Source organism: Acomys minous, assembly GCF_964271855.1.
Source record: "Acomys minous genome assembly, chromosome: 7".
NCBI lineage: Eukaryota > Metazoa > Chordata > Mammalia > Rodentia > Muridae > Acomys > Acomys minous.
The window spans coordinates 33163740-33235828 of NC_140488.1; the positions used below are offsets into that span (position 1 = coordinate 33163740).

The 72089-nt window shown below is 38.2% G+C and overlaps 1 pseudogene across 1 annotated transcript; it reads left to right on the plus strand.

Annotated features, from left to right (window-relative positions):
• The first annotated feature begins 26257 nt into the window (after positions 1-26257).
• Positions 26258-27208, plus strand: LOC311601816 (cysteine and histidine-rich domain-containing protein 1-like; annotated as a pseudogene). The gene has a single exon. The product of its transcript is annotated as a cysteine and histidine-rich domain-containing protein 1-like (transcript).
• The last annotated feature ends 44881 nt before the right edge of the window (positions 27209-72089 follow it).

The following is a 72089-nucleotide window of genomic DNA, read 5'->3' on the forward strand; positions in this document are numbered from 1 at the left end:
ATAGTCTATTCTGTGTGATTCATTTCTCTTTATCATCTGTGCCTCATTAATTTGGTTAGTAAAACATGTTGACACATCATTTTCTTTATCCTAATATAAGTCTTGAGGGACACACTGTTTAGGGATGCTTGTGTGATAAAAGAGCAGAGTGGGAAAGAGCTGGCTTAGCCTGTAATAAAAATGTAATCTACGGGATATTGAAATGTTCTCAAGCAAGAAGTTATTGTATACCTTCAGGAGTGATTTTTCAAATTGCTTAAAACCTCACTAGCTTCTAAACTGACACACCAATTGTGATCTCCTCTAGAATATTTCATTAATTTTCTTCTATCTATCACAGGAGACTAACGTTTGATACATTTTTCTTTCTTTTTATTAATTAATTTATTCATGTTTCAACTCAATTGTTCTCAATTGTATCCTCCTGTTCCTCCCTCCCTCCCACCCCCTCCCCTAGGTCCATGATTGTGGGGATTCTCCTTCCCCCACTTTATGGTCACAGGCTATCAAGTCTCATTTTGGTAGCCTGTCTTTTCTTTCTTTGAGTGCCACCAGTGCTCCCCATCAAGAAGAGGTCATCAAATATGGGGCACCAGAGTTCATGTCAGAGTTACAATACAAGTAGTAAACAACAATTTGATACATTTTAAAATTACCAAAATATTTGATACTTCCAGGAATGACAATATACAAAAAAATACTCAAACCTTAACTCTGTGTCAGTACTCTATGGAATAACATAATATTTTAAGACTTCTGACTGGAGCTTTGCTTTTTTCACAGAAACTGGAATTCATTTATTTATTCATACATTCTCTCTATTTAAATGGAATTCAACACTTTATTATTATTGTATACCAGTTTCACAAAATAATTGTCTTCATTGGAATACTTTCATATATATATACACATACATATTTACATATATGAAACATGCATGCATATATATGAAATGTACATAGCATGTGTATGTTATATATACTACACATAGTGTGTATAACATAGTCACATTCTTACAACTATTATTTTTAAGGATATTTTTATTTTCAATTATGTACAAATGCAAGAGGGGTAGGTATGTGCATTTGAGTGCATGTACTTGTGGAGGTTAGAAGAGGGTATCTGATTTCCTAGAGCAAGAATTAGAGGTGGTTGTGGCCTACCCAATCTTGGTGCTAGGAACTAAACTCAGATCCTCTACAAGAACAGTATGCTTTCTTCACAGTGAAGTCGTCTCTCCATCTTTATTGTGATTAAAGACTAGCATCCTTACTCTGTATTCAACAAGTTACATCTGTGTCATTTATCAACAGTTTACCATGATTCCCGTTCTCTTTGAGGCACTGTTTATCATCTCTGCTTTGATGACTCATTTACTTTCATAATAATCTTATAAATATTTTCATTATTGTTCAAATGTTACAGTTAAAATGAGAAATGAGCAGGATAAACTCTTTTTATTATTTCTTTTGATTTTGAGACTATAATGTAATTACATCATTTCCCCTTTCCCTTTTCTCCTTCCAAATCCTCCCATATAATCTTTGCTGTCTTTCAAATTCATGGTCTCATTTTCACTAATTGATTTTACATATATTCATATATACAAACACACACACATATATATATACATGCATCATATATATATATATGTATATATATGGTATATCACTAGAATAACCTTTTAAATCTGTATAATGTCATTTGTACATTTGTTTTCAGGGCTGATCATTTGGTATTTGATAAGCAATTGTTATGCTCTTCTCTGGGTAACTATTTCTCCTAATCTCAACATTCCGTGGTTGCCTGTAGTTCTTTGTATGAAATTGAGGCCTCTTAGGCTCGACTCTCATCCCCTAGTCATGTTAGGTTGCCTACTGTTGTCCTTGTTTAGGGAGTTATGTTGGGAAGATTTTGTGGTGCAGCTTTTGACAATCCTAGGAGACAAGATCTCACAATAAACTCCATGATCCTCTCCCTTTTACAACCTTTCAGACCCATCCTCTACAACGTTCCCTAAGCCTTATGTACAGTAGCTGTTTTATATGTATATTCATTTCGACAGGCACCACAATGCTGTATTTTCACTGGCTGTGGATTTTTGTAATAGTCTCTATCTCTTGTGAAACAAAGTTTCTTTGATGAAGGGTGAGAACTACACTTATATGTGAGTATAAGAACAAATGTTTAGAATGTTCTTAGGGATTATACTGGTTTAGTAAAGTGATAGTTATAACAACTTCTCCAACAAACAAGATTTCACTAGCCCCAAGTAGCTAGTTAGCTTTCCAGTATCAGGTATGCTTTCCGGTTTTGTTGTTGTTGTTGCTGCTGATGCTGATGCTGATGTTGATGCTGATGCTGCTGTTTTGAGCATATCTTAAGCCCAATTATAGAACTGTTAGTTACCATGAAGTCATGTATGCCACTATCAACCCATTAGGGCTATCAATGCCATGCTTGTCATTGTTGTAACACACAGGCCTCTTATTTGAGCAGGACTATTATTTACTCCCCTTTTTGCAAGTTTGCATGGCACCTTGTGGTACCATGAAAGCTAATCCTCAGTGAGGAGGTATTCATATCAGTCCTAGCTCTTGAAGAGAGAATTATCAAACTCAAATGAGAATTTTTCATTTAAACTATATGTGTATATTTATGCACAGACCTATGTACATTTTAGCTAAATAGTTAATACTATGTTTCCTTATAACTATTTCAGATGGCTTTAAAGCTGTCTTACCCTCTGGCCTACTTCTCCACTTATACTCCCCTCCCCTGTGTTCTCATTTTCTTGATCAGATTATTTATACCCTGCTATTTGGGAGAAGGGATGAAGTATATATGTTCCATTTAGGGTTAGATACTCTTTTCATTTTTCTGCCCCTTGGCCCACTGTAGGTCTCTGTGTTAATCACTATCTATCTATTGCAAATAAAAACTTCTCTGATGCGGTCTAAGAAAAGTATTAATCTAAGTTTATAATAACTCATTAGTAATGGATTGGGTTTAATATTATGTCCATCTAAGCAGCACAAGTTTCTCCACTAAGGGCTATGACATGTCTAGCCATAGATTCTTGGCCTGATAATAGTGTCAAGCATGGGTTTCATCTTGTGGAGCAAGACTTAAGTTCAATCAAAAGGTAGTTGTTTATTCTCATGATTTATCAATGGCCATATCTTGCCAGGCTAGTCATTTTTGTAGCTCACAGGGTTCAAGGTTCTGTAAGACTGATAATTACTTCCTTCCCCTGGCAGCATTGATAGCACCTTCTACCACTATACCTTCATAGTAGACCGAAGCTTCTGAGTCTATACCAGTTCTATCTGATAACTTCGGTAATGGGGTCTTATTGTCAAGTTCTGGGGGACAACCTAGAACAATGACAATAGCCGCCAATATTTGAGGGGTGTAGGATGCTCACTGGCCAACAATATCAAAAATAGTAATTCTTGCTCTAGACTTTTGTTAGTCTCTTGTATCTCATAAAGTCATTGCTTCCCTGTTATAGGACAGCTACATTCTCACCGTTTCCTCTCTCTCTGCTTCCTCCTTCATTCAGCAAGACACTAAATAATAGTAGACATGTGTGCAAATCACCTAGTAATTTTCAACATAAAAATACATAAGCAATATCCATATTATGAAACTATATACCTACTACTTTGCATTGCATTTTCAAAATAAACTTCACTTCCTGAGCACTGAAGAAAACACAGATGTGATAAGTAATTAAAGTGGAAATGACCTCCAGCCAGGCTTGCTGGTGCAGGGCTATAATAATTCTAGCTACTCTGGAGTGTGAAGCAAAACTAACAGAAGTTTAAGGCCAGTCTGAGCTATACAGAAAGCTCAAGATAAACCTGGGATCTGTCTCAAATTTTTAAAAAATTAATTCATGAAAAAAAAGAGTTGGAAGTGGTGATGTGGCTCCACGGTAGCGGGCTTGCCAAGGATGTGAGAGGACCTAAATTTTATTCCCACCACTGAAAAAAAAAGTAAAACAATTTTTAAAAAATGAATAGTAAGTCAGGCCAGGACATAAGCTCAAGCCCATAACTTCCCAGTGTCCAGCCTGATCACTTAAAACATTTAGCAGCATCTGCCAAATGCTTAAATTGTCCCTCTTCATATGTCTGTCTTTCTCACCCAAAAAAAAACGGAGCACTTGTAGCCAATGTCAGATGAAGATGAGACAGATTTCTCAAATGACAGGATGATCCTCTCACATCTTCTGGTGGAGATTGGTTCCTGCCAACCAACTGGCAGGGAGAGAAAGTGACAGCAAGCCACATAAGTACAAGTATCTGTAGGTGGGAAAATGTCAGAAACAAAGAAAACTCCTTAAAATATTAAATGCAAACTCATTTACTGGTGGCCACAGATAAAATGGAAGAGTTTACCATCAACAGGGACTGTGACAGTGATGAATGAAACCATTCTGGAACTGTAAATGCAAGTGGCCACTGGGAAGGGGGGCAGGCGGCTGAGGGGGGAGCAGGAAGATGATGTAGGCGGGGGAACAGGAAGAGAATGAGAACCAGTGATGTGTGGGCTGAGGCATTTTCAGTGGCAGAACAAAAAAAATATAGAACTAATGTTGCTGCTGGTACTTAAAAAGCCCAGGCAGGCATCAATTCCCACCCACCCTAGTCTCCCACACTCTAAAATCAGAGAAGCTGAGGTTTCAAAGGGAGCAGGTATAGATGGCTAAAATGTATTTTGACAAATGCAATTAAGCAGAGGTCTGTTATCAAATTCCCAAAGGATGAAAAGAATTCCAGCAGAGGACGGTATAATGAGTGATAGCATCAGTGGGCACACAGATGACTGGCAGTCAGTCCTTTGCAAAGACTGTAAGAAAATTGCTCAAGAAGTTCAAAAGCCACAATTCCAAGTTTTTTTTTTCACTTCCCAGTTAAAAGAATACAATGTGACAGAAATAAAAAGAGCCTGAGTCATGGCTGGATTGAAAGAATGTGTGGAAAATGAAAGATGAGTTATGAAAATGAGATATTTTTACATACATGAAAAAGAAATTTGGTACACAGCAATTCTCTAAAACTGTGGAGGTGGAAATTAAATACTACTGAGTTCTTGATTTTTAAGGGTTTAACTATTTTCGTGAATATAAGCACACATCTGTGTTCACTTCTTCACTCTCTTTCTCCATATAGTTTTAGTGTATCATGTCCTCCTCTGAAAATTTTCACAGACTCTGAAAGCACCTATTATGCTCCTACCAGGAGATAAACATGCTACTGAATGAAAGTATTAAAAGAAATATGACATAGTGTTCTATCACAAGGAATTTAGAAACTAGTTAGAGAGATGATACCAATAGATGTGATGCAAGGGAGGTCTGAGTCAAGTCATCCCATTAGGCAAGATGGTGTCTAAGGAGGTCCTAATGCTGAGTGATAAATGAAAGGAACAATGAAGTAGCAAAGGCAGCTCTGAATCCCAACCCCACCAAAAGCAAAACAACAACAGCAAAAACGCCTTCACTAACTGGCTGGAGCAGTTATGAAACTCATGAGAAGGGATGGTGACTGAGCATCATTGAAGAATAGTCAGTTTTATTCTAGGATTGTAAAAGGAATGTTCCAAAATTGAGCTCCACCACAAACTTCTCTTCTTTTGACATGAAAATTTCAAGCATACTAAATCAAAATACTGAAAAATCCAAGTTTTCGGTGTTTTAAAGGATTTTTATTATTTATTATGTATATATTCCCATGAGTTTATGTTCACCACAAGTACAAGTGCTTGCAGAGGCCAGAAGAGGGTGTCTGGTTCCCTGGAGCAGGAGTTATATGCGTTTGTAAGCTGCCTGTTATGAGTGTAAGGAAATGAACTAGTGTCTCTGCAGGAGTTAATCACTGAGGTATTTCTCTGGCCCCATAATTTATTTTTTAAAGGCTCGTTTTTATTAACTTTATGATCTACTGTCTTTCATCATATTTTTTAAAATCAAAAACTCTGTTTCTTGGATTTTACTCTTTTGCTACTTGAATGGTCCACAAGCCTGGGCATTTTATCTAAATTAATTGAAAATCCTATTAAATAAGCTTATCCTGGGTCTCTCCTCTCTATTCCTCTTCTCTCTCTCTCTCTCTCTCTCTCTCTCTCTCTCTCTCTCTCTCTCTCTCTCTCCTCTCCTCTCCTCTCCTCTCCTCTCCTCTCCTCTCTCCTTTCTTCTCTCTTCTCTCTTTCTATCTCTTTCTCTCTTTACCTCCATACCTCTCCCTCTCTCTTTCTGCCTTGTGCTTGTGGATCAGACATAAATTCCAGCACCATTTGTTCCTTCATGCTGAAATGCTTCCTGCTGGTCATGGACTAACCCTTGGAAACAATAAGCAATCCTCCATTAAATGCTTTCTTTTGTGAGTTGCCTTAGTCTATTCACAGCAATAGAAAATAACTAAAATATGTGATCAGAAAATCTGAATTGTATAGAAGAGAAAGCTACAAACATAATCACAAGGCATCTAATATGCTATGAAATAGGAAAGAGTAGAGAAAATGACTTAAAGACAGTTCTCTCCTAAAATTAAAAGATATCGTGTGTGTGTGCGTGTGCGTGTGCGTGTGCGTGTGCGTGTGTGTGTGTGTACATAAATATATACATATGCCAGGCATGGTGGCGTATGCCTTTAATCTTAGCATTCTGGGAGGCAGAGGCAGGTGGATCTCTGGGAGTTCAAAATCAGCCTGATCTATAAAGTGAGTCCAGTACATCCAAGGCTGCACAGAAAAACTATCCTGGAAAATATGTATGTATGTATGTATGCATATATGTGTGTATCAAGACAGCATTGAAAAGTTAGGCCAGATTTAACACAAATCCCACAAGGTTCACAGAGGTTCAAAATATAGAAGAAAAATGTACCCTTTCCTCCCAGCTAGGCTAGTTTTCTTGGCCTGAGCCATGACCTGAGGGCTATCAATCAAGTGGCAACCAATAAAAGAAAAATATAGCTCCAAGTCTGCAAAGCCCAATGCATTACATCTTGAGTAGCAGAAGCAATGGATCCATTTCTCCCTCCCCTGGGGTTAGAGAAAATAACTCAGCACTTAACCTATGCTGGCAAGGATGCTTCAAATATCCTTCTCAGACACCTACAAGCAAGATACTGACAACTTATTGTCTACTGGATAAAAGGAAAATTCTTAGCCCGATTATCTGACCATAAAATGTGTCCTTCATCTAGCTTTAAAACAATCTATCTGATATTCTTTTTCTATTTCCTCACCCTGTGTGCCTTTACAAGAGACTATTCTCATCTACAGACTACCCTGAACCTTCCTTACTGTATGATATTTAACATTAGTCCATATGTTCTGAATAACCACAATTTTCACCCTTTCCTCTTGCCTTCAGACACCCCAGGAGCATTTTCCTAACTCCTAGCCATGAGTAACCTCCATCTGACTGGTACTTCAACGGCAGCTGATAATTCTGATTTCTTTTGTACATGATCATGTATCTCTTGCCTCTACTATTAAAATTTAAGCCCCTTGAAGGCAGATATCCCTTCTTAAGTCCTTGATGAAGTGACCTACTAGATTAATCAGCAACTGTATTCTGGCACTGAGGGGTTAAACATAGACTGTTTTACTAACAGATGGTCTGAACAAAATTGTTCCATCAGTCTTCTTACCTGGCATTTCTCCAATAAGGATGTTGCTACTTGAAGCACATTTTTCTCTGGATGCTATATGATGTAATTCCTTCACTTTTTTCTTTTTTTTTTTTTCAGTAAGAATCATTTCAAATTTCTGAGAAATGATTGTGTAGTAAAAGTGACCAAATTAAATGGTCCAAGTTCTTCTTGGCATACACTTCACCTTGTTTGCATTAGCCTTAGTGTAAGAGTGTAAGCCTTAAATTTACACCTGAGACAATACCCTGGAATTTGAGGCCCAGGACCAATTTCTTAGGTGAATTGTATTAAAATGTTAGCCTTTACTCTGATTTAAGCAAAATGCCAAAAGAGAAACCTCTCATCAGTCATCACAACCGGTCCAGAGCTCCATCCCATTCCTGGGGTTTCTACAATTTTATAGTCTTCTTCAAACCACAGCTATGTTGGAAACAGTAAGTAGAGCCTGGGTATCAACACACCCACAAATACTAATTGAATGTTAACATAACTGTAGTCATAAGTGGGCAATGGATTATGAATTGAGCCTAGTTGAACAGTATGAGTGAAGAAACTATGTCTCTTGGGCAGTCCTGCTTTGACGCCTAAAATTCAATGTTCCCTAAAAGTAAAACAACATGGGCATGTATTCCAAATGCAAGTATTCCACAATGTCCTATGAAGGTATCAAAAAAAGGCTTCAAATGAAGTATTATCTGAGTAGTGTCTGGGAAATATGAACAGAAACTTGCAACCAGAGATAAAAAGGAAACAATATTCTGAGAAAAAGAGTTGTGTGAGCAAGGCCATGGAGAAGCCTTTTGTGTTTTTAAGAATGAAATATACATGAGTAAGGTTACTGAAGGGATGTGAAGATCTGTATGTCACTCAATATGACTATAGCACAAGGTGGGAGGTAAGAAGGAGGCAGTGAGACTCATGGCAAGGCATAGATCATTAGGACAGAGTGTGTGTAATTCACAGCAGTGTCAACAAGGGACTTTGAAGGGTTTTAAGAAGGAGATTTAGACAATCAGATTTATGAACAGAAAGGACAATGGTCGCTTTGTGAAGACAGGAGCAGGAAAAGACAGGACTAGAAGCAGAAAGTCCAATAAAAATGCTAGGTAGAGTCCAGCAAGATGACTTAGCACAAAAAGGCATTTAGCACAAAGTATGATGACTAATTTCAGTTTCAAGGGCCTACATGTTGGAAGAGAGAACTGATTAGCCATAAGCTGTCTTCTAACCTCCATATGCTGTATAAAAACAATGCAATAGATAATCAATAAGCATAGCCATTTTCAACTTTGCCTGTCTCCTTGTCTTTGCTTCTCTTCACAACCCATTTTTTGTTTGGCTTAGTTTTGTTGTTTGTTTGTTTGTCGTCTGAAATGGGGTTTTCTCCATGTAGCCCTGGCTGTCCTGGATTCGCTTTGAGACCAGGCTGACCTCAAACTCACAGCAATCCACCTGCTTTTGCCTCCCTGAGTGATGGGATTAAAGGTATGTGCTACCACACCTGGCTACAACCCACTTCTTCCTAAAGTTTCTTCTGCCTTTTTATTTTTTAATATATTTTACTAATTTATTCATATTACATCTCAATTGTTATCCCATCCTTTGTATCCTTCCACTCCTCCCTCCCTCCCATTTTCCCCTTACTCCCCTCCCCTATGACTGTGACTAAGGGGGACCTCGTCCCCCTGTATATGCTCATAGGGTATCAAGTCTCTTCTTGGTAGCCTGCTATCCTTCCTCTGTGTGCTACCAGGCCTCCCCCTCCAGGGGACATGGTCAAACATGGGGCACCAGAGTTCGTGTGAAAGTCAGACCCAACTCTCCACTCTACTGTGGAGAATGTCCTGTCCATTGGGTAGATCTGGGTAGGGGTTAGAAGTTTACTGCACATATTGTCCTTGGCTGGTGCCATAGTCTGAGCAGGACCTCTGGGCCCAGATCCACCTTTTTATTAAACAGTGTCTCTGATTCAGTACCTGCTAGAACTGCAGGTGGTTCTCCAGCTGAATGAAGAAGTTCCCAAGAGGTTGGCATATTTCTTTATAGAGGAAATTCAACCAACTTGGCACCTGGATGGCTTCCACAAGCAGCATTACAGGGAAGGCTCCAGAGAGTACAGAAAAATCACCCTCTCACCAGGATGTGCCACTAAGAGGTCCCTAAAAGCCCCTCCTCATGTGGCAAGATCATTTGAGTTCAAAGAAATGCTACTTGACTAGAAGGATAAAGAAATTTGGAACTGATGCAAATTCATGTTCTGTGTACACTACCCATAGAAGTCCTACTTACTTACTTACTTACTTACTTACTTACACACACACACACACACACACACACACACACACACACACACACACACACTGGCAAACAACTGTTGTTTTTTCTTAATTCCTTTTTGTCTTCCCTTCTGCTACAGTAGGGTCCCTGATAAGAGCGCACTAACTTAGGAATTTTTCCATTACTGGTTTTTCACCTTAGATATCATCTTTAATTGCAAAAAACTGATAAGAATCACCAAGATTTAAGCTTATAACCATTGAGTGTATTGCTATCTAGGACTTATTAATGGAGAATCTTAACATGAAGCTGACCTCGGCCCCAACTGCATGATGCCAGTGATAGCTCACACTCAAACGTGTCTCTGTCTGCCCTTGAGACTGGCAACCTAAACAGTGTTAATACCAAAGGAAATGACCTTTGGACAAAGGACCACTCAGAGGAGCCAAATCTTAGTTTGCATGAATTCTTTCATTTTCATCAATTCTCATAGAATCTATGAGATTGAGAACATTTGACATTATATTACTTTTGTCACTGTGATTAAATACCTCAAAGAAGGAAGAATCCCTTTTATTATGGTTTTGGTTTTTTTGGTGTTTTGTTTTGTTTTTGTCTCTCAGTAGACTTAAAGCAAACTACACTCTGGATAAAGTAGTCTACTTTTCACTCTCACAAGTATATTTAATTAGCATTTTCAGAGTACACAACATTGCATTAGGCAAGAGCTCACCAGGTCCCCCAGATTATAACAATCTAGCTGAAGACTGGTGTTCTAATAAAAGAAAGGTGCCAACAAATATGAAGTTGCATCAGGCAACACGAGGTGGGGTTGAAGATGTAGCCTCAAAGAGAGTGATCTAGTAGGAGAGATTGGTGAGATCTCAGTCAGGAAGGGACCACTTTCGTTGTTGCTGATTAAAATGGAGCCTCGCACTGCAGCCCAAAGGGGCTTTAAAGATACCATTTGCTGGCATCCCTGCCTCATCTACTCCAGCACTGGGATTACAGGTATGAGCCACTCTCCCTTACATGAGTTTCATAAGAGCTCTCAGTTAACTGCTTGCAATATTACAGGCACTATGCCACAGATGAACAAGCTCATCTATTCCCCACAATATTCCTTTGAAGCAAGACGCAGTAGTAGCCTCAGTTTTACAGATGAAGCTCAGAGTGTTTAAAACTCTGTTTGCTAGCCGGGAGTGGTGGCATGTACCTTTAATTCCTGCATTCATGGGGCCTTGCCAGTGGGGGCAGAGTCAGATGGAGCTCAAGGTCAGTCAGGACTACAACACAGTGAGAGCCTCTCTCTCAAAAAGAAAGAAAGAAAGAAAGAAAGAAAGAAAGAAAGAAAGAAAGAAAGAAAGAAAGAAAGAAAGAGAAACAAGAGAAAGAAAGAGAGACATAAAAGAAAATCTATTTGCCATACCTCACATAAACTCGTATGTGCAAAGCCAGAAATTAAACCCAAATCTATCTGTGTAGTACATACTTTTAAGTACTTTCATGCTTTGAAAATAGTTCTAAACCTAGGTCCAGATAGAATAAGAAGGATTGGGTGGGAAAGGGGGAATGGAAGGTATTTCCTGTGCCCAAATAACGCTTTCTTCACCAATGCCTAGTTAATGCATATCTGATACTAAACATCCCCATGTGCTCTGTTTTTACTCTGACTATACAGAATTAATAAATTTCCCAGTAGGACGGAAAGACAGGAAACTGTTTAGTTTTAGTAAAGTTAACACAAGTTTCTAGCAACATAAAAAAATGAAAGAAAATATATTTTTTTAATTCAACCTATATTTTGTTTCTATGGAAACAGTTAAAGCCAAACTGTAGGAAGCACAGCTCCAGTAAGAGTCACCTTTACCCCTTGAGCTGCTAAGCTCCTTTTCCCTTTCAAATAAAGAAATGCTGCGTAAACAAGCCATTAAGACTGGGGGGAGGGGGGGCTGGTGGGTTGTTGGAAAGAAGAGATTTAACAATAATGGAATTATAAGTGCAGCTTCAATTCTACAAAGTTCCTGGCCCTGTGAATTATTTTGTTAACTCGGGTACAAGTTTCCTTGGTGTATTAATATTAGCCTACTTAATCTCTAGCAACCAGCTACCATGAGGTGTGATTATTTGGCGGAAATTCAGAGGCTAATGTGCTTGAACTGAGTCATCTGCAACCTCCCTGTGAAAAAAAAGTCCAATTTCAATTAAACAGAACCCAATGGAGTGGAATCCTCGACTAATTGCATCCCCTTTTTCCTTAGAGTGCCCAATGATAAGAAAAATTTTTGAAAACCTATCAAGGAAATTTAGTACAGTGTGTCTGTGCAGTACTAATGCAGCATGAGTTTTGAAACTTTATATGCACTATTCTTCCAATTCCTTAACTGTAAAATGCTTATTAGGAGAATTAATTAAGATAACAGATGTGAGATTTTCACACAGTACCTGGAACTAACTAATTTTAACATATATTAATAATCTTTTACTTTATAATGTCTTCCAAAAACCATCTTTCAGAAATGTTCTAGTGTTGGCTTTCACCTATATCTCAGCATCTCGTTTTCTGTTACCAAGAATAGATTTGATTTCTGTTGTCTAAGTAATGCTCCAGATACCGGGCAAGGGCTTCACTTATCTCCAAGGAGTCTGTGGCAATACTTTCAAATGCTTTAAAAAGCCAAACAGTTCCAAATATTTGAACAATATTCAAGCCTCTCTTTTCTTGGCATATTTAATATCATTGTGCTTTATCTCCTCCATGAAAAGATATTTAACTATGTTTCATATAGCCCACATAGTCTAAGACACAGAGTGTCTTTGACTCAATGCAGAAACAGGCTAGGTCTATGGAGTTCTCTAAGTACAGCACCACGCCCAATTAGATGCTAAATTGGGCACTACTTCCTGATGATGATGATTATCATTATTATTCCCACCACCAGACTGAGGCAAAATTACTCAAAATGCAAGCTGTTTTCTCTAACACTCATTGCATATTTTCATGTCCTAGCATTGTCCTTTGTACACGCAGAATCCAGAACCTTCTCTCACGCTGATTTACTCTGAAGTATACAGAACCAATGGCAGTTTAAAAGGGATCTAGAGAGAGAGAGAGAAAGTAAGAGTTTCCAAGTGAGTTTCTAACAACATTAACAGTATCCTAGAAAATGATAAGATCTCCCAGAACTCCTGGCATACCACTTCAGAGCTCCTCCATAATAAAAGGAAACATGAACCTCACTCTTCAAGGGAGAAAAGTAATAGATGGGAGGCTCACAAATTCTTAGTCTGTCATTATTACGAAAATCTAGGGTAAACTAAACACAGTCAATAGAATGAAATGGCGCCTACAGATTGGGAAAAGATCTTCGCCAATCCTACATCCAACAAAGGGCTAATATCCAAAATATATAAGGAAATCAAAACATTAAACACCAACAAGCAAAATAACTCAATTTTAAAAATGGGACACAGAGCTAAACAGATAATTTTCAACAGAGGAATCTTGAATGGCCAAGAAACACCTAAAGGAATGCTCAACATCCTAGTCATCAGGGAAATGCAAATCAAAACAACTCTGAGATTCTGTCTTACACCTCTCGGAATGGCTAAAATCAAAAATTAAAGTGACAGCACATGTTGGAAAGGATGTAAAGAAAGGGGAACACTCCTCCATTGCTGGTTGGAATACACAGTTGCACAACTACTTTTGAAATCAATCTGGTGCTTTCTCAGAAAATTGGGAATAGTGCTAACTAAAGACCCAGCCTACTTCTGGCCATATACCTGAAAGATGTTGTACTATAAACAAGGACATTTGCTCAACAATGTTCATATCATTATTATTCATAATAGCCAGAATCTGGAAAGAGCCTAGATGTCCCTCAACCAAAGAACTGATAAAAAGAAACTGTGGTACATCTACACAATGAAATATTACTCAGCAATTAAAAGCAAGGAAATCATGAAATTCGCAGGCAAATGGATGTAACTAGAAAAGATCATCCTGAGTGAGGTAACTCAGACCCAAGAAAGCTAACTACATCCATAGACGCCTAGTAACAGTGGTTATAGAGACTGAAGAGGACACCCTATAACTACACAAGACTCTAGTAGAAGGAGAGGAACACCAAAACACTCACAAAAACTTCAACCCAAAATTTACCCTGCTTACAAGATGTGCAGGGACAAAGACAGAGCAAATAGAACAAAAGATTGAGGAGAATGTCCAACCAATGTCTGGCTCAACCAAGACCCATCCCATGTGAGAAAGCCAATACCTGACATGATTAACGATACTTTTGTTATGCTTGCAGACAGGAGACTAGCAGGTTGTCTTCTCAGAGGCTTCACACAGTAGCAGCTTGAAACACATGCTGAGACTCACCACCAAACATTGGGCAATGCATAGGACATAGAAGTGACAGGAGCTCCACAAGAAGACCAACAGAACCAACTAACCAGGGCCCAGAAGGGCTTGCTGAGACTGAAGCACTAACCAAGGACCACACATGGACTGGTCCTAGGCCTCCTACACAGATGTAGCTGATGGGTAGCTCTGGCTTCATGTGGGTCCTCTAGTAAGAGAAGCAGGGGCTGTGTCTGATAAGAATTCTGTTGACAGCTTTTGATCATTTCCCCTTGGTGGGATTGCCTTAAAAGGATACAAGGTAAGAAGACATGCTCAGCCTTGATGCGACTTCATGAGCTTGGGTGGATGGGAATGGGGTTTCCCCTCTTCTGAGGAATAGGAGAGGGGGAATGGGAAAGAGGGAGGGATGGTGGGACTGAGAGGAGGGGAGGGATGGGGCCACGACCAGGATGTAAAGTGAATTTTTAAAAAGTAGAAAAAAATAAAACAACCACAAACTAACAGAAATTTATTTTTCAAAGTTCTGAGGCCAAGGAAATCTAAGATCAAGGCATTAGTAGGTTGACAATCTGCTAAGAAATCTGCTCTCTCCTTACAAGGTGATAACTCCTTTATCTGTCCTATTGACTTGCAAACAGAGAGAACAGAAAGGCAAAACAGGGAGTGAGGGAGGTCTTAACCCAGATACCAATTACAAAATAAAAGGCTTTTTAAAAGGCATCCATGTATTCAGTGAAGGCAGAATCCTCATGATTTAATCAGTTCCCAGTAGATTCTACATCTTAACACTACTCCATATTTCAGGGCATATTTAAGAACATTCATACTACAGCAGAAAGTGAATCTGAAAGAATTGGAAGTTGTTGAAAGCATAGATTATATGGGAAAGAATAATCATGTTGACATTCTTTTCCTTTTCCTCCTTATTCCATCCTCCATTCATCATAGCAAGTGGGAAAATAGCACAAGAAGATAACAAAACAGTACAACTTTATAATCTGTTCCATATACCAGTTCTCTTCAAACTAATGGTCTGCCCACATGCTTTCTTTGTAAAGCCCTCCAAATACACTTAATGCTGTTAAAAATCTCCAGCTGAGTTTCTATCAGAACTCTCTGTGGAAAGAAGATACCAAGTGAAAGTGAAACTGCACACTTGGCCCCATGAAGGGCGAACTATTTGGATAACATATTGGACATTTCAAATACCTTCCATTTTCTGCTGAGGCAGCTGACTTGCTGAGAACATATTCTCTGAGAAGCAAAAAGTTAAGTGCTCTATTCCAAATCCTCAGTGGGGCAGTGAGCTTGACAGAACATCAACTAGAGGCAGCCAATTAATGTAGTTTTTACCATGACAACCAGTGCATCTTCCTAAAAAATCAGTGGGGTTCATGAATGCAAGGGGGAGAAGGGAGAAGTGTCAGAGAATGTGCTGACTTTGAAAGACTTCTTTTTGAAATGAGCCTATATTATTCATTTCCCAAAAATGTCTAGAAAAGGCAGAAGTATTCCTGTCAATGGCATGACATTCGTTTAGCTCATGCATGTGTAGTTTCTGGGTGGTGGAAAGCACCAGCAAGAGAAGGAATTTTAGAAAGTACCACAAGTATGTATACTGTTTGTAAATGAGCTGGAGTAGGGGAATATGAAAAAACTGATCCAAATACATCTCTACAAATATCACTCGAATGAGGAGGTGCAGACATTATTGAAATTTTCATCTGTGAATTAAAGGGGGTTGTCTCCCTTTCTTTGCTCATCAATGAGCAATTTTGCAGCTTTGTTATAGAGATTTCCACAACTCAAATGTTCGTTCTTCCCTCCCCTATGGCAATTCAAAACTGAACTGAGTTTCTATTTCTCTGTAAAGTCTTCTTTCCAAGAATCCTTTTTTTTCTCCAGCATTCTTATTAATGAGCTCTACAGTTGAATAATGTTTGACACATTGATTTCATTTTTGCAGTGTGACCATAATTTCTTGAGTACCACCCTATATTGACTTATAGTAGATACCTAGTATTAATCTACATAGTACTTAATTACTTGGTGAGTTCATGTTATTGGAGGTTGACTATATAATGTTGAAAATAATGCCTTTAATATCATAGCAGTCTGTAAAACTGCCTTTGTATGTTTTCCATTGCAAGCAGAGGGAAGTAGGTATCAATTAATAAGAATTAGTTTCCACCATGGACTTTCCCTCTACATATATTAAGTTGATTTTTAAAAAGATGTGCCATCATTTGTAGTCTAATACTGACAGATATTACAGCTTATTCCATAAATTATATTTTCATATAATGTCCTGATTTAATCCATCCTTCAAATTTCAGATATCTTTCTTTCCCTGTTTCTTCATATATAAAGACCTCCCCTATTTTTTGATCTATGAAAGCATTTTATCATTCCTCTTTTCACAACATGTCACCTTCTGCTTTATAAGTTATTTATGTCTTTGTTTTCACAGAGATAGTAGACATAGAGTGACACAATAGGTACATAACACTAGTAATAACTTATAACACTAGCCATGGTTTACACTTATTGAACATTAGAAGCTAAGATAGCACATCAATATAAGCTCACTAAAAAAAGTTGGAGTGACGGGCAGGCATGAAAATACATCTTGAAAAATTATAAAAGCTAATGTCAGAAGAGTCTATAATAAGTAGTACATCCTGAATATATTATTTGGCTTAATCTCCAAAACTATTCTGCTGATAAATATTGTTCACACATGGCAAATGTAAATATTGGAAACTAAGACCTTAAAAGTGTAAATAATTTTTATAGGATGATATGGTCAAAATAAGTACTATATAATGATAAAGTCAATAGTCTTAACAATTATATTCCACTAATTCTCTATAACCAATATAGAAAATAATGTAAGACATTAAACCTAAAGATTATGTTTTATTACAGGTTTTCTAGCCATCTATCTCCTTTAGACTATGCTATATAAAGGTCTAGGTGTTACTCACTCATAAAGAATAATCAAACGTAAGATTAAAAGAAAGCAACCAAATTGTAGGCTTCTGGTGTTAGGTCTATTTAGTCCAAATAACCCCAGCTTTATGTTTTCAGTTTACCCTTCATCTTCAAACAACTTAAAGTTCACATAGACTACTTATGCATAACCGTACACCAACAGTACACTAAAAGTTTGGAACTAACTTCATCTTCAGGCTGAGTGAATAAGTTCTGAGCAATGTGAATAACCACGATCACCTTGTTTTGTTTTGTTTTATTTTAGTATATTTGTCTTTAAGCACTCATTAGAAGCTAAGATAGCACATCAACATAAGTCCACTAAAAAAAAATTGGAGTAACAGACAAGCATGAAAACATATCTTGAAAAAAATGTAAACTCTTATGTCAGAAGAGTCTATAAGTAGTAAATATAGTATTAGAATAGATTTATAAACAAATTTCCAAGATTCTATTAAATAAGAAACCTTTACACAAAGACTGATATTTTTAGCATGTAGAAACTGTGACATTAAATAATATCATGTAGAGTAGTTTCTTTAAAAATATATTCATAGGAAATCCAAGGTGGTGGCACAATCAGACACCACTTCTGATCAGAAGGACAACCAGGACTTCACGGCGACCTAAAGACCAAACAGAGAGCTATAAAATACAAGTGCTGCTGATTCCCAGGTGAGAGAGATCCACATTGTGTGGAGCACAGGTGGGTCTGACCCCTGGCCACCCAGCTAAGCCATAGAAAAGTCCCATGGGACAGCCCACATTGGCTACCATCTTGAGAAAGACTGTGAGACACCCACACAGCTTTGGGCTCTCTCCATACATCTGCTGCTTACCTGATCTAGGACACAGAACAGAACAGATAGGCAGAACTGAGTCCCAGTGCCAGCCATGATCCACATTAACTGACTGACTGCGAGCAGTCTCGGCATCGGATCTCTCTCCAGCCACCATCTGCTTACTGTCCAAGCCCATCTGGGTCAGAGAGAAGATAGACAGAGCCCTGCCATCTTGACAATGCCTGGATAGCATCCGAGCAATTTTGAGTTCCTATCTCTCTCAGTCCCCTAACTGCTTACCAGCCTGGTCAATCTGTGATACAAAGCATACAGGCAGAGCTGAGCCCAGGTACTGGGCACAATCCATATTACCTGCCCTCCTGGGAGACGCTTTGGACTTGGATCTCTCTCTACCCACCTGAAGCCTACTGGCCTGACACAGCTAGGACACAGAGCAGACAAGCTGAGCAGAGACCTGCACAGGCCACATTCTACATTAGCTGCCATTCCTTGAGCAGCTTTAGGTTCTGATCTCTCTCTACCCACTAGCTGTTTACCAGCCTAGCCCATCTGGGACACAGAGCAGATAAGTGGAGCCATGCCATCTCAAGAAGGCCTGTGGATCACCCAGGCAGCTTTGGGCTCAGACCCAAGTCAGCACCCCAGCTGCCTACCAGCTTGGCCCATCTGGGAAATAGAGCAGATAGGCATAGCTGAGTCTGGCATGGGCCACCACTCACATTTGCTGCCATCTCAACTAGGTCTGTGGTGCACCCAAGCACCTCAGGCTCAGTTCTCTCACAGCCCACCAGCTGTTTACTGCCCAAGCCTATTTGGAACACAGAGCAGATAGACAAAGCCCTGCCATATCAAAAAGAATTATAGGGCACCTGAGCAGCTTTGAGCTTGGCATTCTATAAGCCTACTCTTTTCCTGCCTGACCCAACTTGGATACAGACAGGGAACCCAACAGAGCTGAGCTGGGTGCAGGCTACCACGTCAATTGTCCAACATCCTGTGGAGGCTTCTGGGGAGGCCTAGTAAACACCCTTCGAATTAGAGCTCTTTTTTCTTGCTCTCAAACAGCGTGGACCACTTGGTACACAGACAGTGACCCCATTGGAGGAACCTCTAGGTCTGGTAACACCAGAGCATACCAGATTCCTAAAGGCCAGTGCAAGAAGACTAGCAATAAAATTCAGAGCTACATAACACCACCTGAAATCAGTGATCCTACCACAGCAAGCCCTGGAGATATGAATACCCATGAAGCACAAAGAAAAGACTTTAAATCTGAGGTGATGAAAATGATACAAGCCTTGAAAAAGAAAATAAATAACTCAAATAAATATAGTAAAAAACATTAAAACAATGAAGGAATTGAATAATTCTGTAAAGAATTACAGGAAAATACATCCAAACAGATGAAGGAATTTAATAAATCCTATAAAGAATTACAGGAAAATTCAAACAGGAGAAAGAAATGAATAAAACAATTCAAGACATAAAGGGAATTAGAAGCAAGAAAGAAAACGCAAAATGAGGTAATCTTAGAGTTGGAAAGCATAGGGAAGAAAACAGAAACAGTGAACATAAGCAGTGCCAACAGTATACAAGAGATGGAAGAGAGAATCTCAAGTGTGGAAGATACAATTGAAGTTATAGATACATAAATCAAAGAAACAATTAAAACTAAAAAGTTCCTGACACAAAACACTCAAGAAATCTAGGACATTATAAAAAAGACCAAGTCTAAGAAGAGTAGGAATGGAAAAAGAAGACTCCAAGCTCCTAGTCCCAGAAAACATTTTCAACAAAATCAGAAAAGTCCCCCAACCCAAATAAAGAAATGCCCATAAACATATAAGAAGCCTACCAAACTCCAAACAGAGTGGACCAGAAAAGAAAATCCTCCTGCCACACAATAATCAAAACATTAAATGTACAAAACAAAGAAAGAATACTAAAAGCTGCGAGGGAAAAAGGTAAGTCATATATAAAAGCAAACCCATCAGAATTACACCTGACTTCTCAACAGAGACTATGAAAGTTAGAAAGGCCTGGACATATGTCATGAAAACATTAAGAAACCACAGATGCCAACACAGACTACTATACCAAACAAAACTTTCAATCACCATGGATGAAGAAAACAAGATATTCTATTACAAAACCAACTTTGGTCAATGCCTAGCCAAAAATCCAGCCCTACAGAAGGTACTAGAAGGAAAAGTCCAACAAAGGAGGCTAGTTACACCCAGGAAAACACAAGAAATAAATAACCCTACATTCACAAATCCAACAGAAAGGAAACACACACACATATACACACTACCAGTAACAACATCAGAATAAAAACCACTGCTCATTAATATCTCTCAACATCAATGGCCTCAACTTTCCAGTAAAAAGACAGAGGCTGACCGATTGGATGTACAAACAGGACCCATCATTCTGCTGCATACAAGAAACACATCTCAGCAATAAAGATAGACATTACCCCAGAGTAAAGGGTTGGAAAATTGTATCACAAGGAAATGTGTCACCGACCACTAGCTCAGTCAGGGATAGGGGGTTCTTGGGGCGTCAGTGAATAAGAATAAGGTGAAGTGGCACACAGACAAGTCTTCATTTGAGTGTATTTTGTAGCCAAGCAGTCTAGCATTATATACATTTTTTTTCTTTTGAAACAGTGGGGTTTATAGTGGTTACAGTTTTCACAGAGCAGTCACATGGAAATCAGTGAACAACCAAACATACACAGTACAGATACAGAATATGAGGTTATTGCGTTGTCATTTTTTGAATTATAGCTTTAAATGAAACAATACAAAGTACATAGCAGAAAGATGTTATCTCTCCTAAGTTACTAGCTTGATATCAATATGTATGTGCTTTCTTTGTCCAGGGCCAATGTTCTCTCCCTAACAAAACTTGTGCCCAACACCTGTGTGTCAGGATGTTTTTTTATTCTTTTTTTTTCCTCTTTTTTTTTCTTTTTTTCTTTTTTTTTCTTTATTAATTTATTCTTGTTACATCTCAATGGTTATCCCATCCCTTGTATCCTCCCATTCTTCCCTCCCTCCCATTTGTTTCTTTATTCTTTTCGTTCTTTCTACCTGGAGTCTTTTGAAATACTCCATTTCTTTTTAGGCCATAATGTAACTTATTAACTAATGATTAATCTCTAGTCATGTCTCTTTTAATAAGTGGAAGTGAAACAGAACTATTTCGGCCACGTGCAGTCCTGGCTGCAGTCCTATGTTAGCAATGTTTCATAGCAACGTGCATCCCTGAAAAAGGTCTTGAACTGGGAGTGAAGCTTTTAAAATGAAGCTTTAAGAAATGGGGTAGAGGGAAATAGCTCCCAGCAATGAGAGTTTTGAAACTGCAGTTTTTGCTGGCAGGAATATTGACCCCAGTCCAGGAGACTCTCCCCACTTTGGGGGTCTTAGTTCTCAGGCCTGTGTTATTTTGTCACACAGACTCCACTGGAGAAGAGTGACAGAAATGAACCAAAGAAAGCTGTAGTAGCCATTCTAATATCTAATAAAATAGACTTTCAACCAAAGCTAATCAAAAGAGATGGGGATAGACACTTCATTCTCATCAAAGGAAAAATATACCAAGATGATATCTCAATTCTGAATATCTATACCCAGAATGCAGTAACAACCACATTTGTAAAAGAAACATTACTAAAGCTTAAATCATACATCAAACCCCACACATTAATAGTGGGAGATGTCAAAACCCCTGTCACTCTAATAATATATAGATCATTAAGACAGAAACTAAATGGAGAAAGTAGGAAATGAATAGAAGTCATGAAACAAATGGACCTAACTGATATCTACAGAACATTTCACCCAAACACAAAAGAATACACCTTCTTTTCAGCACTTCACAGAACCTTCAACAGATACAAGAAAATCAAAAGAAAGCTGGAACTCAACATAAAAGAAACAACTGAAAGCCTACAAACTCATGGAAACCAAACAACTCTCTACTCAATGACATCTGGGTAAGGGACAAAATAAAAAGAGAAATTAAAAATGTGCTAGAATTCAATGAAACTGAAGACAGAACATACTGAAACTTATGGAACACAATAAAAGCAGTGCTAAGAGGAAATTTCATAGCACTAAGTGTTTTTATAAAGAAACCGGAAAGATCCCATACTAGCAGCATAACTGCACACCTGAAAGCTCTAGAACAAAAAATAAACAGACACATCCAAGAAGAGTAGATATCTAGAAACTATCAAACTTGGGACTGAAATAGATCAATTAGAAATAAAGAAAACAATTCAAAGAATCCACAAAACCAAGAGCTGGTTCTTTGAGAAAATCAACAAGTTAGACAAACTCTTAGCCAAACTAACTAAAAGGCAAAGGAAGAGTATTACAATCAACAAAATCAGATATGAAAAGAAAGACATAACAACAGACACCAAAGAAAACTAAAGAATCATCAGGTTTTACTTCAAAAGCCTATATGCCACAAAATTTGAAAACCTAAATGAAATGAACAACTTCCTTGTTAGCTACCAACTACCAAAACTGAATCAAGATCAGGTAAACAAATTGATTAGTCCTATAACACCTAAGGAAATAGAGGCAGTCATTAAAAGTCTCCTAACCAAAACAAGCCTGGGACCAGATGGATTTACCACAGAATTCTATCAAAACTTCAGAAGAGAGCTAATACCAATTCTCTTCAAACTATTCCACAAAAGAGAATCAGAAGGAACATTAACAAAGTCATTCTATAAGGTCACAGTCACTTAGATACGTAAACCACAGAAAGACTCAACAAAGAAAGAGAATTTCAGACAAATTTCTCTTAAGAATATTGATGGAAAAAGACTCAATAAAATACTCACAAACCGAATGCAAGAACACACCAAAAATATCATTCACCATGAAGAAGTAGGCTTCATCCCAGGAACGCAAGGAGTGGTTCAATATACATAAATCCAACAATGTAATTCATCATATAAACAAACAAAAAGGAAAAAACCACATGATCACCTCCTTGGATGCCAAAAAAAGCAATTGACAAAATCTAACACCCATTCACGTTAAAAGTCCGGGAGAATCCCAGATCTCAAACTATACTATAGAGCAACAGTAATAAAAACAAAATGGTTCTAGCATAGAAATAGGCTAGTTTATCAATAGAATAGAAATTGAAGACCTGGATATAAACCCACACACCTAGGGACACTTGATTTTTGACAAAGAAGCCAAATGTATACAATGGAAAAAGATAGCATCTTTAAAAATTGGTGCTGGTATAACTGGATGGCTACATGTAGAAAAATGAAAATAGATCCATATCTATCACCCTGCACAAAACTGAAGTCCAAATAGATTAAAGACCTCAACATAAAACCAGACACACTAAATCTATTAGAAGAAAAAGTGGGGAAGAACCTTGAGCTCATGTACACAGTTGACAATGTCTTGAACAGAACACCAGCACCTCAGGCCCTAAGATCAACCAATAATAAATGGGACCTAATGAAACTGAAAAACTTCTGTAAGGCAAAGGACACTCAACAAAACAAAACAACAGCCTACAGATTGGGAAAAGATCTCTACCAACCCTACATCTGACAAGGGGCTAATATCCAAAATATAAAAAGAATTCAAAAATTAAACATGACCATACCAAATAATCCAATTGAAAAATGAAGTACAGAACTAAACAGAGAATTTGCAACAGAATATCGAATAGCTGAGAAACACTTGAAGAAATGCTCAACATCCCTAGTTATCAGGGAAATGCAACTCAAAATGACTCTGAGATTCCATCTTACACCTATCTGAATGGCTAAGATAAAAAAACTCAGGTGACAGCACATGCTGATGAGGATGTGGGGGAAAAGGAACACTTCTCAACTGCTGGTGGGAGTGCCAAATTGTACTGTCACTTTGGAAATCAATCTGGTGCTTTCTCAATAAATTAGTAATAACTCTATATCAGGACCCAGCCATACCACTCCTGGGAATATACCCAAAAGATGCTCCACCATACAAGGACATTTGCTCAACTATGTTCATAACAGCTTTACTCATAATATCCAGAATCTGGGAACAACCTAGATGTCCCTCAACTGAAGAATGGATAAAGAAACTGTAGTACATTTATACAATGGAATACTACTCAGCTATTAAATATAAGGAAATCTTGAAATTTGCAGGCAAATGGATGGAACTAGAAAAGATCATCCTGAGTGAGATAAACCAGACCCAGAAAGAAATGCATGGTATATTATCACTCATAAGTGGATATTAGCCACATATTACAAGATAACTACACTACAACACAAAGACTGAAACATCAACCAAGGACCATGTGTGATGTGGACATAGACCCACTGCTCAGACATAGCAGCACAGTCTCCTTGTGAGTTCCAAAATATGAAGAGTAAGGACTACTTTGGACATGCACTTTGGCCACCAAATTTAGATCACTCCCCCTTGGCAGGACAGCCTTGCTAGGCTACAGAGGAAGAGGTTACAGGTAGTACAGATGAGACTTGATAGGCTTAGGACAGATGTTAGAGGAGGAGGGCTCCCCTTTCTGAGATCTAAGGGAGGGAGGGAGACAAGATGAGGGAGGAAATGAGGCAGGGGGAAAGGATCAAGATGTGAAATTTTAAACTGCAGAACAAGCAGGTAACTTATATTGTTAATTCCACTACATGAGAATAGCTCTGAGACTGGCTGAGACATGAATGTCTAGGCAAGGACAATGCTTCTTGTTGGCTACAGGACCCCTATGAAATACTATTAGATCACTCATATGATGTGAGTGATGATTTGTGGATGTCTTTTTTTCTCATATAGAGAGCAAAAAAAAAGCAGCCTTAATTGTTCTGTGCATCACCCACACCTTATACACTTATAATTTAAGGACTGTATAATGCTTGTGAGAAATTATATGCTTTCAGAACAAAAGAACTGGACACTGACATCTGATCAGACCTGACAGGATGCATTCCTCTCAGCATGCTGGACACTGACATCCTGCATCCTTCATGTTCCAGCACCAACTGCTTCAATTGCTATTCCTCATCAGAACAAGACAGCTCCCAGGACACTTCCAAAGAAAGCTTTCAATCCCAATTGGTCCAGCATTTCAGACTGTCCCACACAGGACTCTAATTAGGCCTGGAATTTCTCAACATTTAGAAAATAGACCACAAATGCTATTCCTAGCTTATTCAACCATTCTCCCCAATTTTATTTGGGACACTACAATGGTATTAATCATCCCAAATCAGCTGGAAGAAACATTAAGAGAACAATACCTCATTTCCTTTAAGTGAGGTCAGGTAGAATTTTGGTTGCTTCCTTGGGCTATAGAGGGTTATTATCAATGGGAGTTGTTTACAAGTTATTATTAGTCTTGTTTAAAAAGAAAACAAGGTTAGACTCAGCAATGTCTCTCTTTTTTCTTATCTTACATTCTTGGTTTGGCGATAGGGATTGAAAAGAAAGAAGGGGGAATATAGAAATAGATAGGGAAGATAGGAAAAGTAGATTAGTGAATCTACTCCTCAACTTAATGCCTCTATTGTCACTCACACAGTTATTTTTAATTCACTGGTATAGAATTTTGTATATAGATGCAAAATATGTTTAATTCTAGATACAGTGGTATAGAATTCAAATGTAAATTTATCCTTCACACACTATGTATGTATATATTTTTCTACTCTAATATGAGGTATTATACCCACACAATTTATTTCTAATACAAAGTTTACTTCCAATACTTTAAAAATGCTTTTGCAGGCTGTTTAGAATACATAAGTTATACAAGTTAATTGTTAGTTGATCAAATCATGGTCATGTCAATTACTAGTCTACTTTTATCACAAGAATATTTATCTTAGGTGTGGCAGATAGATATGATTCTATAGAAAGTTAAGGTAGGATAGTTACATAAGATCTTTAAAAACCTCAGAGACGTGCAGACTATGGCATTTAAAATGTTTTTTATTATTTTAAAGATTCACACGTTCACAAAAATTTCTGAAGCAGTAGCGGCAGCTTCCAGAAGCCAGCTCAGGACTTTACTGTAGTGCCAGCAATTGGCGTGGTGATTCACTTGTAGTGTTGGTGGTGTGGTTTCATGTGGAAAATGGAATGGTATTGCTGTGTTACAACCAAGGATGTGGCCAGAGTTTTGTCCCAGGAGCCAACATGAATGATGCTTGGATATACAACCCAAGTGTTCCTGTCTTTCATGACTTCTTAAGCATTGTAGGCTGTACAAAAAGCAGGCATAATAGGGAGAATCCCCCTGAACCAGTCACGCCTGACATCAAGACTATTGAGATGAAGGAACTATCTGAATTAAAACCCAAATTTCAGGAGCACATCATTCAAGCCCCTAAATCAGTAGAAGCAATACAAAGGCCAAGCCCAGATGAGCCAATGAAAAACTTGGAATTTAAAATATCTGCTTCCCTAAAACAAGCACTTGATAAACTTAAACTATAATCAGGGAATGTAGAAGATTAAAAAAAAAAAAGAAGATAGTGATGAAATTAAGATTGGGACTTCTTGTAAAAATGGAGGATGTTCAAAAACATACCAGGGTCTACAGAGTCTAGACGAAATCTGTATATATCATTCTGGAGTACCCATTTCCCATGATGTGATGAAATATTGGAGCTGTTGTAGAAGAAAAACCTCAGATTTTAATACATTATTAGCCCAAGAGGCCTTCACAATAGGGAAACGTGTGTGAACTAAAAACGATGCAGGGAACAAAGTTGTTCCATGTAGACATGACTGGCATCAGACTGGGGCTGAAGTTCCATCTCGGTATATGCTAAAAATTCACTGCCAGAACTCAATCAAGTAGAAGCAAATAGTACATTGTTAAATGTTCACATTGTATTTGACGGAGAGAAGAAATTTCATCAAAATGTGAAGCTTTGGAGTGTGATTGATGTTAATCAAAGTTATATAAATATGACTGCAACAAACATTGAGATCACTATGAGAAAGGCAGAACCCATACAATGTGCAAGTCTTGAACTGCCTACAACCAAAAAACAGGAGATACAAAAAGAAAATATTGCTGATTGACTGGAAAAGAAACAGAAAGTTATGTCTGTTTCAGAGTTCTTAATGTGTGTGGTGAAGTAGTTGCTTGCTGCTATAATCTTTTTTGTTGTTTTTTTTTTAAGCTGCCATTTTCGAATTAACATGAGGTTCTCCAAAGCCGAAGTCTGTTAAATATTTGTGCCTCCATCTTATTTTTTTAGTTCCATAGTATAATTATTCAACTCTCCTCACTAGAGCTGTAGTTGTTGCCCCACACTTGAAGGGAGGAAAAGAACATGTAAGTATAATTGCAGTATTTCTTAATATAAATTTTATAAGCAAAGAAACAAAGGAGGATTTTTTTATCCTGATATCTGTTTTATCCCTTAAATAGAAAAGCAAGGTGGTCAAAAAATGTTTTAATTAACCTTTCCATGAACTTTTGTTACTATAGTTCTTGAAAATCTTTAATGAAAAGATTTGTGTTTTTCCCCATGGGGTGGTTACTTTTTGTACTACAAATTCTGAAGCAGTGTCGTCAAACCATCTGTGTGTACTGGTTAACATTATAATTTGTTTGCAATTAATTTAAATTCAGAAAGTTACATTAATATCTATGTTACTTGTAGGAAATATAACTAAGATTATAGAAATATCAATTTGATCAAAATTCATCATTTCATAAGAGTAAGCAATAATATTTAAAAAGTTTCCTGATTCTTTACAGATCTTTTTATGGTGTTTTGACTAAATAGTACCTGATTTATAGTCTGAACCCTCTTATGAATTATATCTGCCTCCCCGATACAAAACAGTATCTGTAAAATTGTGAATGAATACCTTTGTTGAAATACTTTAAGGTGTGTTGAGGCTTGAATCTGAAATGCCCCTCCAGGCTTGTTTTGAGTTGTTGATCCCCCAATTAAGAAGGCTGTGAAACCTTTGCGATACTGGGCCTTGTTGAGCTCACTGGAGATGAGCCTTTGAGGGTTATACATCTGTGGTCTGATCCAGTCAGGGCATATGAACTATCTCTGTCCTCACAATCCCACCACTCTCTCCTCAGCCTTTATAGACTGTGTCCTCTGAAACCGTGACTTAAAATAAACTATTCCTTCCTTGAAAAATAAAAGATTCACTGACAATGAGACAGGTTAACTCCTGAAAACACCCAGTCTAACTCAAAGAGGATGATGAGCATCAAAAAACCTCTTTATGGAGGTGGCTTCAAATGTGGCAAAGAAACCACTGGGCCAAACGTCTTCGTTTCTACCACAGACAGAATTTTGCCTTTAAAGGGGCAATATTGGATGAAGGCAGAGTAAACAGCCAAACTCTGCCAAGACAGAGTAAACAAGTCCTCAATAGTTCCTGCCTCACAAATATGTCTGTCAGCCAGAAGACTGAAGAAGATGCTCCAACATTATGGAGAGTTTTGGATGACTGTTCAGGTAGCAAACTGTCTCTGTCATCTTTTCATTTGGAAATCTACTAACCTGCACTCCCGGCATACTCAGGTAATCAAGTTTATTCCTTTTCCAGTCTCTGGTGGAGTTGAAGACCAGATAGCTTAGTTTTACAATGAAGCTTAGTTGTTTAGGGGTTAAGATCCTTTTAGGTCCAGATAGATGTTTTCAGTTGATAATGACACGATGTGATGGAGATTGGTTTACTTTCAGAATTTTAGATGCACCAACAGAGGAAAGATGTTTTCTTCAAGGCTGTCAAATACAAATAGCCAAAACACTAAGAATGTAACTTTTATACAATTCCTGATTGTGCCATGTTTCTTTTTGCTATAGGTAGTTTATTGTATGTATGTGGAATAATATAAATGTATATGTAAAAATAAAAATGTTTAATTAATGAAAATAAAATATAGAGTTTGGAAAAAATACTGGAGAGAGCAGGGATGCAAGATACATACCTAACTATAATAAAGGCAATATACAGCAAGCCTATAGCCAATATCCAACTAAATGGAGAGAAACTTAAATCAACTCCACTGAAATAAGGGACAAGACAAGGTCTACTCTCTTTGTAGCTCTTCAATATAGTACTTGAAGTCCTAGCTAGAGCAATAATATAGTACTTGAAGTCCTAGCTAGAGCAATAAGGCAGCTAAAAGGGATCAAGGGTATACAAATTAGAAAATAAGTGGTCAAAATACTATAATTTGTAGATGATATGATAGTATATATAAGTGACCCCCAAAATTCTATCAAGGACATCCTGCAACTGAAAAATACCTTCAGCAAAGTGAACACAAAATCACCTCAAAAAATAATCATTAGCACTCTGGTATTCAAATGACAAATAGGCAGAGAAAGAAGTTAGGGAAACTATACCCTTCACAATAGCCACAAATAATGTAAATTATCTTGGTGTAGCTCTAACCAAGAAAGTGAACTTGACCACTCATTTCTCTCCCTCTCTATTCTTGCATTCACCCTTCTACAGGTCCTGACCTCACCCAGGGGCTGAACTCTCAGCTAAGTAACAAAAAGGCCCCAAGGGGGATGCTTGAATCTCACTAAAAGGGAAAATAGATTAGACATTGGTGGTGGATGGAAGCAGGAGGTTGAGTAAGAAAGTGGGTTGGAGATGGGAACAAGAGGGATGGTGTGGGCATAAGACGGAGTGAAAAGGAACTGAGATTGAGGTAGGGTTATCTCTATGATGAACTAGAAACCTTGTACAGTGTAAACTCCCAGGAATCTATGAGGGCAACTCTAGCCAAGACTCCTAGCAATAGGGGATATGGAACCTGAAGTGACCATCTCCTGTATCTAGAAAACACTTTCAGTGGAGGGATTGTGACACTAACACATCCACAAAACCTTAGACCCACAATTTGTCCTGCCTACAAGATGTGCAGGGGTTAAAAGATGGAGAAGAAATTGCAGGAAGATCCAACCAGTGACTGGCCCAGCTTAAGACCCATGCCATGAAAGGTAGCCCACCCCTGATACTATTAATGATATTCTGCTATGTTTTTAGACCGGAGCCTAGCATAACTGTCATCAGAGAGGCTTCACCCAGCAAGTTATGAAACTGATGCAGAGACCCACAACCAAACATCAAGTCGATCTTGAGGAATCCTGTAGAAGGTTGGTTGATATCCACAGGAAGCCTCCCTTTTTCTGAGGAGAATGGGAAGGGAGGGGAGAGGAAGGGAATAGGAGGACAGGAGAGAAGAGAAGTTCCATTCGGGATATAAAGTAAATAAATAATTTTTTAAAAGAAATAATTGCTGAAATTGGATGAACTGTCAGGGAGCTCATCCTTAGAGAAGATAATTTGTCCTGAGAATGTTTTCATATAAAAAATAGCTATGGGAGGCAACGCATGTGTTAAGTCCTTTTAACCAATTCACCATATCTGCATATTTCAAAATATTATGTTTTATATACTATAAGTATGTATAATTTTTTCAGTTAACATAAATGAAGAAGTGATTAGTGACCAATTGTATAGCTAGAATTCTTCATTTTGATATTTAAAAAGTTGATTCAAATGTCTTGAAGTCATGTCTATTATCAAAAGAAAAACCATACTACTTTAATCCATCATCCTGAAGTCTTTCACAGTAATATTGAGGTTCGTGGCTCACTATGTACACTATCTATCTGGATGGCCAATGTGAATGAGAAAGAATACATAAACAATAAATAATTTCCTGCACCAAAATATTAATGCTGACCAAGATGAGAACATCTAGTACAAAGGCATTGCCTAACTTATATCGATCTAATGGAGCAAAAAGACAAGTGATAAATGCTAATAAATAACATTTCAAACAGCTTTCTTCAAAGGTCCACTAAATACCAACACAATGCTCAACCACTCTCCACGTCAGACAGTCAGAGCCAGCCCTTCGCTACCTTTTTAGTGCATCCTAAGATGCCCCCCAACATGTCTCTGCCATCAAATCTTTTCAGTCACCCACCATGCTGATCCCCTCACAGATATTAAAGAACTCCTACCAAGACTCTGGAGGCAACCATTCAATCTACCTACAGGTCTATGTCTCTTAACACTGCACCACCATATCTTGAGCATAAAGGCTAAGATTGTGATCATGACCAAGGCTTTGAAGAATCTTGCCAAATGTTTTCTTAACTGATCTTATGAGGAGAAAGAAATATGCTGAGAAACTAGCGAAACCATAGAGGCAATGGTAGTGGCTGAATCTGCCTTCAGAATATAAAGAAATGAAACCAAGATCAGTGGGGGACAACCGAAAGCAATGAAATATGCTATACACTTGGGATAAGGCATAAATTTGTCAATACTGGAACAGTACAAAATACTGGAAACTGATAAAAATGACCTCTCACTTGCATGACTTTATTGATGCACATTACCTGAATATACAAGTAAAATATATCAAGAAATGAATGACTAGATAACCAATTTGCACAGAATAGAAGCTTCACGTGCACAATCTGGTATGGTAGAATATCTGTTTGACAAGCAATCTCTAAGAAACAGTGATAATGAGAGTAAAGTACCCCAATAAGCAAGTAATGACTTCTCTGCTCATCAAAGGCAGTGCACTTGGGTTTGAGTTATCATCACGTCTTCCATAAATTGTGCCAAAAATCCACTTGAGTTCTGTAGTTTATACTATTTAAGTACAGAATATTTACCAGTCTGGGAACAAAGACTGAATCAAAATGTAGATTTCACTTTATATAGATTCTGCAGTGGCCAGACTGAATGCTAGACTAACAGAATACAGAGGTTTTATATCCTTCAGTGGATATGGACATGGATACAGAATTAGTCAATGTGCATCAAGAAACATCATCCAAAGTAATTCAAAGTAAGATTACCACCTGCATAGCCTGCCCTCATGGAATAAAATGCCATGTCTCTTATATGACCCTCATTTTAATATAAATATGAGTAATTCAAAGATTTCTCTTTGCCTTAATAAAGGTTACAAGGCAACAGTACATGCACACACACACACACACACACACACACACACACACACACACACCGCACGAACAAGTTAATAATTACACATAAATAAAGTTACAAAAACCAGACTGCCTACTCTTATTGAAATTCATAGTTTCCACATATGATTTTCCATTTCCAGAAAAATCTAAATGTGTAGGCAAAGGAGTGACAATTTAGAGGGCTAACCCACTCGGATAACATATGTACATTTAGGAATGGCCATCTGGAGACAGTGTTTAGCCCTCAAAGGAGTGGCTGTGATGGCAGCATTCCAGACACTGTGGCACACCAGTGGAAGCTGTATTGTTTAAACCACCTTTTAGCACATTTCACAGCATAGTGAGGCCATCTGTTCCTGCCCTACTGTTTCCTAAAGGGTTGACAGTGGAAAGCTCTTATCCATGCACATCAAGTTTTCCCACTCTAGTCCCTTCACTAAAAAGAACAGCTTTCTTGAGAGAGGGGCAACACAGCTGTATTTTTCTGTTCATTCACTCATCTCCTCATGTTGCTCACAACAAACAATCAGTGAGCACATACAACATGTCAAGCAGTATCAGGATCCAGAGATAAAAGATACAACCCTTGTCATCAGAGAGCATGCAGCCTACAGAAGATAAATCATCAAATATACATTTACTTGAGAAAATAATAAATGTTCCAATGGATAAATTTCAATATGGTAAAGAAGTAGATGCATAAAACACTTGAGTGTGTATGGAAAAAAATTTGGAGTCTGAGAAGCCTTCTGAAAACAGTAAACATTCAAATGATACATAGAGTGTGCTAGAAAAAGGAGGAGAAATTGAACATTGGGAGGAAAGCCCACCACAGTCAAAGTTATTCATATGAAAGTTATACACTACTGAGCAATAAAGCCAGACTTCCTTGAGGCTGTCCAACATGGGCCACATTAGCTCAAGATAGCCCATCTTATAAGTATCGTCTGGGCACAATTTTTAATAGTAGTCTGCTTCATTTTCAAAACTATTCCACTAAGCACGAAAGTGGGAATAATCTTGGAGGAATTGGGAGAAGGAAAGCGTGATCAAAATATATTTCATCAAAAATTTTTCAATGAAATTTATTTCATTTTAGACAATGCATTACACTCTCCCTACACAAGGAACTACAGGAAAGTGGGAGAAGTAGTCTGAGAAAACAGTTTACAATGGCGTCTATAAGTCTGAATCAAAATAAGGCCATTTTGAGATTTGTTTTCCATTTTGAATTCCTAGCCACAAAAAAAATGTGAAATCTTCAATTCATAAAAGCCACCTTTTTTAACCAAGTCTGGAGTATAAAAATCAATTTACATTCTTTATATCTACCTTTGGACTGATTGTGCCATCAACTAAGGATATGAATCTGAGCAAGTTGTTGAAATACTCTGGGCCTCAGCTTCCCATGTATAATATGTGGGTTGATTCCAATATTGAGTAAACATTTATATATTACTATAATGTATTGTCCTTGTTATCTCTAATAACAATGTGACAGCTCAGGATCATCTTAGAAGGGAATTTCAACTCATGGATTACCCAGATAAGATTGGCCTATGGGAATGTCTTCTGAGGACAGGCTTAATTGTCAAGTGATATAGGAGTGCTCAGCCTGCTATAGGCGTGCTTATTCCCTGGGCAAGTGATCTTGAGATGCATAAGAAGGCTAATTTAGCATGATTCTGTAGCCAAGCCCGTAAGCAGTGTTCCTCCATGGTTTTTGCTTCAGGTTATTGTTTAATTTCCTGCCATAACTACATTCAGTGATGGACTGTGACCTCAAAGTATAAGCCAAATTCAGAATGTTATATCACAGAAACAGGAAGGAAGCTATAACAGATGCTGCATTCATTACTTTCCTGTGGCTCTGGCAAAATGCTATGGCCAAGGCAACTTACAGAAGAAAGGGTTTATTTGAGCTTTGGTTCCAGAGGGTTAAGAGTCCATCATGACAGGAAAGCATGACAGCAGGAAGGAATAGTGGCTGGAGCAGGAAGCTGAGTAATAATATCTTCAATCTCAAACATGAAGCAGAGAACAAATTGGAAGTAGGGCAAGACTATGAATCCTCAAAGCCTTACTCCAGTGACATACTTCCTCCAACAAGGCTACACCACCAACTGGGAACCATGTGTTCAAATAAATGCCTTTGAAAGTTTCTCGTTCAACCCACCATAGGCTCTGTTACGTTAGGATGATCCCTAGGAATGTTTCCTACCTTTGAAAAGGAAATAATCTAATGGCAGAGACAGACATTAAACAAGTAATTATGAGAAAAGTTTACTCATTTATATTATGAGGGTAATATAATTCTGATATCAAAGCTAATAAAGCCATGAAATATGTATATATGAACATTAATATAAGCATACATAGAAATATTGACATCCCAATCATAAATATAACTAAATTCTAAACAAAATACCCAGCAATCACACTTAATGTTATAGTAAAGCATTAAATACCACAAAATTCAGTAGGACTAATTCCTCAAATGTCAAATTTTTCTATTAGCAAATGGCAACTGTAAAATATTCCACATCAATAAAGAAATGAAAAATGTCTATTGGACTGCTGTAGTTAGCACTAACGATGAACATGAAATGGCTGAGAAATATCAGTAAAGAGTTTCAGGTGATTGTCTTAATAAAGAATGTGAGTATATCTTTGAGGGTTTGTCTTGATTTTTAATTGATGGAGGAGGGTCCATCCCATTGTGGACATCACCATTCCCTGAGCAGGTCTTCATGAGCTATGCAAGAAAGCTAGCTAAAAAAGAGCCTGCAGGCAAATCAAAAAATGAAAATCCCTCTTCAGTTCCCGATTTGAATTCCTGTTTGAGTCCTTGCCCTGACTTCTCTCAATAATAGATGTTGGCATGGGATATTTGTTTCACTGAGTGACATGTAAGCCAAATAAAACTCTTCGTGCCCTAACTTGGTTTTGATTGTGGTGTTTATAACATCAACAGACTAAAGCAAAACAAAGACAACCTCATATAGCCTGAAAGTTTCCCTCCAAATTTATCTGTTGAACTTAATAACTAGTGTGATAGTAAGAGGTGAATCCTTTAACAAGTTCCATTGGGAAAGGATTGGTCCACACATATAAGGGGTATGTATAAATGAGTTGCCTTACTTTTCTGTTGTATGAATACAGAGGAAAAATTTGTTGTGTAGTAAGTAGAGAATGAGCCTTTATGAAAGACTGGCTATATTTATGACTTTAACCTGGAATTTCCAGCATCCAAAATTCTTAGAAATACAATCTATAGATTGCAAAATACCCAAACTAAGAAATTTTGTTATAGCAATGGGAATAGAGTAAGACACCATCTTAATGGATTTTTCCATAAAATATTAGTAAATGTGAAAAAACAGATAATCACACTGATTCCAGAGCTTCTGAGTTAGGTGAATAGTTCAGGAAACATTATCTCTAGAACTGTACCAAGTATTGAAGGCTCTAGTTTTCAAAGAAAAAGCCTACACTGCTGTCAGCTGTGTCTTCTCTAGTAGCTCTGGTGCCCCCCAGGGGTGCAACCCACTGTTAACTCCTTAGAACACCATTCTAGCTCCACTGGGAACTTCACAAGGGCCACCCCTGTTCTTTGGGCTATGTTGGTTGTCTGAAGGCCTTGATTGAACTGCATTCCAAGGGCCAAGACATTTGTAGAAATGATTATGTTTCCATGAAGGAGACTAGAGAAAAATCACCCTTATAGCTTATTGCTTCAGTGTTTTGACAATACTGTAAAGGATATTGCCATGTCCACTGAACATATATGGGCACTGAGATCAAATTACTTTGATCACAATGTTCCTAAGTTACAGAATCCTCCTGTTGCCTATGTTTCACTGTCATATGACATTTCTTTCATGGTGTAAGTCCACATAGTTGGACATAAAGCCAGGCAAGAAATCTTAGAAATGTGTCCTGTCCAATGTGCTAGCTGCCACTGAGAAGGCCTTTTTAAGCCAATAGGAGAGGCTCATATTGGGCCATGCCCTCAGGTCTCTAGAAGAATGGCATGAACCACCTACACAGACCCACATCAGGTTCACTTTGGTGTTGTTGTTATGGGATTCCTGGTTGTGCTAATGGAGTAGGTCCCCAAGTTCCACCTAACATTTGGTTGTAGGTCTCTGCATCAGCTCCCATCAGCTGTTGGATGCAGCCTCTCTAATGAGGATTATGTGAGGCTCTGGTCTATAATTATAGCATACTATCATTAGGAATCATTTCATTGACTTATTTTTTGCCAGTAGTATTTGGTTCCATCATAGATCTCTAGGCTATCCAACTTCTGGTTTCTGGCTTTCAAGGAAATATTAGGGATGGGCTCCATCTCATGGCATGGGTCTCAGGATGGACCAGTCATTGGTTGCTCACTCCCTCAGTTTCTGCCTCAACTTTACCCCAGCACATTTTATACATAAGACAAATTGTAGATCGAAATTTGTGCCTGGGCTGGTGCTTTAATCCCTTGCCTGGAAACCTTGCCTGTTTAAAGAAGATAGCTGGTTTAGACTCCTTATCCACTATTACTAGGAGTCTTTGCTAGGGTCACCCTCATAGATTCCTGTGAGTTTTCACTGCACTAGGTTTCTATCTCACCTCCACCAAGTGCCCCCAATTCCAGTCATTTTTCCGAGTACTCTCTCCCTCCATATTCCTCAACCTGAACCCTCCTGTTCCCATCCCCACATCACTCCATCCCACCCCAACCCACCTGTCTACCCTATAATTCTATTTCCCCTTCACAGGGAGATCCAAGTGTCTCCTCTTGAGCCCTCTTTGTTACTTAGCCTCTCAGAGTATGTGGATTATAGCATTATTATCCTTTACTTTATAACTAATTTTCACTCATAAGTGAGTATATACCATGTTTGTCTTTCTGGGTCTGGGTTACCTTATTCAGGGTGATTTTGTCTAGTTCTAGTCATTTGCCTGCACATTGCAGGATGTCTTTTTTTTCCAGTGGGTTTTTGTTTGGTTTGGTTTGGTTTGGTTTGGTTTGGTTTGGTTTGGTTTGGTTTGGGGGGGGAGTGTTTGTTTTGTTTTGCTTTGCTTTGCTTTTTTGGTTTTGCGAGACAGGGTTTCTCTGTGTAGCCTTGGCTGTCCTGGACTCGCTTTGTAGACCAGAGTGGCCTTAAACTCACAGCAGTCTGCCTGCCTCTGCCTCCCAAGTGCTGGGATTAAAGATGAGTGCCACCATGCCCGGCTGATGTCATTTTTTAAATAGCTGCATATACTCTATTGTGTGAATGTACCACAGTTTCTTTATCCTTTCTTTGAGTGAGGGACACCTAGGTTATTTCCTAATTCTGGCTATTACAAATAAAGCTGCTATGAACATAGTTGAGCAAGTTTCTTTGTTGTATGGTAGAGCATCATTTGGGTATATGCCCAGGAGTGGTATAGCTGGGTCTTCAGGTAGAACTATTCTGTTTTCTGAGGAACCTCCATACTGATTTCCAAAGTGGTTGTACAAGTTTGCACTCCAACCAGCAACAGAAAAGTTGTTCCCCTTGCTCTGCGTCCTCGCCAGCATGAGCTGTCGCTTGTGTTATTAAACTCAACCATCCTGACAGGTATAAGAGAATCTCAGAGTCAGTTTGATTTCCCATTTCCATGATGGCTAAGGATGTTCAACATTTCTTTAAATGTTTTTCAGCCTTTTGATATTCACCTGTTGAGAATTCTCTGCTTAGATTTGTACCCAATTTGTAAATGTTTTATTGTTTGGTTTGTTAATGTCTAGTTTCTTGGATTCTCTCCATATTATGTAATTTAGCCCTCTGTCAGATGTGGAGTCGAAAAAAATCTTTTCCCATTCTGTAGACTGCCATTCTGTCCTATTGATGGTGGAAGGATGATGTTTTGTACAGGACTCTGTGTGACTTCTCAACCCTGGAATTAGTTTTGCTATCCACTCTCTTAGATTCTGGAAAGAATCTCTTTCACAGATGCAAGATACTAAGACTTTTACCCCTGCTAAGTGCAGAAACTGGATTCCCATGATCTCAAATGTCTCGTAAGCTGAGCGGTATGAAAGAGGTTCAGAACATGATAATATTTCAAGTGACTCTAACCTTCAAGCCATTAGAGGGCCTAGGTGGCCTTCATCCTACAAGAGAACCAACTGGTCAGATCACTTCTTGGAATGTTCCACCCCATGAAATCCAGCTACATTTTCTCATATTTTTATCACAAAGTGTGTACCAAGGCCTGCTGCCCTGGAACAGGTCTGCTAACACTAAGAATGCAGATGAATCACAAGCTTTGCCTCTAAAGTCCTTTCAATTAGAAAAATAGGAAGACAAGTAGATGCATGCATGTGATATTTTGAGTGGTAGCGTTTTTTAGCACATAGTAAATGCCCACTAAAAAGAGAACAGATTAGGAGCTATTGGGTAAGTTTAAAATCCGTCCACAAATCAGAGGAAAGGCAACTGCCTGTGCAGTGAAGGCCATGTTCCAGCTCTCATTCAAGGGGTTGATAGAGAGACAGTGAGAAGATATTCTATGGGGAAAAGTCAAGCCCCTGGAAGAGCACCATGATAGTGCAATATTACTAAAATGTCTCTTGCATTTGAAGAGAATGAAACTTTTCCCTCCTGGGCAGAGTTCATAGTACATTTGGAGGTCTCTTAAGGCAGCTACCCTCTTGTGTAGCAAACCTGTTTGTTCAGCCTGCCTTTTGGGAAACAATGTAACAGCCTCCCTTGCTTGCCTTGGATTTCCCACGAAGTCAGCTTTTACAATACAAGCTAATATACAGCTTCCATCTTAAATTATGTACTCTTTGGTGCTCCTGTGTGTATGCTTTGATAATCATTTTTTGAAAACAGCAAATATAGGTAGAAAGCAACCTTATAAAATGAATATCATACATTTTAATATAACATAAGGATTTTGGTTGATAAACGATGATGCTTGTAGTATTGCTTTTCTTATATGGGTCAGCTGGGGTCAGTGACTTAAAACTTGTAAAACCCGGCTAATGTTTTCTGTGTACCACCCCTCCTTCCTTCCTGACTTGATGCTTTCTGTGCTGTTCAAAAAAAAAGCAAAGCCCTTTGTTAAGGACAGAATCAGGGACAGAGATAGGGACTCAGAGAACAGACAGAGAGAGAACAATTGAAGATATGGAGAGAGTGAAGTAGAAAACTCAAATCTATGCCCAATTCTGGCTGATGTCATGGGAAAATACTTTGATTTTTTTTCCTTAATGTAACACCAATGTATTATTTGTGACTCTGAGTTTATTACTGATGCATTCAAACTGATACAGGGCATATAGGGTAGGTTACAAGAACCACACAGCCTGGCATGGTGGTACACACCTTTAATCCCAGAACTTGGGAGGCAGAGGCAAGCAGATCTCTGTGAGTTCAAGGCCAGCCTCGTGTACCAAGCAAGTTCAGAACACCCAGGGCTATACAGAGAAACCATGTCTTGAAAAGACATAACAAAGCAACAACAAACACAAGCGCAGACAGACAGGCAGACAGACAGACACAGAGACAGGGAGAGAGTTCGTGTTGGCCATGAGTTTTTAGTGCAAGGCTAGGGACTGAGGAGGAGCACGCATGAAGGGATCAGTAGGCCCAGCTCTGTCAGGATCTCACTCTGTCTCATTTGTTCCATTCTCCTGTGAGCCAATTCTACTCATTCTAACCCATACACATATTGCTTAGAGACAATGCCTTGGCCTTTAGAATGGCATTTTCTTCCTGGGGTAGTTTATACAGTACCAGACACAATATGAGTGCCGTCTCCAAAGAGGTTGTTCACGTCTTGCAAGTCAAAGCTTTGGCTGACATATATCCTCTATGAAATACTATACTCCAGGTTCTTCATGTCAACTTCCTGCAGGTCCTGAGCATGGGCCTCCTGGCTAACCACAGCACAGACAGTCCCTGCAAGCATGCTTGCAAACCCTTCTCTCAAGGACTTCCTCAGCCTTGGGAGCATAGATGCTTCCCTTATCCTATACCAGATACTGAATCTTGGGGCACAAAGCCCCATAAATAGAAAGAAGGGAGGCCATCAGACAAACACAGGAAAAAGATGACACTCTCAGCCCTACATCTGGAACTATGTACTCTACTGTGTAAATAGAATCAGAAAATAAAATAATATGTTGACAGAAAAGAAAATTACTTGCTATAATAAAGTATAGGTTCACCCTAATAGTGAACCAAGAATACTGATTCCATATTAACTAGAAATACTATTTTGAGAATTATATATTATCACAAAGGTAATATATTAAATATTCTTGATAACTAGTAACTGTGATCATTATTTGGTATTGTTATTACTATTATAGTTATTGTTAAACATACTACATGGGGAAAATTAATACTAGAGCATAGCTGAAAATAAAGATGAAGCCATATCCAAGAAGGACTTGTGTACTACATCAAAAAGATATCATTGGCAACCGAGTGTAGTTCAGTAGTAGGGAACATGCCAACCACTGAATTACAAAGATCTGAATTTATATCTAGAACTTCATAAAAAGAAGACACATAATCAATTTATATGATTGAGCCAGGCACTGATTTAATTTATCCCCTTGTCATATATGCTATAGATGAAAGAAGAATTAAAGAAGAGCGGCTACATGGGATATGTTTACTAAATAGAGTATTTTAACTGCTCTGTGGAGATGAATTGATGGACAACAAGGGTATGGAAATCAGATAAATCAGTGAACTATTCATCATAAAAAGAAGACAAGGTAAAGAAAAATGGCAATTGAAATGCATTCATGGCATTGGAGATAGAAATAAATAGACATATACAAAAATATATCCAGAAGGCAAAATATCTATGACTATCACTGGGTAATACATTGGGGAAAGAAAACAAAGTTCAGAAAGAGTAGAGCCAAGCAGATTATTTGAGAACTTATGACCATGTTAAGAGAAAAGTAGACATGTGCTGTAATAAAAAAAGGAAGCCATTAAAAGACTTAAGCAGGAACTAGATATGATCAATTTTTATGTTACAAAGTTCTTTAAATTTCTAGGTAGAGAAGACTTTGGAGAGATACAGGAATAGAAGTAAGACCACTGATTTACCCAACTATTAAAATTATTCAGGTGTCTTAGGATGCAACTGTAGTTGGTAAGATGCTTGCCCTCCCGACATACATGAAGCCCTGTGTTTGATACCCAGCAACACATAAGGCAGAGGTGGTGGCACCTAATTGTAATCCCAGCATTTGGGAGGCTGAGGCAGGAAGATAACTGTAATTCTGACACCAGCCTAGACCACAGTGTGAGACCCTGTCTCTTAGTTATATTGATGTGATAAAACCTCGGGACCAAGGCAACTTGGAAACCATTTAACTTGGAGCTCACAGTTGCAGGGGGTTAAAGTTCGTGATCATTATGGCAGAGAGCATGGCAGCTGTAGTCAGGAGCTTGTCTTAATCCATACACACAAGGCAGAAAGAGAAAAAAAAGTCCAAGAAATGGTGTGGGTTTGTGAAACCTCAAAGCCTACCCCTAGTGACACACCTCCTCCAACAAGACCACACTCCCTAATCCTACCCAAATAGTTCCACCAACTAGGGACTGAGTATTCAAATATGTAAGCCTATGGGGAAATTTGTATTCAAACCACCACACTATCAAAAAAGAATAAGTGAAATAAACAGATAGTAAATAAATATTTTTAAAGAACCCAGGAAATAACTAAAAATCTTTTTAGTGCATTATTTGGGTTGGTAGTCATTTACAAATAGAAAAACTAAACTATTTGAAGAAAAGTAGATTTCAGGGGGGAAATTAGAGACTTTGTTTTTACAATATCAAAAGAAGATTTTCCTATATCATACTAAGAGATAGAGACAGAGGAGGGGATAGTGGTAATTACTCAGCTCAAATACTCATCAGGTTTTTTTCCTTTCTCTCCTTTTATTTGCAGTTGTTCTGGAGATAATGGAAGTCTCAAGCACAATACCCATTCAGAGGAGTCTTAGACTTTAGTCCTGAACAAAATCACCCTCCTACTTTGGAAGAAGCAACAAGATCTCACTCTTAAGCCCAAACTGTCTTTGAAACCATAGCAACCTTTTCTGATGCTGGGATCACACACATAAGCTACGAGGCGTGGCCCATTTTCAAATTCATATCTGAATCAAATGTAGCCTTCTAGGATTTGGCAATGAAAACATTGGTAATGAGATAATGGTTTAGAAAAAAACTAGAGTTAAATCCTAGATTTGTTGAAGACTTTATCATAGATGGAATTCCCACGTTTAGAATACATGTAAGTTCTTTTTTTTTTTTTTTTTAAGGCAAGTGGGAGCGGCTGGGAGAAACTGGCTGCATGGGCCAGCAGTCAGCTGCAGTACCAGGAACCCGACACAGGGTGAGGCCAGAGGAGACAGCAGGAGCCACCCCACCGACCCTGAGCCCCAAGACAGTAGATGGGGCTGCTCAGTAACCTCTGTTGAGGAGAACAGGCACGAAGGAGGCTGAGGTGAGAGCCAGTGTGTTTGGACAATTCCAAGATGGCTGCGATGAAGACACGCTGTGTCTGAGCTGTAGAGAGGAGACCGCAGGCACTACTGGGAGCTACTTACTGACTGCAGGAGCTGGAGATCACTGGTTGAGAGAGATCCTGGCAGTGAAGCATCAGAGCTCCTGGCCTAGGGAAATCTCAGGGGGAAAGGGTGGATCTGTCCTCAGACAACCCCTCACCCATCCTCTTGCCAATCCACAGAAAGTCTAAGTGCCACACGGGGGCTCAGACAGCTGTGGGCATCTTGTCCAGCCATAGCGGCACTGTCTGAGTGGGGAGGGCAGGAACCCAGCTGCTGGCCCCAGAGGACTGTCCTGGCACAATTGGTCAGAACAGACCCAGCCCAGCCAGGCTCCACAGTCTAGCAGGGACTAACACACTCTTGGGAGAGGCTGGGCAGGCCAGAGGGGCTAGGGCAGAAATCTAGCCAACCAAAAACAATCAGAAGGCGGTAGCTGCTCTCTCTCTCTGGCAGGAGGAACCTAGGTCCCACTACCTGGTTGGAGCAGGAAGAAACTAATTGAACAAAGGCAAAACTAAGTTAAGCATTACAAGGTGTCTTATAAAGCAGAGAGAAGAACTCAGGCACTTGCTGGGTTTCACATTTCCTCACCTCTGTATGCAGCTTCAGCCTCAACCCAGAAATAGCACCACTTATATTCAAGGAGGAGGGCCTTTGCATCAGTTAATTGTCTCTGAAAATGCCCTCACACACACAGCCAGGAATGGAACCCTTCAAATTCCTAGATAATTCTAAATCCTATCACATTGATAATGAAGATTAGCCATCCCAACTAAGTTGTTTTGGGAGCAGCAAAATTTTAAAATACCTCACTCAAGAATGATAATTTTGACTGAGGGGAACCTCCTCCCCCTTTATATGCTCATGGGGTGTCAGGTCTCTTCTTGGTGGCCTGCTGTCCTTCCTCTGAGTGCCACCAGGTCTCAGTCATAGGGGAGGGGAGTAAGGGGAAAATGGGAGAGAGGGAGGAATGGGAGGATACAAGGGATGGGAGAATCATTGAGATGTAATAAGAATAAATTAATCAAATAAAATTAAAATGTTAAAAAAAAAACAAGGTGTCTTATAAGATAATTGATATTTTAAAAACTATATTGTGCAGAGTAATTTACCTTAATGTGATTGAAGAGCTTTCAAAAGCTCAAAGTACCTTCCATGAGGTAAAAAAATCTGTCACATCTTAAACAACCTGTTAAGTAAACCATGTTCACCATACCACTCCCAGAGACGTATTACGATGAAAGGGTTCCAAAATCTGCATTGAACCAATAACGCACATCTCTATAACATAAAGAAGAAAGTAACAAGTGCTATTCACATGCCTTTTTACACCATCTCTACTGAGCAACATAATAACTTCAGACACAAACTCATTTTACACTTGCATCACACTGTCTTCTTTTTCCAAACAGGATACAAAATGCATTCACAGGCACCTCTCAAAATGAGCACTGAGCAAAGCTTCCTTTCACACAAAAGCTTATCCACCCCTTGAAAGACTAAAATTAGAAAGGCATTGTCTGTCACAAAAATGGAAGCAATGCTGCCAGCCCACTTTGCACAATTCTTCAAGGCAAGCATAACTACCTTTCCTCGGCTTCCTTGAGCGATGACATTCTGTGAAATACATCAGGCTACCAAGTCTCTAATTGGTCCCTTGGAAAGACCATTTTCTCACCATTATCTTTCAGCCTTAGAAGGAATCAGTCCTTTCACAATCTCTTTCTTATCAGAAGGTAGTACCTTCTACTTGTTTGCTAGTGCACTGTCAGCTATGCCTTGGGAAATTGAGACTTTTCCTTTCTTCTTTCATTGGGGGCATTTTTAAATTTCTCTAGTGCATTTAAGTTCCATCCAATAATTTGGTGAGAGACACAGCACTAGCACAGTGCTGTCCTGAGAGACACATAGTGATTTCTAGTATGAGATCTCTGTTTACTAACCACATACCCCTGGACAATGATTTAATACTTCTGAGTTTTTCTAACATTAATTGGGAACAACTACATACAAAATCTGCTCTACCTCACAGAGTAATGATAAAAATCAAATTAAATCTTGTAATAACAATAATGAGATTAATAATAAAATGTCCAAAATATTTAAAGTGCATTGAAAGCCCTTTCATGAAATGTATTATTCATTTAATTCAACATGAGCATCATAAAAGTTATATAAAATGTTAAGGTAAGCATATACACATGCCCGCTGTCTCTCAAATCAATCAGGCCAAAGAGGGCCTTTGAAGCTCTTTGAAGTGTTTGCCGTATCTGTTCCAATTATGCACAACTCTATGTGCTATCCTTTCCTTCTTTTTACTATGATTTTATACTTGTACTATATTTCATGAAGGCAAAAATATAGTCTTTTACAAATACTACACTTAAAGATATCTATCAAAACAATTCCAATTCTAACTTATTCACTTGTCTACTGCTTCATTTCATATGTACACATATTGTTTTATTAAATTGTAATATACAATAATATTTTATGGTGTTGTTCATAGAGTAAGCCATGCCAAAAATGGAAACCTATCTCATTGTTTCTAAACTAAGAACAGAATTCAAAATCAGAACAGTTGTTTGATATCAATAAGCACATTTGAAAAGTATTTTATTGGACACTGACTACTTAGAAAATATTTATATTTCTTCCTTTGTATGATACAGTAGAATTCTTTGACCCACATCTCCTTGTCACCTTCACTCACCCTAACATACCATGCACACTATATGTGATCATATGGCCATGTGAATAGTTTCAGACAACCACACATGAGTGGAGGTTGCACAGGTCACCATCTGGATGGAAGGTTTAGGAAACAGAACATCATTATACTCATTACCCCTCTGTCAAAGTACCTGACAATGCCCATGGTCACAGTTACTCTGTCAACCAGGTACTGGAATTCTGGTGACATAGTCAAACCATCAGGCAACCAGAAATCTATAGTAAGAATGAAAAATGAGCTTTTGCTGCTGGCATCTCCTATGAACAGAATAAAAATGTGTGCCTCCTTCTATCTAGCTCCTTTCATTTGGTCCAATTTTCAAAGTTCACTGTAGCAATAATAGTACAGTATTTGTATAGCCAAACACTAGTTAAATATCATATTTTGTGGATCTTTATGTATATATACATAAAATATACACACACAGATACAAACACACACATCCTATTTACACCTTGGTGCTCTTTTAAACTGTTTCCTACTTTTGATCTACTAAAAATAAGACATATGTGTTGACAAGATTTTTGTGGAAATAATTTTTTTATTTCTTTTAAACATACATATCATGGAGTAGAATTGTTTGGCCTTATGTAAGTATATTTAACTTGTTGAGTGTCATACTGCTTTTCAACAAAGATGTATCATTTTTTTTCCTGGCAGCAACAGTTTGAGAGTTTCTACTTCTCCACATCATTGTCTTTTTATTTTTATTTTTTACTGTTGTTTTGTAGAGACATAGTTTTACTATATAGCACTGGCTAACATGTAACTTCCTTTGTAGACCAAGCTAGCTACAAACTCACAGAGATCCACCTGCTTCTTCCTCCTCAGTGCTGGCATTAATAATGATGTATGTCATGGTACCCAGCTCATTATTTTTCCTTATTATAGTCCATTTAGAAGGTTTGAAGCCATATTTTATTGTTATATTAATCTGTAGGTAGAGGCCACTATTTTTTCTGGTCTGTTTCTTTTTTATTATTTATTATTTTTTTATTTTTTATTAATTTATTCATATTACATCTCAGTTGTTAGCCCATCCCTTGTATCCTCCCATTCCTCCCTTCCTCCCACTTCCCCCCTACTCCCCTCCCTTATGTCTGTGTCTGAGGGGGACCTCCTCCCCCTGTATATGCTCATAGGGTATCAAGTCTCTCCTTGGTGACCTATTGTCCTTCCTCTGAGTGCCACCAGGCATCTCCATCCAAGGGACATGTTCAAATATGGGGCACCAGAGTTTGTGTGAAAGTCAGATCTCCTTCTCCACTCAACAGTGGAGAATGTCCTGTCCATTGGCTAGTCTGGATAGGGGTTCAAGGCTTACTGCCTATTTTTTCCTTGGCTGTTGCCATAGTTTGCGGAGGACCCCAGGGCCCAGACTCGCCTGTAGTTTTCCAGGACCCGCTGGATCCTTCTATGTCCTCTTTCTCCCAGGCTTCTCACACCTAAAGTCTCAATAGGATGTCCTCCCCTCTTACCCACTTTCCTGGTAGGTACAGTTTTTCATGGGGATGGACACCTTGGATTAGTGTCTCGATATAAGTGAGTATATACCATTTAGCTCTTTTTGCTTCTGTGTGAACTCACTCATTATGACAATTTCTAGTTCAATCCATTTGTCCACAAATTTTGGATATCCCTTGTTTTTAATAGCTGAGTAGTATTCCATAGTGTAGATGTACCACAGTTTCTTTATCCATTCTTCTACTGAGGGACACATAGGTTGTTTCCAAGTTCTGGCTATTATGAATAAGGCAGCTATGAACATGGTTGAGCATATGTCCCTGTTGTGTGGAGAAATTAAACACCACCAAACCAAATAACCCAATAGAGAAATGGGGCGCAGAACTAAACAGAGAATTCTCAACAGAGGAATATCAAATGGCTGAGAAACACTTAAAAGAAATGCTCAACCTCCTTAGTCATCAGAGAAATGCAAATCAAAACGACACTGAGATTCCATCTTACACCCATCAGAATGGCTAAGATCAATAACTCAACTGACACCACATACTGGAGAGGGTGTGGAGAAAGAGGAACACTCCTTCATTGCTGGTAGGAATGCAAACTAGTACAACCACTTTGGAAAGCCATCTGGCGCTTTCTCAGAAAAATGGGAATAGGGCTTCCTCAAGACCCAGCTATTCCACTCCTTGGAATATACCCAGAGGCCACTATTTTTTAAAATATTTTCATGTAAGTTTAGAAATTTAAAACAGCTTCCAGAGCCAGACAGCAAAAGAAGTTTGTTGAAACTTTAGTGTTCTTCAATTCAAAGAATCAACTAATCAAGAGCTGACTATTTGAGAACATCAACAAGACAGATAAACCCTTAGCCAAATAACAAAAACTGGAGAATAACATATCAACAAAATCATAAATGTAAAGGCAGGCATAACAATAGACACTGAGGAAATCTAAAGAATCATTAAGTCTTGCTTCAAAAGCTTATATGCCACACAATTTAAAATTCTAAATAAAATGGACAATTTTCTTAATAGAGTCCACTTGCCAAAGTTGAATAAAGAGCAGGTAAACAAATTAAATAGTCCTATTTCGCCTTTGGAAATAGATGAACTCATCAAAAGTCTCCCAACCAAAAAAAAAGCCAGGGGCCAGATGGTCTCAGTGAAGAATTCTATCAGACCTCCAAAGAAGAGCTAATAGCAATACTCTTCAAACTACTCCACAAAATAGAAATGGTAGGAACATTAACAAAACTCATTTTATGAGGCTACAGTCACCTTGATGCTTAAACCTCACAAAGACCCAACAAAGAAAGAGAATTTCAGACCAATTTTTCTTATGAACATTGATGAAAAACATTCAACAAAAATACCCACAAACTGAATCCAAGAACACATCAAATACATAATTCACCATGACAAAGTAGACTTCATCCCAGACATGCAGGGGTGGTTCAATATAAGGAAATCCATCAATGTAATCCATCATATAAACAAACTGAAAGAAAAAAACCACATAATCATCTCCTTAGATACAAAAAAATTTTGAAAAAACACAACATCCATTCATGTTTAAAATCTTGGAGAGATCATGGATACAAGGCACATACCTAAGCATAATACAGTCTTTATATATAGCAAGCCTACAGCAAACATCAAACTAAATGGAGAGAAACTAGAAGAAATTTCACTAAATTCATCAAGTAGACAATGCTGCCCACTCTCTCCATGTCTCTTTATATAGTACTTGAAGTTCTAGCTAATGCAATAAGATAACATGTAGAGATTAAGGAGATCCATATAGGAAAGGAAGAAGTCAAAGTATCACTATTTGCAGATGATATGATAGCATACATAAGTGGCCCCAAAAATTCCTCCAAGGAACTCCTACGGTTGATAAACAACTTCAGCAAAGTGACTGGATACAAGATTAATTCATAACAGTCAGTGGCTGTCCTGTATACACGTAACAAACCAGCTATGAAAGAAATCAGGGAAACTACACCCTTCACAATAACCACAAATAATATAAAGTATCTTGGTGTAACTCTAACCAAGCAAGTAAAAGACTTGTATGAAAAAAACTTCAAGTTTCTAAAGAAAGAAATTGAAGAAGATACCAGAAAATGGAAAGATCTCCCATGCTCATGGATCAGGAGGATCAACATAGTAAAAATGTCCATCTTACCAAAAGCAATCTGCAGATTCATTGAAATCTCTATCAAAAATACCCACACAATTCTTTACATACCTTGAAAGATCAATTCTAAACTTCATATGGAAAAATAACAGAACAGCTAATATCATCCTGCACAATAAAAGATCCTCTGAAGGAATCTCCATCCCTGGTCTCAAGCTGTACTATAGAGCAACAGTAATTAAAGCATCATGGTACTGGCATAGAAATAGGGTGGTTGACCAGTGGAATCAAATCAAAGACCCAGAAATAAATCCTCACATCTATGGACATTTGATTTTTGACAAAGAGGCCAAATCTGTACACTGGAAAAATGATATCATCTTCAACAAATGTTGCTGGCCTAACTGGATGTCTATATGTAGAAAAATGTAGGTAGACCCATATATGTCACTATGCACAAACTCAAGTCCAAGTGGATTAAAGACCTCAACACAAAACCAGGCACACTAAATCTGTTAGAAGAAAAAGTGGAGAAGAACTCATTGGCATAGGAGAAAACTTCCTGAATAGAACACCAATAGCCCAAGCTCTAAGGTCAACAATTAATAAATGGGACCTCACAAAACTGAAAAGGCTTCTGTAGGGCAAAGGACACTGCCAACAGAGCAAAGTGACAGTCTACATATTGGGAAAAGATCTTCACCAACCTTACATATGACAAAGGGCTAATATCCAAAATATATAAAGAATTCAAGAAATTAAATACCACCAAACCTAATAACACAATTAAAATATGGGGTACAGAGCTAAACAGAGAACTCTCAACAGAGGAATATCAAATGGCTGAGAAACAAAGAAATCTTCAACATCCTTTGTCATCAGGGTGCAACCAAAGAATGGATAAAGAAACTATGATACATTTATATAATAGAATAAACCTCAGCTATTAAAAAACAAGGAAATCTTGAAATTTGAAGACAAATGGATAGAATTAGAAATGATCATCCTGAGTGAGGAAACTCAGACCCAGAAAGATATGCATTGTATATACTCACTTATAAGTGGATATTAGCCCAAAATAGATGTCCTCTGAGAGACTCCACCCAGTGGAGGATGATGGAACTCACTTCTGGACTCTGTGCGAGAGTGGTATGGAAGAATAGGGGGATGGAAGGACCTAGAGGGTTCAGGAGCCCCAAAAGGAGACCATGAAGGCTGGCAGACCTACACAAACTGTTGTACCAACCAAGGATGCAGTAAACCTAGACCTTTGTTCAGATCTAGCCAATGGACAGCTCATTCTCTAATGTCATGGGAAAAGCAGGGACTGCTTCTGACATGAGCTCTGGTGCCCCTATTTGACCACTTCCCCTTGGTGTGGAGGCCTGGTGGGCACACAGAGGAAAGGGGAGCAGACTATCTGGATGAGACCTGATAGGCTGCAGTCATATGGTGCTGGAAGTGTTCTCCTTCTATCAGAGGTCTAGAGGAGTAGAATAGGGCAAAAGAGGGAGGGAGAGTGGGAATGGAAAGATACAAGCAAAGGGATAATAATCAAGATGTAATCTGTGTAAATTATAATACATTAAAATTTTTAAAAAGAAATTTTAGTGTTCTTCTAAGTAAAATTTTAACAAGAAACATATCTAAGTAGATCCAATAATCAAATTGTTCAAATATATTGGTTTATACTTTACATGAATCTAAATAAAGTGAAGCAAGTAAAAACTACACAAATCAGTTTGAGTAGAAAAGAAATATGAGAGACATAAGATGGAGAGGAAAATAAAGGAGCAGCAAAGTTAGCACAGGAAAGTGTATAAACAGACATTTGTCAAAAGTAGGTCACAAATGTGCACTTTGAAAAGTAAAGACCAGGTTGTACCCTGATCCAAATTACTCCATATTCTATAGCACTGGGATGTTTGGGAAGGATCCTTTGAAACAATGTCTCACTATACAGGGATAGCTTTCCTAGAACTCATTTTGTAGACCAGGCTACTCATGAACTCAGAGATCAGCCTGGATCTGCCCTTGAAATGCTGCTATTAAAGGTGAGTGCTATGATACTGGGCAGAACACTTTAATTCATCCCAAGAGACTCCATTTTAGAAGCAAACTGTGACTCCATTTTGAAGATGGAAGATTGCCTTGGCACCTAGGTGGTCTTGTAAGCCTCACTGTCTGCCTGGCACCTTCCATAAAGCACAATTTGGTAAATTGCTTATGCCTGGGTGAGTTGAGAATGTAGAAGCATATAAGCATATTAAAATAATAACAGACAACTTGTTGAACATGCCAGATCAAATAAAGAACATACCCTCACCTGAACCCCATAAACAAGTAGACTCCCAGCACTGTGATAATAACAGCCCCTAAAGATCTGTCATCTGATCACTGAGTGGGTACATCAAGGACCAGCATACAGGAAGAAAGAATTCTTGACTGACCTCACAGCTTTATCTCAGTTATGACCCTACTGTTGGCTTGGCCTTTTTGATTGCTATCCATTTTCCTATCCATCTTCCTGTTCATCTGTCTGGATCTGCCATCTATCTATCCATTCCTTCATCTGTAACTCTTCCTATCCCTTTGCTTCTGTAGTCAGACTCTGCTCTTTGGCTTTGCTCTCAAACCAATGGCATTCTCAGCCCCCACCATTTCTTCAGCTTCTTCCCCGTAGCATGGTTTGGTTTTTAATATGTTGATCCTATTTCCATTTCTGTAATCCTACCTCTAAGACCTCTTGAATTCTGCTATGGCTTTGTAACACTTTATAGCCAATCTGTAATCTGCATAGAGGAGCAATTAATTGATTGATTGATTGATTCATACATACATACATACATATATACATACATACATACATACAGTGACTAGTATATGAATATTAGTGATTAAAACCAGATTAAAAGAATCTATTTTCTGTGGATTATTAAGGAAAGAGTATGTGGCAAATAGTTGTCACTGATACCACTTGACCTTGTCAATATGTACTGTTAATTATTAAATACATTCTGACATTGTGGAAAGACACAATGTGTTTACCTATGTTTCTGATCGAGTGCACTCATGACAATTCCTACTTGTCCCATCCATGTGATAACTGTGTTATCCAGTTACCCAGAAACTATATCTGTACATATTAGAGAAGAAGCACTAGTGAAACTGCTCCCATCTCACTATTTTGTAGAGCTGTTTCATCAAAATACTCAGAAGGATTTGTTTAAAAATCCATTTTCCAAGGTAGAACCTTAATATTTTGAAGTTTTATGAGATGATTATATTTGGCAAGCAAGTTTTGCAATCACTTATGGAAATTATTCTGTGGTATCTGACAGTAAGTAAAATATGAGTTTCCAACAGCTATTATTCATGGTGTTTCTCATTGGAAGGAAATAAAGCTGGGAAATAATGAGCTAGCCAATGTTTGGGGACCGACTGAATATTTCAATGGTCTAGCCTAACCTAAGAGTAAAATATATTGTACATCCCAGAAAAAATACTGAAACTCTGTATTCAGAGAGTCTTAATGAATCCCAGGCCTGGGTAAGCTTCAATTTACAAGCCTCTAAACCATTTATTCTCAAACCTTCATGCACACAGAGCTCTTAGAGAATTCTGCTAAATGGAGATTCTGATAAGTAGGTAGGGAAGAGTGACAAGGCATGCCGGTTAGTTTGGAATGCATGTACAACTAATTGCCCCTCAAGAATTAACTTAATTAGGAGAAAAGGCTTTGAGATCATGGAATCCATGATCAGATCTTGAAATAGGAGCACATTAAAAAGGAACAGTAAAAGAGAAATTTTTGAACAGGACCTAACCTTAAGAACCCAGCAAAGAGTTTCACTAAGAAGGAAGCAAAATCAGATGAAGAGAGAAAACCATTGTGGACAGGATGTCAGAGAGAAGTGCTTAAGAGAAATTTCTCAAGCAAAGAAAAATGCGTGACTTTTATATCCTTTCGGGAGCTGGCTAGAAGTTCCATCGCACATGATTTCTTTCGATACAGCTTACATGACAAAGACTATGCAGGAGACAGATGCTGGATAGGACCATGAATTCTTAGCTGTAAAAATCACAGTACAGAACAGCTTCTTAACTGTCTGTCCGGGGGTGGGGGTGTCTTATAGCAGTAAGCTCATGATCAAACACTGATTTGAGAGATCTGAAATGAAACCTGAAACTTTGTTAATTCTTAAAAGCCACCAAATGGTGCTAATAATGTTGTACGACGTCTGATTGTTTTTTAGAAGCAATTATTGTGAGGAAGTGTGGGTCTTTCAGGTAATTCTCCATGAATATTTTGTCTTAACATTAAGATTTTATCAAAATATCAATGCTACATTCTTAATTAAAAATCCAGAACACCTCTATTTTGTGTTTTCAATACATTTGGTTTGAACTTTGGTGTGTGAATATACTATAGTGTGGCCTTTTCCACAAAGCATAAACATGGTCAGCCAGTTGCCATTTTTAAGTAGATATTGCTTTGGCCCAACAACCACAGCAACTAATTGAGCAAAGTTATACAATGATATCTCAGACATAGCTCTTAACACTCCATAACAGAAGCATAAAAAGAAAAGGTCACAAGACTCTCAGCTGAGACTCCAGCTCTCATTTCTTCCTACACATCCCCAGCTGCAAATGAGTATAGAAAGGGGAAGATTAACTGAATTTGAGACTCCAAGGTGAAGTTTCCATTAGGTCATCATCCATCATAGAGTTGGACTTTGCAGTCATTCACACTCCTATAGAGAACCTTTCACCCAGGTTATGTCATTAAACATAAATAAAAACATTGCTATACTAAAACAGATTTGCGTGAAATCATGCTTTTTTGTTACATTGCTGCCTTATACAGACTGAATCTGGGTTTAAGTTTGTTTAAATTATGCCAAGAATGTTCACCAAACAATATACAGCAGCTATGGAACACTGTATATAATATTAGGGTATATAATATAGCTATATCTCTTTTCCTTTATCTTTCTTCCATAGGTATGAAAACAGGGGTTGAAAAGAAAGGAGAAATATAGAAATATATAGAGATGACAGGACAAAAAGTGGATTATTGAACCTACTCCTCAACTTAAGGCATTAACTGTTACTCACAAAAAAGGTTATTTTTAATTCATTGGTATAAAATTTTGTATATTGATTTTAAAAATAAGTTTAATTTTGATACATTGGTATAGAATTCAAGTTTAACATTATTCTTTACACACTATATATATACTCTAATATGAGACATTGTACCCATATAACTCAATTATAATACTAAGTTTACTTCCAATACTTTGAAGGTGCTACTGCAGGCTGTTTAGGATAATTAAGTAATACAAATTAATTGTTAGTTGACCAAATCATGGTCATGTCAATTACTAGTCTATTTTCATCACAAGAATATACACCTTAGGTTTAAGAGATAGATATGATCCTATAGATAGATAAGATAAAACAGTTAGATAAGGTCTTCAAAAGCCTCAGAGACCTACAAAATATGGTATTTTAAGATGTTTTTATGATTTTTAAGGATCTTTTGACAATAAGACAGATTAACTCCCGGCAACACCCAGCCTATCTCAGAGAAAATGATGAACATCAAAGAACCTCCTTGTGGAGATGGTTTCAAATTCAGCAAACTAGCTAGCGGACAAAATGTCTTTGTTTCTGCCACAGACAGAATTCTGCCTAAAAATGGGCAAGCTTGGATGCAGGCAGAGTAGACAGCCAAACTCTGTCATGACAGAGTAGGCAGGTCCTCAATAGTTCCTGCCTCACAAATATGTCTACCAGATATAATGTCCCAGATATAAAGACAATGCTCCAATGTTATAGTTTTAGGTGACTCTTTAGGCAGTAAACTGTCTCTGTCATTTTCTCATTTTGGAAGCTACTAACCTGCACTTCCTGTTTACTCAGATAATTAATTTTATTCCTTCTCAAGTCTCTTACAGAGTTGAAGACCAGATAGGTTAGTTTCACAATTAAGCTTAGTTGTTTAGGGGTTATGATGTTTTTAGGTCTAGATAGATGTTTTTAGATTTCTAGAGATGAGATATGATATATTAATTTATATTCAGAATTATAGACACACCAAAATAGGAAAGATATTTTCTCCAAGGTTGCCAAATACAGACAAAGCACTAAGAATGTAGCATTTATATAGTTCCTGATTGTTTCATGGTTCTTCTTGCTGTATGTAGTTCATTTTATATATGTGTAATAATATAAATGTATATGTAAACATTTAAAAATTAAATATTATTATTATTACTATAACATTTCAATGAAAAAAAGTCTAAGACCAGATGGTGTCACAACAGAATTAAGACTTTCTTTTTTTTCTTTTTTTTTTTTAATAGTTTATTCAGATTATATCCTGAGTGCTATCCCTTCAGTTCTAACATCCTGTTCCCCCTCCCGTCCTCTTTCATCATACTCCCCTCCCCTAGGCCTGTGACAGAAAGGGACCTCCTCCCCCACAATATGATCACAGCCTATCAGGTCTCATCTTAATAGCTTGCTTACCCTTCCTCTGAGTGCCACCAGACCTCCCCACCAAGAGGAAGTGGTCAAATAGGGGGCACCAGAGTTCATGTCAGAGTCAGTCCCAGCTCTTCACACAACTGTGGAGAATGTGCTGTTCAATGGGGAAATAGAAGGATCCAGAGGGTCCCAGCAACCTATAAGAAGACCATCAAGGCTGGTGGAGCTGCACCCAGGAGGGTCTGCTCAAACTACTGTACCAACCAAGGACAATGCATGCAATAAACCTAGACCCCTGTTCAGTTCAATCAGACTTTCAAAGATCTACTCCTGTGTCTCACATGCCGGTTCAAATTCATGAAGAAACAGGAAGAACATTCTCACAAAATTTTTAATGAAGCCAATATCACTCTAATACCAAAACCAGGTAAAAATGCAACAACAAAAAGAGAAGAAAACAATAGACCAACATCTCTGATCAACATAAACTAGAATAATTGACTGCAGAAACAGGAAAAGTTGGAGAGAGAGAGAGAGAGAGAGAGAGAGAGAGAGAGAGAGAGAGAGAGAGAGAGAGAGAGAGAGAGACCATTTCAGGAAGGCAGAGGAACAACAAAGCAAAAGTGATTTTCTTCATTTATTTATTTAATCTCTTTACAGACCAATCCCAGGCCCCTCCCTCATCTCCTCCTGTTTGCACCCCCATGCCTCCTATCTCATACTCCCCTCTGCTTCTCAGAGTAGGGGAGGCCCCAGGAGGTACAAACCAACTGGGCACCTCAAGCAGGACTAAAGACATCATCTCCTACAGAAGCCAAACAAGGCAGCCCAGTTAGGGAAAAGGGATCCAAAGGCAGGCATCAGAGTCAGAGACAGTCCCTCGTCCCACTGTTAGGGAATCCACATGATGACCAAGCTGCGAACTTGAGACCCACCCAATGGAAGAGAGCCAACTTCTGACACTATTAATAATACTATGCTATGCTTGCAGACAGGAGCCTGGCATAACTGTCTTCTGAGAAGCAGCTGATGGAAACAGATACAGAGATCCACATCCAAACAATAGACTGAGCTCAGGAGTTTTGTGAAAGAGTGGACGGAAAGATTGAGGGAGCAGGAGGGATCAAGGACACCACAAGAAGACCTACAGAATAAACTAATCTGGGCCCATGAGGGCTCACAGACACAGAACCAGCAGCCAAAGAGCATGCGTGGGCTGGGCCAAAACCCCATGCACGTATGTAGTGAAAGTGATTTGAAGGGGAGAAATAGGGAAGTTTTGAAAGATGGGGTAGACTACAATTAAGAAGCTGGGGGGGTCATTGCAGAAGGTGGGAGGAAGGTAAAATAACAATAAGGATGTCTGAAAAAGTCATGAGAAATCATACTGTTATCTACCTACCTAAAAATGCATGCCGTTATAGATTAATAGATAAATATATAAATATAAAGTTTAAATAAAAGTTCCCATCTGGGATGATAATGCTCCTGCCAGTCTATATCCTGCTCAGGATCTCTGAGGCCTGTGTCAGAAGTGTACAGTATTTCAGCCACAGGGAATTCTGCCTTTGAGAAGCAACCAAGAGTATTGCCTAAAATGTTTTTGTTGTCTCTTAAGCTTCTCTGACTAACAACTCAGAAGAACTTCTTATGCCTGGAGTTGGAATTTTTTTTAAATATACACATTCTATGGCTCATGGAAGGAACATTGTCAAATGGATGGAACTAGAAACGATCATGATCATCCTGAGTGAGGTAATCCAGCCCCAGAAAGACATGCATGGAATATATTCACTTATAAGAGGATATTAGCCCAACATAGATGTCCTCTGAGAGACTCAACACAGTAGGGAATGCTGGGACTCACTGATGGACTCCATGTGAGAGTGATATGGAAGAATGGGGGGATGGAAGTATCAAGAAGGTTCAGGTACCCCACAGGGAGACCATCAATGCTGGCAGATCTAGAACGGGAATGGGGTGCACAAACTGTTGCACCAACCAAGGACAATGCATGCAGTAAACCTAGACCCCCTGTTCAGATCTAGCCAATGGACAGCTCATTCTCCATGGTTGTGGGAGGAGTGGAGACTGCTGATGACATAAACTCTGGTGCCCCCAATTTCATCACTTCCCTTTGGCAAGGAGGCCCTGTGAGCACACATAGGTAGGGGAAGCAGGCTATCCTGATGAGACCTGATAGGCTGTGGTTAGATGATCGGGGAGGAACCCCCACACCCCAGAAGGGGAATAGGGCTGAAGAGGGAAGAAGAGTGGGAATGGGAAGATACAAGCAAGGGGAAAACAATTGGTATATAATATGAATAAATCATAATAAGTAAAAAGAAAAAATCTCAAATATAGTATTTTATATGGTGCTGTGGGAATCTCAGGGAGATATCTATACTTCTGTGTTCATAGTAACATCATTAATAATACCTAAATGGTAGAGGCAACCTAAATGCCCACCAACAGGTGAATAAATACACAAAATAGAGTGCATATACATAAAATTCTTTTACAGTAGATTATTCAAAAATTAAAAAGGACAATTCTAAACCATACAACATGGATACACATTAAGGAAATTGTGTCGAGTGAAATAAAACAGAAACCAAAACACAAATGCTGCATGAACCCACTTTTACTTGTTATATACAAAGAAGTTGAACAGTGATTATCAACAAGTTAGAGGAGGGAGAAAAAATAATTGAGCTGTTATTTGATGGGTACAGATTTAGCTAAAAGACGAGAAAGATATCAGAACTGGTTACTATAGTAACATAACTGTAATTCAATACTTTTTGAATTATATGATAAAGTGGTAGTGTCTTTTTATCATAATTAAAGTCTTCCATTTTAAAATAAGTTGTGAGACTAGTAGAATTGCTCAGTAGGTACAAGCACTTGCTGCCAAGTGTCAGAGCCTGAGATTCAAAGTCCAGAGTGCAGGGTAACCATTATACCATGGAACCCAGTAATATCCTGAGTTTAATCCCTGGGAACTACGTGGCAGAAGGAGAAGACCAACTCCCACAAATTGTGTTCTGACTTCCATATGTGCACTATAGCACACATGTGCATAATCACACACACACACACATACACACACACACATATTTTCTCCAAATGTAACATAAGCAAAAGACTTAATAAAATATATGCTTCTAGAACATTCCATAGAAACTGGTGGTTTCCTAAAGCAGGGTTAAAGATAAAAAGAAATCAGCAATAAATTTATCTGAGATATCATACTTGAATGCTCTAAAACTCACTCAATGAGGCTTTCAGTGATTTATTACCATTTTTATTTTTAAAAATATCTTTGAAATGTACACTTTTAAAATGTACAGAGCCTCTGGGTGTGGCTCATTTGGTAAAGTGCTTATCTAATATGCACAAAGCCCAGGGTTTGATTTTCAGCACTGTACAAACCAAATATGATGGTGCACAGCCATAACTCAGCACTAAGGAAACTGTACCAAAAGGCTCAGATGTTCAAGCTTATCCTATGCATAGCAAGTCTTAGACTAACCTATGACACATGAGACTGTGTTTTTAAAAGGTGAATTACGGGATTTGTATGACAGCACATACTGGTAATTTTAACACTGGAAAACCCTGAGATAGGTGAATTCTGACCCCATTTCATAAAACAACAAATGAATAAACTACATGAAATGTATAATATTTCTCAATAAACCCATTATTAAAATGTATTCATAGACTCTTCAGCAATCTCCTTTCTGCTTTTATACTATTACAAATGGTTCTTAAGATAGAATATGAAAAGTGTGATCCATGAAAGAAAAATGTGATAAATCATATTTTATCATACATATTTAAATCTGGTAAAGGGAAGCAAAATGCATGATTTAAAGAATAAGAGAAGAAACCAAAACCCGGGGCTAAAACATGGAAATTACATATCTGACCAAAGACATAAGTACAGAATATACAGAGAACACTCAACTCAACATGAAGAAAACAATCTGATTTCAAAATGCACAAAGCCTTTGGCTGGGTACCTCATGAAAAGAATGTATAACTGGCCAAAATGTTTCAAATCAATCACCAAATTAAAGATTTTAGTACACTGACCATTTAGGAAATGGACATGTGCTGTCATTTGTTTTACTGATCCTGGCTATTCTGAATGGAGTAAGATGATATCTCAAAGTAGTTTTAATTTGCATTTCCCTGATGGCTAAGGATATTGAACTTTTTCAGACATTTCTCAGTCATTTATCTTTCATCTTTTGAGAATATGCTGTTTAGTTCTATGCCCAATTTTTAAACAAGTTATTTGTTTTCTTCATGTTCAGCTTCTTTTAGTTCTTTGTACTAATCCTCTATCAGATGCATAATTAGCAAAGATCTATTCCCATTCTGTAGGCCACTGCTTTGCTCTGATCATGGTATCCTTTGTTGTACATAAGCTTTTTAGCTTAATAGGGTTCCACTTACTATTTGTTAGTCTTTTTTTTTTAATAAATTTATTCTTTATTTTTATTTATTTATCATGCATACAGTATCCTGTATGCGTGTACACCTGCAGGCCAGAAGAGGGCAGCAGATCTCATTATAGATGGTTGTGAGCCACCATGTGGTTGCTGGGAATTGAACTCAAGACCTTTGGAAGAGCAGAAGGTGCTCTTAACCTCTGAGCCATCTCTCCAGCCCCCTATTTGTTAGTCTTATTGCCTGTGTTCATGTCTGTATTCATTGCTACTCTATTCATAGTAGCCAGAAATTGAAAAGAGACTGGAAGTCAACCAACTGATGATTAGATGATAAAAAATGTGGTACATTTACACAATGAAGTATTATTCAGCTGTTAAAAACAAAATTTGCACGTAAATATATGGATCCAGAATCAATCACCCTATGTGAAATCTCAGTCTTCATCAGAGAAGCTTCTTTCAGTAGGTGGCAATTACCACAGAGACCAAAAACTGGGCAATGTGTCAAGAATGAGAAACTTTGAAGTGCTCAATACTAAATGAGATGTCTTCATCAAAATCCTACCCCTCTAGGGTCAGGGCTATATGTAGGAGAGCAGGCAGGAAGTTTCTAAAGGCCAGAGGTGGTAGACGATTCCAAGGAAACTGTCTTTGGGATTCAGCAGGGCTGATGGACATATAAACTCACAGGGACTATGGCAGCATGCACAAGGCATATCTAGGTTCAAAACAGACAAAATCCTGGTGCTGAGAATGGGATGTAGGCACAAAGCTTCACTCCTAACCAAGAAGTTATTTGGGTTGATACCCACTGGCAAAGGGAAAATTGTCTTTCTCCAATATCAACTACACTCCAAGGCAGGGTCCACACCTAGGAGTAGCTGACCAACACAAAATAAACTCCACATTTTTTCTTTTTTGTTTTTTTGAGACAAGGTTTCACTGTGTAGCCCTGGTTGTCCTGGACTTGCAGGGGTCTGCCTGCCTCTGCCTCCTGAGTGCTGGGATCACAGGCATGCACCACTATATATGGCTGACTCCATACTTTTTTGAGGGGGGGCTTTATTTCATTTTGTTTTGTTTAAGTATTTCTGCCTTGTCAATTTTTTGTTTGTCTTAATTTTCTTTTCTTTTTTTCTTTTCTTTTAATTTTGGTTTTGGTTCTTTTTGAGAGAGAAAACATGAAGTTTGGAGCTTAGGGAGAGGGTGGAGGACCTGGGAGGTATCAGGGAGGGGAAATGTTCAAAACACATTGTAAAAAGTTAAATCTTCCTGGAAAGTGCCTAAAATGGCCAATTTAATGTGTTTATTACAATAAAAATAACTAGTCAATCTTGGTCTAATTATTTACCATATCTGTGGACTTAAACTATAGAACTTTCTTTATTCTATGAGTAAAAACATGATAAAATGACCTACCCAATATGGTTATCATGAAAAATGTATAAGAATTTTACATAAACACTTTGGCACATAAGGGATCAATAAATGGTAGGTGTTATTTTTACCAAATATACAATAATTGTTCTACCACTGAAGTCATCATTTTTTATTTAAATAATTTATTCAGATTACATCTCAATTGTTATCCCCTCACTTGAATCTTCCCGTTCACCCCTCCCTCCCTCTTTCATCATACTCCCCTCCCCTAGGCCTGTGACAGAAGGGAACCTCCTCCACCATATCATCACAGCCTATCAGGTCTCATCCTGGTAGCCTGTTTACCCTTCCTCTGAGTGCCACCAGACCCACCTAGCAAGTCCTTGAAATGCATTTTATTTTGTCAAGTAAGCCCTAGAGAAATCCCCAGATTGAGTCTGAAAATCAATTTCTGTCCTGGGGCCCAGCCAACAATCCAAGCTGAGCAAGAATGTATTATTTTTTCTTTTTTTTTTTTTTTTTTTTTTTTTTTTTTTTTTTTTTTTTTAAATACATTTTTATTAATTTATACATATTACATCTCAGTTGTTAGCCCATCCCATGTATCCTCCCATCCCTCCCTTCCTCCCACTTCCCCCCCCTACTCCCCTCCCCTATGTCTGTGTCTGAGGGGGATCTCCTCCCCCTGAATATGCTCATACGGTATCAAGTCTCTCCTTGGTGACCTATTATCTTTCCTCTGAGTGCCACCAGGCATCTCCATCCAAGGGATATGATCAAATATGGGGCACCAGAGTTTGTGTGAGAGTTAGATCTTCTTCTCCACTCAACAGTGGAGAATGTCCATCGGCTAGTCCGGGTAGGGGTTCAAGGTTTTTACTGCCTATTTTTTCCTTGGCTGTTGCCACAGTTTGCGGAGGACCCCAGGGCCCAGACTCGCCTGTAGTTTTCCAGGACCCACTGGATCCTTCCATTTCCTCTTTCTCCCAGGCTTCTCACACCTAAAGATTCAATAGGATGTCCTCCCCTCTTACCCATTATTCTGGTAGGTACAGTTTTTCATGGGGACGTACACCTTGGGCTAGTGTCTCGATATATTTTTTCAAGACATTAGACTTGAGATGGAAACCTTTAATGAGACAGCATTGCCACCATTCTTACAGTTCAAGTACACTCTCTCTTCATACATCACTACTAAAATCCCAGCATGGAATTCACAAATATTCTAGTTTTCTCTGGATAGAATACCAAGAGGGAATCACAAACACATAAGCCAAACATTGAAATTAACAAGTTAAATTGGAGGATATATATATATGTATATATATATGCAAAAGTTCAAGACTGTCCAAAAACCAATTATCTCTGCCCATTTTTAACAATCTCCCACTACCACCCAAACTGAGGGTGGAATATCTTACCTCAGTCAACCCTAGCATCTAGGAAAATCTTTGAAAAAAAAAAGTGGAAAACTGGGTGAAGCAATTGAATTTGGTATCAGATGCAGCATGTTTGCAGGCCATGACTGCAACAAATTTACTCCAATTTGTATTTCCCTCACTTTGCACACCCTGCACTCTGCCCGACTTGTCAAAGCATACTATAGATACTGCTTGCTCAATAACATGGCCCCCAGCAATAGCTTCCTTAGCATATAGTCGCCTGCATCAGAATCCATCATAGAAGGGGAAAAAGAAAGACATTTCCATCTTCTGCCTCCTCGTGATCAAACTGGGGCCTCAGCCCACACAGATCTGTCACTCCGAGTAGACTCCCCAGTCACAGCATCATCCTTGCCAAGGAAGAACAGAGATAATTGCATCTCAGCGCGACACAAAGCTAACTTTTCTATTCTAGCCTGTGTTTTAGCAGCACTCCCTTCTTTAGAACAATTATCTCAAAAGAACAAACTCAGTTTTTACCTGAGTTGAAATCTAACTTGAGAAAGGAGTCTCCTGGGCTGAGTTTGCACCTCAGCCTAAAATCACACTGCAAAAGAACCAAGCTACAGAATTAATGAATGTGTGCTATAAGATCTGTCCTTGTTAGGAAAGCCTGGCTTGACAAGCACCTTCCTGAATTCACTCCCTGAGATGGAAAGCCTCTTTGGTTTACATCCCACCCTGTGCCAACCAAGAATATTGGCATGAATTCTGACTCATGCACTCTGCTCTGCATTTGAATCCTTCCTACAGGCCAGATTAAAATGTTACTGCTTCCAGGGTACTGCCTCAACTGATTCATTTTTGTTGTTGCTGCTGCTGTTCCAAATTTCTAACACAGGATAAGTGGTTTCTGTGTGCTACTTAGTTACAGCGGGACACATCTAAAGTGTGCCTCAATCCAAGGTCACGCTCAGGAGCAAGGAGTTTGTAACATATTTGTTTGCTTTGGAACATCTTTGTTTTACCTGTGTTTATTAATTCTTTGAGAATGCTTTAGTTGTTATGCTTGTATATTTCACAAGTATTTACTGTTTAATTAAAAATGCTGGTGTGCTATTAAAAGAAAAAAGCTTAAGTAACTCTGAGTCCTAGTGGGTCATCCATGGCTGATATGAAGGAACCTGTCAAGGTGCTGTGTTCCCAATAGGAGATGGCTGCTACCACAGTCTGAAACACTTGATGCAGGAGATGCAGGTATTCAGGGACAGACTGAGGCACATACACAGGAGCCCAGCAACAACCTTAAGTGAGTTCTGTGTTGGCAAGAAGATGAAATATGTGTTGGAAAACTTTTCTTGAGTACTGTCTTTCTTCTCTAGCTAATCACATACCCAGATTAAATGCTTGCTTAAGTAACACAGTACCAAAGGCCAATATCTCTTCAGGTCAGATTTGCTTCCAACAGACTGATCGTGGGTGTCTCCCCCATGTTCTTGAGAAGAAAAGTTCTACAAATCCATCTGCAAGTCCTGCTGTGTCACAGTCAAGACTATACTTAGAAGAGTTACAGAGACAGGACATGAGGCCTGAACTAGAGGGGCAAAGCAAACGTGTATATAAAGGGCATGGTGTGGGTCTAGCAAGGGAAGTTGCTTGAGGTAGAAGTTTACAGTGCACTTGAGACATATATAAGCACTGGGAGTTGTTACAAGGTGAGGAGTTAATCTGAGAAAGGCTCGGGGACTTCTGGAACCATTTGCTTAACAGACAGCAAGGCGAGAATCAACACTGTACAATTAAAGTACAATGGATGTAGAGGCAATCACAGACACAGTTATAACATTTACTAGCTGTGTGATCTTTGGCAGGTCACATCACCACTGCCTGTATTCCTTTACATGGGAAATAGGACAATTAAATTTACTTCACTGTCTACTTTACAGATCAGTAATAGGGATCAAAGGAGATATATTTGAACATGCCTTGTAAACTCCAAATCACTGTTCAAATGTGAGCAATTACTATTATTAAGTCACACATAGAGACAAAGATCAGAGGTGTGTAGCACTAACAATAAAAGCAAGCTGAGTAATGAGCCTCAAACTTGCACCAAAGGACTACAAAGATAGATCAGAGCAGTAGAGGTGTCATAAAGCAACAGAATCAAACAGGCCAAGCAACTTCTCATATAGAGAAAATCTAATAGAAGCTAAGACAGGTCAAGACTTTCTCCTCTGTCTTAATAGAGAAAGATTTAATGAACAGCATGCATTTATGGAGTAGCTACTGAGGACCCCAATGGAAGGGATGAGTCCCTCAGGTGTTTCCTGCCTTGGCGAGTGACACTATCACTATATTAATCAGAGTTATAACCATCATTACAAAGAGCAGAAAAAAAATAGCCTGAATGGGAAAACTCCTTAGCTCCTGGGTTCAGAGGTTTCTGTACTTGCTTGGCTGGCTGCTACTTTGTTCCTCGTGGTAGACAGTAATCAGAGACAGCTAGACAAAGAGAGACCAGGGACAAGCTACTGTACACAAGGAGAACATTCCAAGTTATGTACTTCACTCAGCTAGGTTCTGCCTCCAAAAAGTTCTATCACCACTCATTCATGCCATCAAATTATGAATCAGCTGATTAGGTCAGGGCCTTCAGGATGCATTTTCCTCTCAGTGATTGCATCCACATGCCTTACCCTATGAACCTTTGAAGAGATCATTCATAAAGAAACCATTACAGGGCTGGAGAGATGGCTCAGCAGTTAAAAGCACTGGCTGATCTTCCAGAGGATCTGGGTTCAATTTGCAGCACTCACATGGCAGCTCAGTAACTCCAGCCTCCCAGACACATATGTAGGCAAAGCACCAATGCACATGAAATTAAAATGAATAAATTATGTAAAAAAAATAAACCATCACAATCCCATACACATTTATCTAATCCCAGTACCTGAGGTATATCCTGGATTGCTACTTCTCCATCTTCAATCCTCCTGTGTAACCACTCACTAAGTCTTAGCATGCTCCTCATACTCCTAACATCTATGCTTCCTCTCAACCCCGACATCCACAGAACTCAGTCTACTTCTCCCCATTATTTAAGCTTTCTAATTAGACTCAGTGGTATCTATTAATCATTCTTAAACACAAATCAGATTATGTAACTACTCCACCCAAAATTCTACAGTGATTCATCACTGGAGATTAAGTCACAATGTCCTTAAAGTGGCAGGACCCTCCAAAAATCTGGTCCTTACTACCTTTCTCTTATTAGTTACCTGACCTACTTCCACATAATGACCATGTGGCCTTGTCAAACCATGTAGAGCCACGTTTCATACATTTTCAAGTTTCTGGCATTTCTTATGGTGATCTTACTGTTTGTATAACACTTCTCCCTCTTTCTGCCAAGTAAATATGGACTAAGATTTTAATACAAGGCTTAGTCATCAGTTCCTTTATCCACTTTTCTCACCTAATTTAAATAGAATCGCTCCATCCCTCACTTGTCATTATACTAAGTACATTATTTCAAGTTATATCATACTATCTATAATATATCATTACCCCTATATGCTTACTTCTTAATTTTTTCCTACTAGATTGGGCTCTTCTTAAGGACAGGAGCAACGTCTTATTCATCTTTTTATTATTCAATTTTGTAGATCCACTGCTTAACCCAAGACCTTATATGTAGTGAGTGCTTAGTAAATGCCTATTGATTAGAAGAATAGATTTTTTTAAATCACCTGGTGAAAATTTGTAATATATGAACTAGGCCCTCTCGAAGAATTTATTCTGTCATCAAGGAAGATGGTACAAATTAGTAGAGTAAAGAAACGTTCAATTGTGCCTTGTTCACAATAGATTATCTAGAAGAAGAGAAAAACAATTCATTTTCCTTAATTAGAGAAGAATCTATGATTGTTATGGGACATAAACTGGGCCTCATAGGATTCACAGCACTTGGAGTGGGAAGTACATGTCTATATGTGACAATGTGTGTACTGGTAAAGAATAAGAGAGTTTCAGGGAGACACTAAAGAAAATGAAATCTCAGGGACAGGCTAAGATTCTTTAGAACATTCAGAAGGATAATGTTAGCCCTTCTTTGGCACCAAATAAGCACATTTCTAGTTAATAAGGAGGCTCACTCTTTGCTTTCTGAAAACAGAGAAATTAAATTATCTACTTTGGAAAAGTTCCCACAGGAATGCTTGGCACAGAGGCTGACTAGAGTCACCATACTGGCAGAAGAAAAAAATCAAATACAGCATTACTCTGACAATGCTCAGAATAAGCAACAAAAACTGAAAGGGATGGGACTTGGATTCCAGCCATAGCCAGTGAGTCAAGATCTCTGAAGGATGGCACAGAGCATGATTTAACACCAAAGGAAAAGTTTCAGTAGCTCTTAAAGAGAATGTGGTGTTCAGAAGCAAATCCTAACCCTCAAAACATTAGCAATATCATGCATTCAAAAATATTTCAATACACAATTGAGAAATATCTGGTAGGTATAAAGGATCAATGGAGTCATTTCCAGAGATTTAAAAACTGGAGTTAGTTTGAAGAACTTATTTATTCCCATTCCCCATACCACAAAATCCCTGTGATGCTAATGTAGATAGATGAAGGCTAGACGATCATGTAATCTGCCTGATTTTTGTAACACTTCTGATACAAACAGGTAACTTTTATCAGCAGTTTTTACTGACAGAACAGTAGCAATGATAAAATTTTTCAATTCCCATTTTGAGGACTTTGTTTTCTTTCTCAGCAAACTAAATATAAAATATATTTATATCATACCATTGACATTGGAGAAAATAGTCTAGCTTTCTCACATTTTGATCCATGATGCTTGAATCAGAGAAAGAATTGGGGCCAGCATTGGGATGCTGTAACTGGAGATGCTAGGACTTCTGGGAAAAGATATGTAGATTGATTATAGAAATAGAGAAGAGGGAGAGAATGGCAGGGAAAGAAAAATACATTTCTGTTGTAATTAATTTTATGAAAAAACAAAACTGCTATACTTCTAAGCCAGGTTGTAAGCTGGAACTTAACTCCCTACCCACAGATGTGTGGATATATAAATATCTTTTTCCTCTCTAATGCTGGCTATTGAGTCTCATGGAGTATATAACTCCTAATACCACATGAACTTAGCCACAGCTACGTTCTTCTCCCTACTTGACCCATTTCTCTCTCTTTGCTCAAAGATGCTCTAGAACTTTAAATCATCCTGTATGTCCTATAAAACATAATATTGCCATATAGGTTGTTATATACTCACATTTCAAAGAAAAATGTAACAAGGGAATAAAATTACGTAGAGGTCCTCACTCAGTAACCCATGGTTCAAGATTTGATTAACCTGATCTTAAGAGACCGAGATGTAAAATAACCTCCTACTACCCTCTATTCTGTTCCCTCTTTTTAAAAATAATTTATTTAATTTTATTCTACGCACATTGGTCTGAAGGTGTCAGAATCACTGGAACTGGAGTTACAAACAGTTGTGAGCTGCCACGTGGGTGCTGGGAATTGAACCTGAGTCCTGCATGGCTCAGCAATTAAGAGCACTGTCTGCTGTTCTCTCTTCTTTATGCAAAGTTATAACCACTGAGTCCAGAAAGCAGGTTGCCTTATGTAGAAGACAAACTGAGCGAGTTGACCTTATGACTACCACTACAGGATCTATACAGTCTCACAGCACACTGTATTTCTAGATGGCTTATCACCTGGACATAGATATTTGTTCCATTAATTCTGATTAAAAGCACAAATCATACGCCAGTTTCCTCAAAAAATCCAAATTTCAATCATTTACCTCTTTCTGTAAGCACAAAAATGTTATTGTGTTAAATGTTGTCCTATAGAACTGTCTCTGAAAATGTAAATGTCCTATATCTATGGTATCCAAGAGAGTGACCAATAATTTCATGTGGCTCTTGAGCACTTGAACTACAATTAGCATGACAAAGAAAATGAAATTTTCATTATGTTTAACTTTAAGTAATTTAAATTTAAAATGGCACTGGTTATTTTTCTGGATAGTATCAGCAGTTAACTTGTGTTTCATAAGGGTAAGGGTTACTCTGTGTGTGTGTCTCTATGATACTGTATCCTCAGTGCTTTTATATAGCAACAGTAAATGAATACCTAACTACTTGACTGATTAATCAGTCTATTGACTTTTATTTAGACCACTGGTGTCAACTGTCCTGGAAGAATGCCTGTGGAAGCAATATCACAAATTATTCAGTGGGATGATTACCAGATAGTTAAGCTGATAGACAGTAAAAGCAGAGTAGGGAGGGAATGAGAAGGAGCAGAGAATACTCAAAAGTTTATATTTTTGCTTTGACAGTACCTAGCTATATGGGCTTTGGAGTGTTATTTAAACGTGCATACCTTTGGGATCCTTGTCTATACAATTTGGACAGAAACAATGACTACCTTGGGTTGTGATGGTGAAATAAAATGACAGAATGAAAGCACTAGAGAAATGAGTGGAAATGTCATTTACTTATTTATTTTTGAAAGCAGGGGTTCTGCCAAATAGAAATAGTATAGTGTAAATCATTGAATTCTGTAAAATAGGCATAAATCCTAAGTTTGTTCCTAAGAACAGTGTTTCTTACTGTATCTATCAACTAAATCCAAGGAGAGTCCTATACGTCACTCCACAAATCTTCACATGGATTACAAATTATCCAATACTAGCTACTAAATCCATTACAACTGTATATAGTGGTAAGTCTTTTCACTACATACTACTGTCCCAAACCGATGATTACAATTACACTTGCTACTGGGGTACAGTGACCATTTCTGAGCATGTGCTATGGCTATGGGTTTCTTTGCTGCTGACCATCTTTTCTTCACTAGTCCCCATTATGTAAAAGATGGCAGTAGCCTAGGCCATGATGCTTAGGATGAGAACTAACCTTCACTATTTGGTAATGATATCCAAAAGAAGGATATGAAATATTCTATCTTTTTACAGCTTCTATTAACCAAAGACAGGGCTGCCCCACAACTGATTAATATTTCAGTGATCTTCAAGCCTTCTTGTTTCAGAATAAAGCTGACAGTTATGGGGGGGGCGGTAAAAGAGAACTAAAGTAAAATGTAAATGTTAACATTCTTTTTATAAAGACTTTTAAGTTCTACATATATAAATCCCAGTGATTTTATGTGTGAAAATAAGTAAATTTCTCATAACAAATCATCAATTTCAGAAGCAAGACAGGAAAACTCAGAGTTTGGGTCATGATAAGACCCCGCCATAATTAAGCAAGGCATAGTATACCTTCTCATTTCTACAGTCTATAAGGACAGGTAACAGAAAAATCATACTTCAGAAAATTTCAGGAACCATTTAGCTCAGCATTCTGTTTTCTAGATGAGGAACTAGAACCCAGAGACAGATCATGACCTCCTCATGGTCACTCAAGCCACTAGTACAACTTGGAATCCAAGATTCCCAATACAGAAGCATATATTGCTGAAGGCTGGATAGCCCTGAATAGCCCTGATGTCTGAGTCTTCTAGAATTCACAGGGGTTTTTTTTCTCACAACTAGGAATAGCTGTATAAACTTTTCTGCCAGAGTGTCTATAATTTAAAAACACAATATCCAAAATCTGAAATTCATTGCTCAAAAATAGTTCTATTTTAGAGACTTATCGTTTGGTAACATTTTGGATTTCAGACTCATGACACACAATCTACATAATGAAAATACATACAGTCATAAAACCTGAATTTTCATACTAGATATTCTTGTTAGTAGCTCAAGTCACTTTCGTTTAGACGCTTTGACCCTCTTGACCTTAATCTGTGATGTGTGATTAATGATGATATACCAAAGACAGTTATTTTCAAAATCAAGTAAGAAAGCACACATAAATTATTTAGCTTTGTTCTGAGCATATAGGATGAATTTTAGTAAACTAGTTTTTTTCCTTGTGTAGTATTCTTTCCACTTATCTATGTTGTATCCATATCTGTTCCACTGCAGTAACTTCAATAATATTCTTATGAAATAAGATGGAGACAAATTTGATCACTAGAACTTCTCTTAAGAATAATATTATCTTGCATTGAATGACTGCCTTGGTATGTGATTAAAGTAAAAAGACAGAAAATTAATCTTCTCAATCATCCCTCTCTCCTGCCAGGAAATACTTGGGTAGCCAGGCAGCAGCATATCTTGGGGGTGGAGAAAAAGTTGCTCTCAATGAGATAAGGAGCTATATGGTTTTGACCTCAAAACATGGGAGAAGATGGGAAAAAAAGTGACATAGAAAGGAGCTGGATTTAAGTGATAGGCAGTAAAATATGCCTGACAGTAAAGACTGGCAGCATCCATAGAGTATGTTAATATCTATAGAGCCATACTTACACGGCTATAATATGAATGACTCTCCATATCTTCTATGATAGTTCAGTAAAATCTCTATAGCTTAAAAATACTCTGTGTAATTGAATTATTGGCAGAAATCTTAATTTTACGGACCAAAGGGAAGGCTTGGGTTTTCACCAAATATGGAATTGGCAAGAAATACAAACCTATTCTAATTAGATCGGATATCTGCATTGCACCTAACTTCTTTGGCATGAGCATCTTTCTAGAATAGGTTACCAACTGATTCCTAGCCCCTTAGTTTTTCTGACCCTAATCTAGCTACACTCAAATGTGTTTCACTTTCTGGAGTCTAAGTAGGTCCATATTTGAGGCTCAGGGTCAACTGTGGAGTCAATGTGCTTCTTCTAATGAAGTCTTAAAAGCCAAAAACCTTTAAGTGTCCCAAGTAAGGAAATAAAGAGCTATGTCTGAGTACTTCTCACTTATTTACAGTAAGAAGCAATGCTCATATACAGGGGGAAGAGGTCCCCCTCAGTCACAGTCATAGGGGAAGGGAGTAAGGGGAAAATTGGAGGGAGGGAGGAATGGGAGGATACAAGGGATGGGATAAGAATTGAGATGTAGTATGAATAAATTAATAACATTAAAAATAATAAAATAAAAAATTTAAAAAGAAGCAATGCTCAAACCCAGCTATAATAGCCTTCTAAGTTATTCTTGGCAGTAGTTTTCTGTTAAATTTATATGTTCTTCAACTCACTGATTTGTCATATTTATGTGACAAATATATAGTCTGAGATTTTACCTTTTCACTGATAACTCCAAATATTCCAAAGAGAACCAAGGCAGTCAATCTTTCTACCTATATAGAAAGTCCTTAAATAAAGTAAGAAAGCAGAAAGTTTCCATATGATGTAATACATTCAGGGGGGGAAAA